Below are 72,089 nucleotides of genomic sequence, written 5' to 3' on the forward strand. Positions count from 1 at the left end.
AGGATATTAACACATCTGTCTACATGTTTGAACCTAAAAATTATCACCTAAAGAGTGCATAAACCTAAAAAATAAGTGAATCTAGAAAATAAGTGAATCTAGAAGATAAAAACATATATCCCCACATGTCAACCACACCATGTCTTTGCCCCAATCTCGGGCATCCAACTGTACCCCCAAAGGGAAACAAGAGGGGGGGGAAGGAAAGACAAAAAGGGGCTACATCATGTAGGGCATGACAAAACTGCAGAAGGATCCAATAGGAATCGTGTAATCACTCCATTGGAGTGATACACCACACGGACAGTACAATTAAAATAAAACAGTTAAAAACAAAAAATTTGCACATGGAGAACTGACAAAGAACAAATATTACCTATTGAAAAAATATCAATATAATCTAATCAAAAAAAGACAATTATTCTAGAAAAAGCAAATATGTTACAGCAGATTATCATGGACTCTCACCAAAGCATGGAATCACATGGGGATTCCTAAATAATCAAAAATAAAAAATAAAAATAAATGAAAAATAGATAAAAAAGGCCAAAAAAGTATAAAAATAAGTCAAAAATAGAATCTATAGAAAAAATCAAAAAAAATCAAAAAAATAATAATAATAATAAAAAATAAATCATAATAATGATGACCAAAAACTGAAAATATATGCATAGAATCAAAAAACAGGCCAAAATTTATAACAATGGATCAGAAATAGAATCCAAAACAATTAAAAATCAAAAAAATTGAAAAAATTTTGAAAAAAATCTGCTGATAATGGACTCATGGACTCTTATATACGTAACAGTGGGATATCATGGACTCTCTCAGAGGCATAGAATCTCTTATGGATTCCTAAGGAATCAAAAAGACCAAAAAAGTCAAAATCAAAGATCACAGAAAACATTGCCATCCAGTGTGGGTATTGAGTCCTCTAGGGTGTATAGTCCCCAATTCATAGATCCATCTTGATTCCTTGCGTAGTAGGAGATTACCCCTATTGCCCCCTCTCCTAGGGACTGGTACATGGTCAATGAGTCTAAATCTCAAGTCGTTGACTGAATGCCCCGCCTCCAAAAAGTGTCTCGCCACCGGTTGGTCCGCCTTTCCATTTCGTATTGCCAGTCTGATACTAGATCTATGATTGGCCATCCTGGTTTTGGCATCATCTGTCGTCTTACCAACATAAAACTTGCCACACGGGCAGTTTAATAAGTACACGACATATTTCGTGGTGCAAGTCAGGAAATATCTGATGTTATAGATTTTGTTACTTTCTGGATGGTGGAACTGGGAGCCGGTGAGCATCCCACTACAGGTCACGCAGCTGATGCATCGATAACAGCCCTTTTTCTTTGTTTTTAACCACGTTTGTGAACCACCATCTGGGTTGATGTCGGCCTTTACCAAGATATCTCTAAGGTTTTTGCCCCGTCTGAAACCTATTCTTGGTGGTTTCCAATCTTTGAATGGTAAGGTGTTGTCTGCTTCTATTAGTTTCCATTCTTCCTTGACCATTCTCGTTAGTGGTACTACTCCAGGGGAATATGTGGTCACAAAAGTCAATTGATTGGTGTTGTCAGATGATGTAATGACTGTTGTGTCTCCCGTGTTTAATGCTTGAGTTTTCATGTCTCTTAACTCATTTGCTTTGTATCCCCTCTGGATAAAACGTTTTGTCATCTCCTGTAGTTGTTGTTCACATGTTGTTTCATCCGTGTTGTTTCTAATTACACGTTGGTATTGAGCCTTGGGAATGTTACGGATGAGGCTAGGTTGATGGCAGCTTTTCGCATGTAATAATGAATTGCGGTCAGTTTATTTACGGAATAGCGTTATTCCCAGTCTGTCTTCTACTTTGAACACTCTCACGTCCAGGTAGTCCACACTGTTGTTGTTAACTGTGTGTGTAAATTTAATTGGACTTGCCAATGAATTAAGATGGTTAATCCATTCTAGTAGACTGTTCTCGCTCTCACTCCATATTAAGAACAGATCGTCGATGTAGCGACAATAGTGTCTGATGCGATTGTCATCATATACTTTCATCAGGATTGACTCATGTTGAGCCATGAACAAATTGGCAAAAGATGGGGCCACATTTGACCCCATTGCTGTCCCCGAAATTTGTTTGTAGAATGTAGTATCAAACAAAAAATAGTTCTCTGTTAAGCATAGAGTGAGCAGGCCAACAAGTACTTCTTCAGATGGACCAATATATACCGCTTTTCTTAAGGTCTGTATAACTGCCTTGGTGCCTTCATGGTGGGGAATTACAGTGTATAGGCTTGACACGTCTAAGGTGACCAATAAATCTTGATCAGTGATGTCCCTTAAATTAGTAATCTTCGTGATGAAATCCTGAGAGTCCCGTATATAGGATGGAGTTAATTTAACAAGAGGTTGTAAATAGAAATCCACAAACTGGGCTAAAGGCTGAAGTAAAGACCCTCTAGCCGAGACAATGGGTCTCCCCGGTGGTTGTTGTGCATTTTTATGAACCTTAGGTAAGGTGTATAATAGGGGAATAAGTGGATGTTCTCGACGTAAGAAGTTGTAGTCATCTTGTGTGATCAGACCCTTATTTTTATACTCAATCAAAGTTGTGTCAATTCTCCTCTTTAATCTTGAAGTGGGATCCCTATCCAAAGCTAGATAGGTATTTGTATCTCTCAACTGGCTGAGAATCTCGGATTTGTAGTATGACACGTCCATGATCACAATAGCCCCACCCTTATCTGCAGGGCGAATCACGATTGAAGAATCTTCACTTAAGGATTTAAGGGCCAATCTCTCGTCTTTTGTTAGATTGTCTCTTATTGACATGTCTGGTCTGTCTTTGATGTTATTAGAAAGAAAACCAGTGAAGGTGCTGATAGTAGGGTTATTTGAGGATGGATCAAAAGATTTAATATCCTTTAAATAAATTTTTGCAATTTTTTCAGTCCCCTTTTTTCCTAGACAGGGATTGTATAATCTTTAAGTGACAATAGTTCTCGTTAGGATTTGAGCAATAGACTCACTTTTTAGGCACTATGAGTTAATAAACACGCCCTAGTAGGGCTAGTCTTTTAGTGATTGGCTTGATTTGTTTCACTGATTTATGGATGGCAATATTTGAGAAAACATATTAAATATGCGGGACACTAAATAGGTGTTCTAGAGGTAAATCATAGCTATAAGTTTAGTTGTGTGCACCCGGGGGTGTGTTGCACTGGATGTGGCTGATCTTTGCTTTATGTGCATCTTGACAATTTGGACATTGCGATTGCGCTGTGTATGATGCTGTCGCCGGTACACAGAGGGATTGGAGCGGTGTGCTTGTGTTGGCTTATGCATTGGTGCATTTTGTGTTGTTGTGATTTTTGTTTCCATTCATTTTGGTTGCGATGTATCGGATGTCAGTGTATTTACGTTTGAGAAAGGCAAGCCTCTATGTATACGCCTATTTTCTATCGTGGCTCCTTGCTATTGGCTTACTGGTAGATGATGCATTAGACATTAGCATATCTACTACTGAGGCATACACGCTCCTTTACATACGCCCATTTTTACATGGCATCTTGCCATTGGACGATTTTATGTTTACATGCTTGTTAGTTTTTCACAAGGCGATCGGGCACAGAGTATCTAGAAAGATGCAGACAATAAGGAATTTAGCAGTAGATGCGCTATTGTGTGTGATGATGCGCATTTGATTTGAGGGTTAGAATTAGACCGAAGTCTGTGTGCCTAGTAATCAGGGGCTGATCTGTAACTTTAGTTGATGGCTATAGTCTTACAGCTGATTGCGTCCCTGGCAACAAGGGGCGGATCAGGAGCTAGAGGAATGACGAATTGGAATCTATTACAAGTTGAGTTTTTGTAATCCAATGTTTGATTGGATGTTTAATAATAGATGATTTTATGATCTTTTGCATTGATTTAGACGATTGATAATTACATATGATGTTTATTTTCACTAGAGGGCATGACTAATAGCATTGGGATCCAAAGGGAATGTGTTTTTAAAGTTTTTTTCCAATAACGTTATAACAGTCACATGCACAATTTGGATTATGTTTTTTCATTGGTCACTTAATGGGTGTGTGTAATTATTCAGCCTGATTGGCTGAACCTGAGGGGAGTGTATTTGGGAGCCTATTTAAGGCAGCTTTTGTTCAGTGTTTATTTGTCAGAGGAAGGGACTGTTGTTGTCCCGAAACGTCACAAACTACATTAAATTTCTGGTCACTTTTTGATGAAAATCCAGTGAGTGCTTCTTTTTTTGCTTTTCTATATATATATATATATATATGAGATATATAAACTACTGTGGTGGCCCCTGACTGCTAAATCATTCTGTTTGGGATTGCAGACAAAGATGAGGATGCTAACCAGTTGGAGCAGGTTAGGGCAGCATAGGGAGGCAATGTGCCTTCTCCTGCAGGGCCTTGCCCCTCACTGAAGCAGAGCAGCTGACTTTATGGTTAGACAAGGTTCTAATTGAGCCTGAATCTCTGTTCCCAGAGCTTATCCTCCCTCATAAACCTGCAGGAGAAATTAAACTTGCATAGTTCTGGTTCACTTTCGTGGTAATCTTAAATGTAAATTTTCACAATTTATGTATTGTGAACCCCCACTTGAATAACCCACTAGCCGCCACTGGCTGTAGTTAATAAACATATCTGGCAGTCAAGGGGTTTAAATTTAAAGTATACACCATAATGCAATGCTATCATTCTGAGTCTGGTTTAGTTATCAATTATTTTTTAAACATAAAATAACAACTTTACCACAAAAAAATTAATTGTAAGCTGTAAATATTTTTTTATATGATGTAGTGTGTGTCTATCTGTATCTATAAGTGTGTATGTGTGCGTATCTGCATGTATAAGTGTAAACTGTGTAGTGTGTGTCTATCTGTATCTATAAGTGTGTGTGTGTGTGTGTATCTGCATGTATAAGTATAAGTTGTGTAGTGTGTGTGTGTGTATCTGTATGTATAAGTGTATGTTGTGTAGTGTGTGTGTATCTGTATGTATAAGTGTAAGCTGTGTAGTGTGTGTATCTGTATGTATAAATGTATGTTGTGTAATGTGTGTGTATCTGTATGTATAAGTGTATGTGTGTATCTGCATGTGTAAGTGTATACTTTGTAGTGTGTGTGTATCTGTATGTGTAAGTGTATGCTATGTAGTGTGTGTGTATCTGCATGTATAAGTGTATGCTATGTAGTGTGTTACTGTGCATTTTTCCTAACTTTAAAGGCCAGAATATAGAATATTAATGGGGAATGCAGAGAGCAGCTTTAAAGAATCTATTATTAAATGTCCAATTAAGATAAAAATATTTAGCACTGTCTCTGCAAAGGGTAATTAAATACAGAGCTCACCTAGCTATACCAGTGGTTTGAGCTTGTGTTTGATTTGCTGCCTAAGAGTATTAAAAGATATTACTTTATTTAGAATTTTATTTATATTACTTTGGTCTTCTGATTATTTAAGCCCCGCCCCTGCTCCTGCCCACCACATTTCAAAATGTTGTCGCGGGGGGGGGGGGGTGTACCTCTTTTGAATTTTGAAATATTGGGAGGTATGCACAGTGTAATATGCCATGAGTTGTTCATTTGTGGTTAAATTTACCTAATTTTTAGACCTGCTTAGGACCAGGTGATTGTTATTATGTCTTGATACAAAAAACCATTAGAAGGTGTATTTTCTTTTTCACATGACTTTATATATGTATATACATACGCTAAGTGAGAAGCACAGTGTGTATTTTGCCTGTTGGACACAGAGGAGGACACTGTATGAGGAGCGTTAGTGTCATTACCCTGCTGGACTGTACTTGTTATCCCATTGGTGTACTTACGGCTTACAGTCTGCCGGAGTGAGTGGTTTGGGATGAAGCGCAGGGTTTAGTGATAATCAATCTGTCCCTTCAGTGTTTGGTCCAGTGAGTCATATCTCTAGGGGGACCGGAGCCCGCTTGAATATTAAAGGAATAATCTAGTCAAGATTAAACTTTCATGATTCAGATAGAGCAGGCAATTTTAAGCAACTTTATAATTTACTCCTATTATCAATTTCTCTTCATTCTCTTGGTATCTTTATTTGAAAAAGCAAAAATATAAGCTTAGGTGCCAGCCATCTTTGGTTCAGCACCCGGGTAGCGCTTTCTGATTGGTGGCTACATTTAGACACCACTCAGCAAGCGCTACCCAGGTGCCGAAGCAAAAATGGTCCGGCTCATAAGCTTACATTCTAATAAAGATACCAAGAGAACAAAGAAACATTTATACTAGGAGTAAATTAGAAAGTTGCTTAAAATTACATGTTCTTTCTGAATCATGAATGTTTAATTTTGCCTATACTATCCCTTTAACTGTTTTGCCACATAGGGAGCAAGGGTGAAAATCAGGAGTACCCAGCCAGTTTGGCTTTATATACGAAATTAGCAGCAATTGTCCAGACTCAAGGACTGTATACTTAAGGATCCATAATATTGGGACTACCTTACAGCTATATTTATAGCTTTCTTGCTGTGTGTATATACTAACGGGGATCCCTGTATATGTTATTGGGTAATGAATGAATCGCATATGCTTTATACCTTAGACCATTAATTGGATGGTTCTTTTTTAGTTAGTTATTATTTTTCTTTTTGCACATTGCACATATACCTTAAATAATTAATGATAATTATTTCTCATCAAGCATCCGTGTTTGTGCATTCTTGAGATACTGGTAGATCTTATTATTTTTTATTAAGGCTTAATATGGGGTTGATGGATAAGGTTTACTATATGTCTCTCTTTTTTATATACCTGTATATTATTCTCTAAACCTCCGTGCACCTTGGTACCCACATCAGCATTGGAGTACTGTGGGTCCTTGACAATAGCCACCATATCCATTACTAGCTGGTACAATTTTTGCAATATATATATATATTCAGAGAGGCTGGTGCACTCGCACAAACAGGTGTCCAGTTGCCAGGGTGCTGAATGCAGGTAGAGATAAAGGTAATAGAAGACAGCACTCGCTGGACTTAAGGATAAGCAGAAGCTTTTATTTACGTGCCGTTTCGGGGACAGCTCCCCTTCATCAGACCGATATATATATATATATATATATATATATATATATATATACAGGTAGCCCTCAGTTTACGCCGGGGTTAGGTTCCAGAAGGAATGGTTGTAAATCAAAACCGTTGTAAATTGAAACCCAGTTTATAATGTAAGTCAATGGGAAGTGAGGGAGTTAGGTTCCAGGCCCCTCTCAAAATTAGTAACACCTAATACATTATTTTTAAAGCTTTGAAATGAAGACTTTACATGCTAAACAGCATTATCAACAGTATCAAATAATCACACAACACAGAATATATAATTAAACTAAGTTAAATGAACAAAAACATTTGCTAAAACAGTATCTCTGATGAAGCGCATGTGAGCATGCGCGAAACGCTTCAGATCTAGCACCCCTTGCACACTGTGTTTGTGCTCCACACTTCTTGTTTGAATAAACCCACTTTGGCAAAGAGCTCTGAGGTTCCTCGTCTTTTTCTTGAATAAAACAGTATTATAACCTAATAAAATAATCACACAACACAGAAAATATAATCAAACTACGTTTAATGAACAAAAACGTTTTTTACTTGCATTTTTCTGCAAACAGTTCTCTGCATTGTTAGCATGTTAGATAATATTGGGTCTGCACCTATTCTATGCATTTCAATCTGCAGTGATCAATAGGCAGTTAGGCACCCTCACCTTAAGCAGCTGGACAGGAAGATAATAGGGAAGTGGCTGCTAGAGCTTGTTGCTCGATAGTTCTGGTCTGATCTGTGTACACAGATTAATTTAAGGCTGTTAAACTTGCTTAACTTTGCTGCAACACAAGAGGACAGCTCCACCTACTGGCTATTTTAATTAGTTCACTGCTTTACAATGCATTTCAATAGCAGTCACAAGACTGAAAAAAAAGGTTGTTATTTTTAAACTGCGCAAATTGAACTAGCGTAAACCGAGGGCCACCTGTATATATATATATATATATATATATATATATATATATATATATATACTTTACCACATAGAAAGACAGGATTGAACGATATTGTCAGTCAATCAAAGAGGGACACTGGCTGCACATAGTTTATCAGAGGTTTTATTACTATATGTCTCCAAACAAACAAATCAGAACGTCTACCCTCCACCCTTTTCCTTAACTGCAGTTATAAACCCAGTAAAATACACAGGCATTCGAACAGGCTTGGCCAACTCACAAGATCATTGTCATTCCCATGTCAGTCTCACGTACAACATATACAAAATATCAACTGTTGTAAATTGCTAATCACATAGAACTGAGAGACAATAATGCCAGTCCGTAAGTCTTATCACGGGGCCCCAAAGTTGCAGCTGTTACAATCGTTAAATAAATGTCCAATTCCCAGGCTCATAAGTGTAAAAACACGCACTGATTCTGAACTAAACCTTCAATGTGTTAATACGATGTTGCAGCTTAACTACAGAGTTCATAATTGTTTACTCCATAAAGTGATTTAGACCCGTGAGTGATTCAGACTCTGTCTCTTAAGAGAGAACGCACAATGTACCCTGGCAGGACAGACCAGGCTGTCAAACTGCAAGACTTATAAGCCCGAACAAAAAACAACTTCATTGGTACCTGCCTCACAATCGAATCAATGTGAGAGTCCTTTTTGCTGCAACTGGCTTCTTCACTTGCTTACCACCATGTACGCTTCAGCGTTCTCATTAACTCCGAGTGCCACAGGCTCTGTTCTCAGCTGATCACCTTCCGTGCATGCTCAGTCATGACGAGTTTCTACCCTCCCACATAGGGCTGAGTATCGGGGCTTCATCAGATGATCTGGGCTTCATCAGATGACACCGTTGGGTTAGCGCACATGAAAACTTAGTATTCTTAATGCGCGTTAATGAAATATTACATATAAAATATTCAAAAAATGTATATAAATCATTACAAATATAACTGTTAACACTCCACTCATAATCAAGCCCAAATACAGATATAAATACATTTTAAAATGTAATTTTAAACCTGCATGCTAGTAACATACATCAGATTTATCTGATCTAGTTTTACACAGTAGTTTTCCCAAAGCCATTGTTTTGTCCAGAGCAGCTAGAGACATTTGTCTTAATAATCTATGACAGTTGACATTTATATGCTATAATATCTTCTTTTGCAGCAGTGGAATTTGGTTGCTAACTCACTTTCCGATAAAATGACAAGCAGTAGATTATATTAGGCTGGCTTTATACAATGCAGTGTACATTGTATATTAATTTATTCTGCCCACATACACAATAAGATTATGGTGAGTAAGAAATGACAAGAGCCCGTAATCTAAAGGGCACAGCAGAATAGGAAAATAATTAGTTATACGTATGATTCACAAACGTATTCCAATTTATACAGGACTATGCAACAAAACTAAAACAAAAAAAAAATCACATTACTATGAAGAGCTGTAATTATATGCACAATATTAATGAGAGGCTGTCATTCATTTAGTAGAGTTTAGCAAGTTTATTCTTAAAGGGATAGTAAAGTCCAAATTAAACTTTCATGATTCAAATAGGGCATGCAATTTTAAACAACTTTCTAATTTACTTTTATTATCAAAATTGCTTTGTTCTCTTGACAATTTGACCATTTTTCACAGCTAAAGGGTGTTAGTTCATGTGTTTCATATAAATAACGTTGTGCTCATGCACGTGGAGTTATTTAAGATTCTGCGTTAATTGGCTAAAATGCAAGTCTGTCAAAAGATCTGAGAAAAGGAGGCAGTAAGCAGAAGCTTAGATACAAGGTAATTACAGAGGTAAAAAGTATATTTCTATAACAGTGTTGGTTTTGAAAAACTGGGGAATGGTAAATAAAGTGATTATCTATCTTTTTAAGCAAAACAATATTTGGTGTTTACCACCCCTTTAAAGGGACATTAAACCTTGTAATTACAATACATTTATGTTGTGTTACTAAAGAATAACTTATCAGCCAAATCTTAACTTTTTTGAAAGAAATTAACACCCTTTTTACTGCAATTATTTTTTAGTAGCTGAACTCCACCCACCATTTGCCTTATTTGGAGGAGCCAATATGGGCTTTAGTCTACAGACAACAAGGCTAAGCACTGTCATAAATTTAGTATAAAGCTAATTGTTTTGTAGTTGTTATCTGATAAAGCCATTTAGGGGCATATATGTAGCAGAGTTAGTCTAGAGATGCCAGAAGGGTGCATTTCAAGTTATGAAAACTAGAAAATGCTCAGTTTTTATAGATAAGGGGGGAAAGTAAACAATGAAAGTGGATTCCAAAGTTGTTTCACTATATATATATATCTATATATCTAAAAATTTGAGGCCAGGTTACAAGTGGAGCGCTAATTAACACTCTCGCTTGAGTGTTAATTGTGCTAGAAGTAAACATTTTGTGGTCGACAGGTTGCGCTTGTATTATGAGTTAAAAGTAAACTGTTTTCACTTGTGCGCTAACCAGACAAGCTCAAAAAACCGAAGTTAGAATATTGTGCGTTCACATATTCCCCCATAGTCAAAGGAGGGAAAAAAACTAACACCCCACTTTCCCGTAAACCCAATCGCATACTCCCATGTGCGCTTACCGACATGAAAACATGACTATTTCACATTACAATGTTCTGCACATAACAGAACATTTTCTATTTATTCATAAATAAATATTTAAAAATATATCTGATGGTATTTTGGTAAAATATATATATATATATATATATATATATATATATTATATATATATATATATATACAGTGAAACCTGCTTAAGACGGAATGGCATTGAACAAAAGGAAATTTTCCGTCTTGGACAGGTTTCTGCCTTATACAGTTAGTAACTGATGGAGCATCTTTTGACAAAACCCCAAATGGCAGAATAATGTTATTGAATTGATCATGAAGCCAGTCTGACCTGCACTGCTGCAAGGGAGCGTGGGACCGGATTCCTGACTAATCAGGAAGTCTTCCTGAGTGGCTGAGAAGCCGTTTCCATGTTCCCTCGCAGCACTGCAGGTCTCCCTCTGACCGTCAGTTACGGTATCGGAGCATTTGGGTGCAAATGCTCAGGATCAGCGCCATACCATACAGTACCAGTATCAGTGCATCCCTAATCAGAATCAATTTCTTCTTTTTCTTGCATGCAAGTAACAAAGACAGTACAGTTTTTCTGCTTAATCATTCCAGCAGTTTTTTATTTATTTTTTTATCTGGATTCACTTTTTTTTCTAACACAGAAAATGGGTGAGAAAACATAGATTGTATACAAACACAGTACAGTATTAAAAGATTATTTGTTGCATCAATTACTGTCCAGGAATACACAAACTGTAACTCTTCTATATACAGTATGCAGTGCAATGACATCTACAGGTGCAGTATCTATTGTGCACAATTCCCCCAAATACAGGTACAGTAATCACACCTTATGTAAATATTTTAAATAAAATAATGTACAGTAAAATACTGTAAAAAATAAAAATACAGGTACAGTACTGTACTCTACATGTCTACAGTGTACACCTGTACTGTACAGTACTTTACTACAGTACTTTTTCATTCTAACAGAAAATGGCTATGAAGACATCAACTGTATTCTATACAAATACAGTACTGAACATTATTAAAAGATTAATTGTTGCATCAACGTTGTTCACAATTACTGTAATACACAAACTTCAACTCTTCTAGGTAAAGTATATACAGTATTATGCACAATTCCCACTAATAATCACATCTTATGCAAACATTTTAAAGTACAGTACTGTATAGTGTGTGTTATGTTTCTTTAATCCTGTCCAGTGCTGTACTTTAAAATGTTTGTAGCTGCAGATGGAGTCAAAGTTTACATATATTACTTTTTAATCAAGTCCAATACTGTACTTTAAAATGTTTGTACTGTACTGTCGCTGCAGACGTTTTGCTTGAAGGTCCGGATACAGAATGATCTGGAACAGGCCAGGGTGCGCTAAGCCAGCAAAATACAGTAGTTAGTCATCAGAAATAACGATCATAAACAAAACATTAAACAGTACTGTAAAATAATGTACAGTACTGTGTTAAAAAAACAGTAACGTATACAGATAGTGTACTACAGTTACTGTCTATTGTATGTTTTTACTGTACATACTCTTATACAGTGCAGCATACAGATAGTGTACTACAGTTACTGTCTACTGTATGTTTTTACTGTACATACTCTTATACAGTGCAGCATACAGATAGTGTACTACAGTTACTGTCTACTGTATGTTTTTTTACTATACATACTCTTATACAGTGCAGCATACAGATAGTGTACTACAGTTACTGTCTACTGTATGTTTTTTTACTATACATACTCTTATACAGTGCAGCATACAGATAGTGTACTACAGTTACTGTTTACTGTATGATTTTACTGTACATACTCTTATACAGTATAATAACGATCATAAACAAAACATTGTAAAATAATGTACAGTACTGTGTTAAAAAAACAGTAACGTATACAGATAGTGTACTACAGTTACTGTCTATTGTATGTTTTTACTGTACATACTCTTATACAGTGCAGCATACAGATAGTGTACTACAGTTACTGTCTACTGTATGTTTTTACTGTACATACTCTTATACAGTGCAGCATACAGATAGTGTACTACAGTTACTGTCTACTGTATGTTTTTTTACTATACATACTCTTATACAGTGCAGCATACAGATAGTGTACTACAGTTACTGTTTACTGTATGATTTTACTGTACATACTCTTATACAGTGCAGTATACAGATAGTGTACTACAGTTACTGTCTACTGTATGTTTTACTGTACATACTCTTATACAGTGCAGTATACAGATAGTGTACTACAGTTACTGTCTACTGTATGTTTTTACTGTACATACTCTTATACAGTGCAGAATACAGATAGTGTACTACAGTTACTGTCTACTGTATGTTTTTACTGTACATACTCTTATACAGTGCAGCATACAGATAGTGTACTACAGTTACTGTCTACTGTATGTTTTTACTGTACATACTCTTATACAGTGCAGAATACAGATAGTGTACTACAGTTACTGTCTACTGTATGTTTTTACTGTACATACTCTTATACAGTGCAGGATACAGATAGTATACTACAGTTACTGTCTACTGTATGTTTTTACTGTACATACTCTTATACAGTGCAGCATACAGATAGTGTACTACAGTTACTGTCTACTGTATGTTTTTACTGTACATACTCTTATACAGTGCAGGATACAGATAGTGTACTACAGTTACTGTCTACTGTATGTTTTTACTGTACATACTCTTATACAGTGCAGGATACAGATAGTATACTACAATTACTGTACATACCTTTATTGGTTTACTTGTCCCCAAAGTCCCAATAATGTTGCTTGTTTTCTTGTGGCATTGGTTATCCTTTTTTCAATCAAATGTCTAGTGGATGTTATTGGTTCTAGAAGCTCTGGGCAGTTAATAATTAATGCAAACTCTTGCAACTGGTGAATTTTCTCTAGAGCATCTGTCTTGTTGTTGATCTAAAAGTTTCACAGCACTTGTAAATGTGCTTTCTGTTGCAAGTTTTTTGTCTATGTCAATGTAACAGTCTATTTCATTGTCAACAAGCATGAAATAATAAACAAATAATAAACAAATATCATTGTTTTCTTCTACAGTCATCTGTATTATTTCTGGCAGTTCTTCACTATTGTTCCTGTTGGAATTAGAGAAACCAGCTTTTACAAAGCACTTGCAAATGGTTAGTCCAGAAATAGCCTTGAATGCCATAGAAATCCAGTTGACAGCATCAAGGACTGTTATGGACTTGGCAAGCTGGTGTACATTCTGTGTGGTAGAAATGTTCGCAACCAAGGACAGTAGCAATCATTTTCTATAGTGCTTCTTCATGGTGTAGATAACACCCTGGTCCATTGGCTGTGTTACGCTTGTAGTGTTTGTTGTGAACCAGGCTAATTTTACATTGCTAAGTTTCAGATGCGGATGGCAGGTAGCGTTATCCAAAAACAGGATGACTTTATGACCTTCGCTCATCATTTTTCTGTCAAAAATCCTAAGCCATTCAGACATTATTTCTGATGTCATCCAGGCTTTTTTATTTGCACGCCAAATAATGGGCAGCTGTGTAGTGTCTAAGTTCTTGAAGCAACGTGACAAGAGGCTTCTCCAATCTCCCGTCCATGTTACCATAAAGGAACACTGTCAATCTTTCCTTGGATAATTTTCCTACTGTGCACTTTTCGTGTTTAACAGCCAGAGTTTTTGAAGGTAACAACCTAAAGAATAGACCAGTTTCATCGCCATTGTAGATATCTTTTGTAGCGTATGGTTCCTTTAAGCATTTTGAGCTTTTCTTGACATTGGACAACAGTTGCTTTATCTACATCCTTTGCTTCTCCCCATATTTTATTCTATACAATACAATGCCTCATTTTAAAACTTTCCAACCAGCCATTAGATGCCTTAAAATCTGTTTTGCCTAATTATTTGGCTAGTTCGAGGGCTTGTGTTTGCAGTATAGGACCAGAAATTGGTACATTTTTAGAGCGTGTGGCTACAAAACATTCCCAAAGGAGCTTGTTTAGCATTCATTTCCAGTTGCCTTCACTTACCTCTTCACTTCGCCATTGCCCGCTAACAATTCTTCCATGATTTTCTCTTTATTTTTGATAGCTTCATAAGTTTTGCCGCACTTAAATTTCTCAACGCATTGTTTTACAGACAACTTATCTTTTGTGTAGGCCTCAATCACTTTAACTTTCTGGGAGCCATTCTGTGTCCCATACCTCTTCTGTTTCAGCGTCCATTCCAACATCCCTTCTGCTTCAGCGTCCTTCCAACACCCCTTCTGCTTCAGTGTCCTTCCCACACCACTTTCTTTTCAGCGTCCGTTCCCACACCCCTTCTGTTTCTGCGTCCTTCTCACACCACTTCAGTTTCAGCATCTGTTCCGTCGTTTCAGCGTTCCCATCTCACTTCCATTTCAGTGTTGCCACACCCCTTCCGCATTACATTTCCAGCTTTTACAGGTAACTGAACATAATATATATGCAATTAACACTGTGACCGTGTTCCATTCATGCGTTGGACAGGTTCCGGCTTATCCAGGTAGTTAAACAATGTAAGTATACCACTAAGCGCCTGGACTGTGGAATATTTCTGACATGGACAGGTTTCCGTGTTATACAGAGTCCGTCTTGGACAGTTTTCACTATATGTATATATATATATATATATATATATATATACTGTATACATGATCATATATAGGTATAGGTATAGATATATACATATATATATATATATATATATATATATATATATATATATATATATATAGGAATATCTATTTAGAAATACATAGAATGTATTCTGCTATATGCAGAACATTGGAATGTAAAATATTTACAATAAATACACAATATACCACTTTACTAAAAATGAATATTGCATAAATATGCTTTTACATGTTTTCATCTACTTAACTGCAAATGGCTCCAATGCATTTATATACAACCCCAACTTCAGAAAAAGTTGGGACAGTGTGGAAAATGCAAAAAAAAAAAGTCATTTGAAAATTCAATTCACCCTGTACCATATTGAAAACATATTATTAACACATTATTTGATGTTTTACTTTGTTAATTGAATGTATTTTTGTAAATATACACTCATTCATTTCAAATCTGAAGACTGCAACACACTCCAAAAAAGTTGGGACAGGAGCAATTTAGGATCAATAGCGTTAGGATTAATAGCGTTAGGATTAATAGCTTTAGGATTAATAGCATTAGGATTAATAGCGTTGTGACCAGTTGAAATAAGGTGATGTGAAACAGGCGAGGTAGGCCTAGTTCTTTAAGAGCATTGTGTTACAGAGAGTGGTGCTCAGACTAAAATAATGTATAACAATGTAAAATTATGTAAACTAAAAAAACTTATAATAGAGACAGGATAGGAAGGAATTATGTAAATTTGGTATGGTCTGTAACATAAATCATATATATTGTACTCTTCTCTCTATGTTTCTGTTTTTCTATTTTTCTTTTTCTTGTGATTTATGTTTGTGAATGTATGTAAATCTTAGTATATATGATAATAAGATTTTTATATAGTCATATGAAGGAATCTTTTGCCATTAATTCAATGAATAAAAGGAAGATATGGTAGCTCAAAATTTCCTCAGGTGACCCGGAGTAAGTGCTGTGAGATCAGTTATCCTTCAGCTATAGGAAATACAACAATGGTTCATAGACGGTAAAACAGGCAAGCGGTCAGGGCAAGCAGCAATGTTTCATATTCAGGACTTCAGACTAGGACATCTATGGTTCATATACAGGACACTAGGATAGCTCACTAATAACTAAGCACTGGGCTTACTGAACAGCAGTGCTTTATAGGATTGCTAAATGAGTGACAGCTGGTAAAGGAGGTATGGTGTTAGCTATAAATCTCTCACACCTCCTGTGCAATACTGTTTGTATATTTGAATTTTGCACCAATACTGCCTTTCTGCCACTAGGGGGAGATATAGTGTAATTTCTGCAGGAGTCTAGCTACACATTACTGCTGCTGAATTCAGTGGGGAAGAGGAATAATGCCGGACTAACATGCAGAAAGAGGGCTGGCTGAGTCTGGGCATTAATAGAGGGCAAGCAGGAGCACTATCCACAACATTAGCACAGGTAAGTACATTACACCTATAGTGTTTATCTGAGAATGTTTATATTGTTTTCAAACCTTTATTTATATTTATAGGTGGCACAGGATATGGGTTCAAAGCTTGGTTGCTCACTGCCATCACACATAATCCTGGCCCAGTGGAGCTTAAAAGGATACTAAACCCAAATGTATTTATTTCTTTCATGATTTAGATAGAGAATGCAATGTTTGGCAACTTTCTTATTTACTCCTATTATTAATTTGTCTTCGTTCTCTTGCTATATTTATTTTTTAAAAAGCAGAATGTAAAGCTTAGGAGCCGTCCCATTTTTGGTTCAGCACCTGGGTTACACTTGCTTATTGGTGGCTAAATGTAGCCACCAATAAGCAAGCACTATCCAGGGTGCTGAACCTAAAATGGGCCGGCTCCTAAACTTGACATTACTGCTTTTTAAATAAAGATAACAAGAGAATGAAGAAAATTTGATAATAGGAGTAAATTAGAAAGTTGCTTAAAATTGCATGCTCTATCTGTATCATGAAAGAAAAAATTTGGGTTAAGTGTCCCTTTAAGTATAACATAGTTCATAGAAGGGAAATAGTCATCACTAAGAGGACATGCAGTGGACTCAAACTTTTTTTTGGATTACCAGTCCAAGTCAATAATGTTTTTTTAGAACAGGTTTTTCAATTTCATGGAAAGGTCTTATAATCTTAAGTGAAAAATTCATATCAATCATTGGTTCGTTTCTATCAACAAAATTATAATTTGTTTACTATTCTCTCTTTTCTTCCTCAATTAATTATTGATGTTGTAATATCTGATTAAGCATTTTAGAGGAAATATTTTACACTTCTCATTACAGGTGTTGAGGATAAGCATTTTTAAATGACAAACATGTTATATTGCCGTATTTTAGTATTAAATAGATGCTGGCATTACAGAACTGGACTGTAAAACTCTTTCTCCTAAAAACATAATTATGATGATTTTAGATTGTCAGCCAAAGGAAAATTACAGAAGGTGAAGGAACACTGAACCTATTTTTTTTTTTTTTCTTTCGTGCTTCGGATAGAGCATGCAATTTTAAGCAAATTTCTAATGTACTCCTGTTATCAATTTTTCTTCGTTCTCTTGGTATCTTTATTTGAAAAAGCAGAGATGTAAGCTTACGAGCTGGCCCATCTTTAGTTCAGCACCTAGGTACAACTTGCTGATTGGTGGCTAAATGTACCCACCAATCGGCAAGGGGTATCCAGGATGCTTAACAAAAAATGGGCCGACTCGTAAGCTTAAATTCCTGCTTTTTCAAAGAAAGATACTTAGAGAACGAAGAAAAATTGATAATAGGAGTAAATTAGAAAGTTGCTTAAAATTGCATGCTCTAAAAAGTTGCTTAAAATTGCATGCTCTAGAGATCCTGTTCCGGAGGAGGAGCTCAGGTGTGTGGTCAGGTGAGACACCTGCTCAGCATTACCTCCACTGCAAGCTGTTGGCGAACTCTTCACGCCTAAACCCTCAGACCCTGGGTGGCCTGCTCAGCAAATCTATCGCTGCTGGATCTGATACAGTTTTTAAAGTCAAATATAGGCACAGTATCAATGAGTAAAGATAGGATAGAGGAGGCAATGTATATAGCCTCGGTGCTGCCCCTTTAAATTAATATCAAAAAATAGGAAAAGGAAATGGGAGAGTATAGAAGGGATATTAAGCACTCTTACACCTATCGCTTGTAATAAGATGTAAAATTACAGCATGAAATATCTGCTAGCGAATAATAAATGTATATACTGGTATTAAAACCTATAATCTTTATTAAGGAATCAGATCCTATTTTTTGGGATCTGATACAGTGCCATAATACCGCATAAAACTGTATGCTGCTATAACTATAGGATCTGCCTTCTGCCCTAGTTGTGCAACTCCTACTATCATAAGGGGAAAAAGATGCCCCACTACCTGTGACAAACCCTTCCTTGCATTTGAATTGGAGCGGAGGATGGACTCTGATCAAATCTAGGAGATCTCTGGTCTGGAGCCTCAGTTGAGGCTAACCCTGGTTTGCCTGCTGAGCACGGTGAGACGACCTGCCTGTTCCACATCGGCACTGACAAACCGAACTTATCAACTGCTTGGTCTCACCTGCAAGCCCCGCTGTGCCGACCAAGAGCCGAGGTCATTGGACGAGTTTGCCTGCAGCTGAGCTACCTCGACTTTTGCCATTGTCTGCAGTGAAGAGGCCGGACTCGCAGCTACTCCCGGTCCATTGTCCCCTCCCACCGGTGCTGCATGAGGGACATGGACCGCTGTTTGTTCCTGGCTTATCTTCTTGGGTTCCGGGCTGCCTTCCTTGCTGCCCGTCACTCCCAGTGCTGATCGGTCTGGGTGCTGTTTGTCGTCCTCGATGGCTGTGGTCGGGCGCACTCCCCTCCCACCGGTGCTGCACAAGGGGGGCTGTGCTGAAGACGAGACCCTTAGTTTCCCTGGAGGTGTCTGGACTGGAACAGCGGGTAACGTTACAGTAGCTTGCTACTGAAAATCAGAGTCTGTGCCCCCCTCCTCCCCTCCCTCTTGATACATTCATAATTATACAAGTTAGGGGGAAGGAGTCGCCCCAGGGAGATGAGAGGGGGAAGGTAAAGGGGCCAAATGGACATTCTGCACCCGATCCCGCCTAGGCAAGGATAAGGTTTAAACTTAAAGACATTATTCTACCTGGCACTTACCCATGATATTGAACCTGTTCTACAGTTTTTTGTTCTTTTGAACTTGATCTAACCTACCTAAAATTGTCTAATATAATTTTCCTTAGCAAACAAGGCTGATGACTTTCATAATATGGTTATGTATATACTAATGTAGCCCAGGCAAACCATGCTGGGATATATGTCTAATCAGGCTTATCAACTAACCCTAGGGAGGTGGTTTATTTAGCTTTTCCCTCTATCGATATTTATACCTTGAACCCTGGTCTAGAATCTCATCCCCTCCCTAACGTCTGTTAAATTACAGTGTTCATCTTCTAAGCTCACATGTAGAAGCAAGGAATCTTGAACTAATTTAAATTAACTGTTAAACGTGACAACTATGCATGAGTTGGTATTTTATATCTTAACCCTAGGAGGGAGAGGAGAACAGAGAGGGTAAGGGAGAAAGAGAAGGGAAAGAGTAGAAAAGGAAGGGAGATATTCAAGAGAAAGAAAGGAAGGGAAAAGAAAAGGGGTTGGGAAATATAGTAGTGAACTGTTAAGAAGAGAAGAGGGAAAATTCCTTTTTTTTTTCCCCTTCATTTGCTGTTAAACAAGAGGTTTTTATACCAGCTTTCACTTATTAACAGAAATGTTGCAATTACTATGCAGTAGAGAATTGGTTTAGATGTTGCTATTCGGATTGAGTTTTTTTGTGTCAAGGGGTACTTGTTAAACTAAATTGTTTGTTTCTCCTGCCTATGCATAGAGGCAGATAACCTGACATTTATGAGGTTTAATTGTTAAAATAACAGCTGATAAGAACTGATAACTGTATATTGTTTAGACTAGAATTTTCAGTACTAATTGTGCAATTCTTGCCCCCTGTCCCTCTCCTCCTCTTTGTCTCTTCCTTTTTGCTCTCTTTCTGAATCTAATACTATTAACTGATTGCCCATATTGAGATTAGAGCATATACTGCTCTTTATCCCCTAGCCCGTCCTTAGGAGTGAGGGGAGGGAGGGGAGGAGGGGGAGAGAGAGAGGGGAAAAAGGGGAGGGGAAAAAAAAGGGAAAATTTTACAAGATTACTTGAGTATTAATAGCCTACACCTTCTGCTGGAACCTATCACTTGCCTAAATTAGAGTATTTGCACTCTCTGGCTCTTTGTGCCCTATTACACAAGTTTTTCACCTCCTCCACACCGCCACATCCTCACTTTTAGCCAATTAATAATCCATCACATCATAATTCATATTCACATATCTCCCTCTCCCTCCCCCCCCCTTTTTTTTGTTTTTGCACTTAGCATTTATCACTACATTAGTTGCACCTCTTCACTGGAAACATTTTATTAAACGTCTCCCTTCTCACTATTATAACTAACCACGCGGCATATGGATGAATTTCTCTCTAAGTCCTCTAAGACACCTTCTCCAAATATGGCAGTTAGGCATAGGGACAGGAAACTCAAGAGTACACAGGATCTCATTACCGAGACCCAAATAACCCCTACTAATACCTCAATAATACCAGAAATTATCAATATGTAGACCTTAGTAACCAGCATTTCAGACGCACTTGCACCTAAATTCAAGGCACTTAAATCAGAAATCAAGCAAGATATCACCTCCCTAACTCAAGAGGTTAGACAGTTTTCTAATAGATTGCAGGAAGTAGAGCAGAGGGTCTCTGACTTGGAAGACTTAGCAATGTCACATAGTGCCAAACTTGAGACCTCAACTAAAAACTTGCAAAAAATAATTGACAGGCTGGAAGATCTGGAAAACCGTTCCAGACGAAACAATATAAGAATAATAGGCCTCCCAGAGGACAAACAATTTGAAAATCTTAGTCTCTTCATCTCAGACACACTCACTAAAGCTCTAAAGATTTCACCTACATATCACATCGCAAGGCTACTTAACTATAAAGACAAGAATATATTACTGCAACATTTCCGTAAAAATCATCCAATCCTATTAGAGGACAACAGGATCTTGATTTTTCAAGATTTCTCGGCTGATACAGCCTCTAAAAGAAGAGAGCTGGCTCCGATTTGCTCTAAGTTTATTCAACACGGGTACAGAGCTGCCCTAATCTATCCCTCTAAACTTAGAGTGGTAGTAAAGGAGACAACACATATATTTGAGGAAGGGCAAACGGCGGAAATTTTTTTTAAGACACTAGATATATAGATAGATGATTTAATCATTTTATTTAACATTCAGAAGATAGACCCTATAGCGAAGGTAGCCATGGGACTGGGGATTAGGGTTTTCCCCTTCTCTTTTTTTTTTCTCTCTTCCTCTCTCTCTGCCTGTTCTTTTCTCCCTTGCCCTCTTTCCTTCTCTCCCTGCCTCCTATAAATAAATGGCGCAAAAATTGGATAAACTCAAATTAGTATCCTGGAAAGTAGGGGGAATTTCATCTCCCATTAAATGGAAGGCAATCCTAACACACCTACAGAAAGCTCATGTTGACATTGGGTTCATACAGGAAACCCACTTAAACCTAGAGGAATCATTAAAACTGAAGACATCATGGGTAAGGGAAGTTTTTGCAGCTCCAAGCTCTGGAAAAAAACAGGGGGTGGCTATACTTATAGGGAAAAGGGCCCAAGTGGAGATTTTGCACTCTGAGACCGACTCTGGGGGGAGATTTGTCCTGGTAAAAATGAAAGCAGATCAAGTGATGTATACACTCTGCAATGTATATGGCCCGAATGCAACTGACCCTGAGTTCTGGGATCTGATACAGGCCAAACTCCTAGTAATTAGTGAAGGCTACCTAATCTTAGGAGGAGACTTTAATATGGCCCCACAATGTCCTATAGACAGACTTAGAAGAAATACCAAGCTCTTTAAACAGAAAAAAGATAGTCTTGATTTTAAAATGTTCAATAAAATTAAGCAGAACCTTGCAATACGCGACATTTGGAGAACTCAGACTCCTGATACTCAGGATTTCACCTGTCTCTCCAAAGCTCATAAAACACTTTCTAGGATTGACTTATTTTTGACCAACGAACGTTTAGGTACTACAAAGGTAAAAGCAGGGATAATGCCGATATTCTTATCCGACCACGGGCCTATTTTCCTTGAGCTTTATCTTGTTCAACCAAAACCTAAGTCATTACGATTATTCTTTCCTTATCACCTTGTTGCTGACTTAAAATTCAAAGAATGGCTCAGGAATAAATTCAAGGAATACGTTCATTTTAACAGCGACTATATAGGGCGCCCGGATATCTTCTGGGAAACTGCCAAAGCAGTTCTCAGGGGTGAAATTACTGCACACATTGCTATACAAAATAAGAGAAGGAAGGCAAGAGAGAAGGAAGTATGTAATTCACTGATCAACTCTTATAACCTTTTTTTACTTGAAAGAACCCCTTTAAATTGGGCAAGATATGTTCGTGCTAAAACTGCAAGAGATACTTTTTTTTTAACTCAAGAAGCTCATAAAGAGCTTAGATTGCAAGCAAAGATGTATAGATTTTGTAACAAATCAGGTAAAATGCTAGCCAAACTGATTAAAAATGAGAATAAAAAACCTATTATAGACAAAATCCAGCATAATGGGAAACAGCTATTAAAGTCCGAAGAAATTTCGGATTTATTCTTACAATACTTCCAGGAACTGTACACAAGTAAAGGGTATGACACAGAAAAAGCTACTGAATTCTGGAACAAAATTACACACCCAATAGCAACATCCAAAGCAATTGATAGTCTCAACTCTCCCATCACAAGGGAAGAAATAGAAAAAATGATCACTAAACTTTCCCTTAATAAAGCTGCTGGTCCGGATGGCTTACCCAACGAGTTTTACAAAATCTTATCAACAGAGATAGTCCCTTACCTGGGCAATCTGTATAATGATATTTTTATTAACGATAAACAGGTCTCGCCCTCCTTCTCTTCCTCATTTACTACCTTGATCTTAAAAGAGGGGAAAGATCCCACCTGCAAAGAGTCTTATAGACCAATTGCCCTATTAAACTTGGATTACAAAATCATGTCCTCAATCTTAGCAAGCAGGCTTCAGACTATCCTAGCAAAAATAATCCACCCGGACCAAGCTGGCTTCCTTAATAATTGTAACTCTACAGCAAAAATTAGGGAATTACTTGTCACAATGGAATTTATCCAGAAATTGCCTATGGGAGTGGCGGGGGGAGAGGATCTCCCGGATCTGGCCATCTTGTCAATCGACGCAGAAAAGGCATTTGACTCAGTAACTCATAAACATATAACAACTTCCCTAATAAAATTTGGGATTAAGGGTAATCTCCCCAAATTTGTAGAGAACGTATATAATCAATCTTATACAAGCCTGATAACAAATAACGATGTCTCTCCCTCAATCGCACTAAACAGGGGCACACACCAGGGCTGTCCTCTCTCCCCGCTTCTCTTTGACGTAGCTATAGAACCTTTGGCAATTATGATAAGAAAATTTCTGGATGGCATAAAAATCCGAAAACATTAAATAAAAATCGGATTGTATGCAGATGACCTACTTGTCTACCTGTCTAATACTGATCTAAATATACCAAAACTCTTACGAATTACCGACCACTTTGGCAAAGTAAATGCATCAAAATCCGAGTTGCTTTGGCTTAGGAAAAGCACTAGGCATAATTCAAATTTCCCTTTCAGAGTGGTAACAGAATCTTTTAAATATTTAGGGATTCATATCCCAATTGACTTGGGAGACTTGTATAAAGTAAATATAACCCCAATGCTCGCTTACATAAAAGAAAGACTCAAAACCTGGCATAATTTACCATTGTCAATCTCTGGTCGGTCAGCACTATTTAAGATTGTCCTCCTCCCAAAGCTGCTCTACGTCCTTCAGAATGTCCCAGTAATCTTACTAGAAAAAGATGTTCGATCAATGAATTCCTCAATTAGACAATTCATCTGGCAGGGGAAAAGATCTAAGACATCCTTCTTTAAATTGGCTGTGCCAAGAGAGCTGGGAGGCTTAGCATTACCAAACTTGAGATCTTACAACTTATGTTTCCTAGCCCGCATAGTAGCTGACTGGATCTTTTCCAAGAATTATGTTTTAAATAATGAACTTGAATTAAGTATATGTGAACCGTTCTTACCAACAGCTTTGACTCACTCCGAGCCAAAAGACCTGCCAACAGGCATTAAAGAACTTAAAAACATAATGAACCCTGTTAAAGCATGGTGGAAACTAATTAAATCTCTCTCAATAAACAGTACAGCTTCAAAATATCTCCCTTTGATAGGAAATCCCAATTTTTAAGCAGGCTTAGACTCGTTGGTCTTCAACAGGTGGCACAATAATGGCTTAGATAGGGCTATATACTTAATTGATCAAGATAGAAAGTGTGTTAAGTCCTTTGAGGAGCTGAAGAACGAATTCAATCTGTCTAATAAAGATTTATTTGCTTATCTGCAGATAAGGCATTATGTCCTTGAACTTACCAAAAAGGCTGGCTGGTGCTGGACTCTTGGTAAACTGGAAAGCTGGTTAACAATAACCAAGAATGGCTCCATGTCCATTGTCCCTTGCTATTATATTCTGGGCATTAACAAAGGCACTCCTAACATGGGGAGGTTGGCTTCGGCTTGGAATGCCCTAATTCCACATAATAATATTGAGCTGAGAACTCTTCAATTATTCGTGAGCAAAGTAGCAAGGACTACCCTCTCTATTACTTGGCGTGATGCACATTTAAAACTTTTGCATAGAGCATACTTCACCCCGGAAAGAGGTCTCAGAGTTCGAAATCAGGAATTTAACAAATGCCCTAAATGTTCCTACCCTGCTGCAGATCTGATTCATATGTTTTGGCAATGTCCTAGGATAAGAAATGTATGGAATAAGATAGAATTCTGGCTTAAGAACAAACTAAAAATTTAATCACTAGCTCTCTCATTGTATCAAATTACACTATGTTTAAAATCTGAGGATGGACATCAGCCCAATGAAAAATTAGTAAACTTGTCCATCTTAGCCACCAGATACCTGATCTGCAAGAAATGGAAATTGAGATTGTTACCAACTATCTTGGAAATTAGGAATCATTTAAAGAAACAATGTGTATCGGAACAAAGAAATACAAACATAGATAATGATTATCTGATTTTCCCATTTAAGAACTCAGAGATAGTACTGCTTGGTATCTGGTAGACGAGGTGGGAGGCAGAGAGTTCTGGAACATTCCCCTTCCTTTTTTCCTCCCCTTTTTCTCCCCTCCCCCTCCTTGAGGATTTTGTCTTTTTTCTCTTTTTTTTTTTTGTGTTTTTTTCTCTCTCTCTCTCTCTCTCTCTCTCTCTCTCTCTCTCTCTCTTCTTTCCTGTTTTATTATAAAATATAAAATTCCAATAAGGAGTAGTAAACAAAATGGTAAATATACGTGCTTCAGATCAACTAAACGTGCATATGACCTGTTTATATATCCTATGTATATCTGCTATTCTTTTTTTTTATGTAATATGTACATTACTAAAAATATATTTTTTTCTTTTTTCTATGGATTCTGTACACATTGTTGGCTATAAATAAACAATTTAAAAAAAAATTGCATGGTCTATCTGAATTAAGAAAGAAAAAATCACTTGGTTTCTCTTTGAAATGTTAAAAAAATGTGTGTGTGTTTCGTTTAGCCCATGTATCAGTCACTTTCTAAATTGTGTAATCTGAGTCAGTCTGAAGTCTGTCTTTTCACTGCAGGTTTATCATATGCTAAATCATTTGGAAGTAATGCAGCATAACTAAAGACATGACAAGAAAATATCAGATGAACATCTCTATATAAAAAAGAAGATATTTTTCTTTAAACTACTTCAGCTCACCAGGTAAAGTGCTCTGTGATCCAAAGCTACTCATTTTAATGTGATCTGCATGGCACAAAACAAACAAAAAAAAACAGCCAATCAGCTTCATCAGTGCTGAGTTCAAACTGTGCTTTTACTGTGATCTCATGGGATTTCAATAAAATCTTCTGAGATTTCTAAGTAAACTCCTTAATCTGAGGAGGGAAATAAAGTCATTGTACATATCAGATGCATTATCCGTTACAACTGAAAAAAAAACAATTTGGGCCAGATTACAACTGGAGCAGTCTTTAACGCTCCCACGCTAACTGTGCTAGAAGTAAGCTTTTTGCATACTACCGATGCACGCAAAAAGCCAAAGTTAGAATATAGCATCCGCATTAATTTGTTCCCAAGTAGAAAACAATGGAGCAAAAAAAATCTTTATTTGTAAAATCAGGAATGTAAGCTTACGAGCTGGCTCATATTTGGTTCAGCTCCATGGGTAGCGCTTGCTGATTGGTGGCTGCATTTAGCCTACAATCAGTAAGCGCTACCCAGGTGCTGAACCAAAGATGGGCCGGCTTGTAATCTTATATTCCTGCTTTTTCAAATAAAGATACAAAGAGAATGAAGAAAAATCGATAATAGGATTGTAAATTCGAAAATTAAAATTGCATGCTCTATCCGAATAAGGGAAGAAAAAATTGGGTTCAGAATACCTTTAATAAATATATTTATAAGATATATATATATATATATTCTGACTGCACATCTAGCATTGTTATAGCTTCCACCCTAGCTGATTGGGGTAATCTATATCGATTCCTTTTTTGTTGTATGGTTTTGATAATTGTTTGACAATTTTGGTGATACATTTTTGGTTATAATCTTTGGTTATATATGTTTATGAGTAGCACTTATTTTTAGTCATTATGTGATAAGATCATTGATATAAGTTTATGGTGTTAGCCTATTTTTTACTTCTTGTGACTGGTTTTGAAGTAGTAACAAGAGAATAATGTATATGGCACATGTTCAATTAGTCTTTGCCCCAATTCGACATTACCATTGAGATAACTGTATTGTGTTAATTGTTGGTGCTGATGTGAACATTTGCACTATGTACACTTTACGTTGATATTATTGGAACTTCCTTTTTATTGGCTTCCATGGAGCCCTATTTGAGTAAATATTGTGTTTAACAGTTTGAATTTCTCCATGTTCGCTGAATTTAGCTTGTTTATGTGATCAGGAGTTCATTTTGATACACTTTGATTGGGCTTTATTTAGTTTGTAAAGTGGCCGTATGTTTCTAAAAGAAAGAATATAGATTCTTGTTATAGTTTCTGTTTGAGTTGCATCGGTGAGTGACATGTTTAATCTGACAGCATTTGCGGATTGGACTTTTTTTGACAGGGTGCTAAACGCCTCCAGAAGTTGATACGGCATGATTGGCTACTAGGCTTTTATGTTATGTTTTTGCTGGATTGGGAATTTCCCAGATGGGCGGGATGTATCTGTGGATGATCGACTTGTTGGTGATGTCGGTATATACGCCCTTATGGGCGGAAGTGTACTTGATTGGTTACCGGATTCCTATGTTGTATTTTTTTCTGAAGATAGACCAATTATTCCACACATAGGTGTGACATAATTTTCAGCTAACAGGGATTTGTCATGAATGGCTTAGGCGGTCACACCCTCTCTGGGCGGATATAATGTTATTGGCTTCCTGGCCTTTAATGTGTTGTTTACATTTTTTGGGGCTTGTGAGTAATATCGCAATTATAGTTTAGCACACTCTTTTAAATTCAGATCTTGTGATAGATCTTGATTGACCTGCTCAGATGTGGGATGGAATGGACAAGTCATGTTAGGCATGTCAGGGACTTATTCGCATTTATATTTTGTTGCTAAGTTCATCAGCACTATCACATATAGAACAGTTTGCACACGCTTTTTACTTTTGCACACAATGAAACGTGATTGGTTTTACTACAGAGGGAGGGTTTTGTCTACCCTATTTAAGTTTTGTATTCACAAACTTTTTGCTTGTCTGAAGAAGGGATAGGTGTTATCCCGAAACGTCACTAAAGAAATAAAAGTCCAGTCCAGTGAGTGCTTACTACAAACTTTTATATTTGACCTTACAGCACCCTGGCAGTTGATGTATACCGGTGAGAGTGCAAAAACTTTACTACTCCATATCTGCTTTTTCTTGTTGATTGCACCCACACATCAGACAACTTGTTGACATTACCTACCCTGCTTACATACGGATAAGATAATTAATCCTGTATACGATGGAGTCTCAGGATTCAACACCCACTACCCTAGAGAGACATCATGAGGGGGTGCTTGAAGATAAATCAGAGGATATTTTTACGTTTACGGAGGAAGACGCTGACATTAGATTCAGGTCTATTGAAGAACAACAAGTTGAGAAAATGGCTCAATCTATCTATAATAACCTCATTAAATAAAAAAACAAAGAGAGGTGGATTCCCAGGGGCTTTAGAATCAGAAATGTACCAACTATTGGGCGATCCAATTCAGAAATCTGCTTAAACTGGTGTAAAATCCTTAATAAATGCTCACTCGATCTAATGCTGCTTGTAATTAGAGAGGTTGACCGGCTCCTAAACTAAATTAAAATTGAGATACATAAATATGAAGAGGATCAACTCAGCACTTTGAGGAGTGAGACATCTGTGGACTGGATTGAGAAATTATCCACATAGATTAAAACATACAAACAAGGGGGCGGAGCCAGCAGCCGAAGCTACAAGACGTGCCATGCTTGAGCTCCTGATGTTTGCTCTCAAAATACTCATATTTATGGCAAGTTGAGATCTTGTATTCCCCACTATTCGACCTCTAACATGTAGTGGCATCAGAGGACATAGGATTTGGGGCTTTGGGAGACAAATAGTAGACAATGCAACTAATACAAAGACTTTTCTGCTTGCTGGGATCGTGATATGGGGTGAACCGCCATCTTGAAAATGACTAAACACCGTTTCTTTATTTAAAATAACATCTCCTACTGTCTTAGCGCTTTATAACCTACACTATGGAAAAGCAAATAATAGCTGCACTTCATAACTTAGGGCTGTTGTTGGACAGACACCGACAAGACATTACTGGTGAACTGAGAGCCACCATGACTCCACAACAGCTTGAGCTGTCGCAGCTGAGAATCGAGGAGGTTGCAGGTGTTTATGATTCAAATACACCGATAGGGAATCTGACTACGCATCGGGAGGCAGAGAGAGGCTACCCGGGGACCCAGTCCTGAGATGACAGACCGGACACCCCTCTGTGAACGACACAGCCCTCTGCAGCCTCCAGATGCATACACGGATCCTGAGCAGCGTGGCGCAACGCAGCTGAGGACTGCTCTGAGACAAGTGAAAGGAAGGAGACGGCTCTGTAACCTGAGTGTTGCATCTCACGCTCCTACTCCCAACATGGAGTTTGACCCGTCAAGAAGTTCAGACCCGGAGGCTTTGCAGAGCGAGTCACTGGATGCCGAAGCCCACTTGAAGCTGCCTTCTAAGCGTCTCTCTCAGCTTGGATTCACCCAGAGTCACGCTGATTCCATTAGAGGAGAATGTTTAGATACCAGATCTGGAATTTGGTAAGCACCTCTTTTTTATTTGGAAAGCACCGGGCGGATCAAGAGAACTGATTGCACCGTCAAATGACTACCCCTTTATGGGAAATAAGATTAAAACGTGCCAACTATAACCCTCAGATTCCTTGATCGTGCCCATACTGGCTGCAGGCTACTCCTGTAAGGTGCACGCTGACTCCAACTTATGGCCAAAGTTATACCCGGGACTGCTGTAGATGTGAACTTGAACTGCTGGAAATGTTAAGTAGTAGTATTCTGCAGAATACACCGCTTATTGTCCTGCAACGATGAGTACCCAGGTTGTTTGTTTTTTAGGCACCCTCATGTTATTTTGAACGAAGGGACATGTCACAGTGCAAGAGAGACTTCAGCTTCCAATATCATGAAGTCCCAAATTCTCTACATGTACCGTTATGTGTTTACTGTTACGTTTTCCTCCCACAGGTCTCTTATTATATTTTTAGTCTGCTGTTTATTAATCTACTTATGTTTAAGACTTTACATTTAGGCTTTATTAGCTTCACGATACACCTTATATTCTCATATCTATCTGCTGGAAACGCAGAAACGCAATGCTGCTTATGCAATCTCACACTGGATTTCTGGTCTTGTGACACACTCCCATGTCTCCCATTCTCTTTAATAGGTTAACTTCCTGAACATTTTGTACTTTTTTAAAGAATTACTATTGTATATTATGATATAAGTAGCTCCCATCAAATTGATTATTTAGGCTCTGCTTCATTTAGATATGCTTATTTAGCCTCTCACTATAGGGAATATCTTTACATGATTATATTAACGGAATCCTCCCTAGGTATACACCGTATAAATACTGATAGTTACTAGCTGTTCACTGGCTTTGTGTGACATGGGTTAAGGGAGAGACGCAGCATTTTGTAGTAGTACCTTCTTTAAGTAATCCCCCTATAGACTACACATGCAGGCATAAATGCAGACATGACATTCACATATCTTTTCCAAATCACAAGGGTTGAGGATAACTATTAGATTAGATACGGGAAAATATATATACACTAGCCAACAACGTAGATTAGATGCTAATTTTAAGTAAATATTACTTGTCATTCTACTATGTCTAAATATGTTTTAATCTTATCTCTGAGACATGCTATCAGAACTCACTGTATGCAGAGGAGAGATGTAGGTTAGCTTCGCCTTCACGGAGGACATTACGCTATGGGGTACCTAGTTTCATACCCACAGAATCTGTGTATTGATTTACCATAGACACTCTGCAATTATGCTCCTTTAATACAGGGATTATCTCAACACTTACTATATACATATACATTAGGAGTTATTGGTATCTCTCTCCCTTGTAGAACCTTATAGCTGGCCGAAACCCCTCTAGACTGCAAACAGCTAACCCAATGTACCTTATCAGCTAACCATACAGCATGTTTAGAGTAGCAAACTGCTAGTTTCATAGCCGAGACTGGGATCAATTTGATATAGAGCATTTACACTGAACTGAACTGTACCTGTGGTATTCCCAGAATAAGGTTGGGGGTGCGCGGACAGCTGTTGGTAGTTCCTTCCTACCTATCTGTTGCATAGTCATTGCTGATATGCTGGTTATACGACCCATCCTCTCTGATCTTAAGCATTAAGCCAGAGTTTGAACATATAGGTAATACTTGTTACTCAATATTAATTGCTTTGGTCATAGGTATGTATATCTATATATGTATATGTATATGCTATTATTATTGGGGACTGTAGGATTGTCTCAACTAGTTCTTTCATAGTTTTGTCCACATTAGTAGCATCTATCACTTGTTTATGTTAAGCCTCTCTCCTCCCTTTCCCGCCGGTACTTACTGCCTGCGGGTCATATCCCTATTCCTTTTTCCAGCCTCGTCTATAGATGACACTCCCCCAGGAGAGGGGCCCACACAGAGATTCCCTATTCCCTGAACATTCTAATGCCCCCCTTACCACATAATACTACAGAGTGACTGGTGGAGCCCATTATGTCCCATAATTAAGTTTTAGATCTCTCATGGTTACATATTCTACACACTTGCTTCTACTTTTTAGTTATAGGAGCATAACACCACATTTAGATAACCACTCTACCCTGACAAAGTCATGCCCATCCCTATTAGCTATGTAAATAGGCCCCTCCTTCGAGGCTCACCCTTATAGCCATCTAATGAGTCCTTCCGTGCCTACTCTCCTGTCTTATATGGCTCCGCTTCCCCCCCACTCCCCTCCCCACTCCACTTTGAGCGGCTTTTGCCCGCTGCGTTCCCTTATCCCACTCCCCGCTAATTTGGTCCATATGTGGCCAAACACGAGCTAATCCACATTGATCCTACTTTTCTTTAAAAGCTCTTTATGATAATGTGGAGAATATATACTATTTTCCCCTTCCCTCTAACCCCATAAAATTAACCTCCCCTTGCTTCCATATTTCTTCCATAAATATTTTATGATGTATTTATCCATCGCAAGGAGGGGTCACTTCTAGTTTACATATCACATAAAATACAAAAATGGAAGTCTTCATCCTGATAGTCCAAACTTTTTACTAATGCCTTTAATAAATGGGATTTATATGACCCTTCTATTTAGAACTATAGCCTAGTAAACCTCCTTACTCTCCCATAACGTTAGCCAACTATAGCTTCTCCATTCTTTTATTATTCATCATAGAGTACTACTCTTTAGACTTATGTATGCATACTATGTTGGCATAACCTGTGCTGTTTACCTGGCAAGATCATGGTATTATTACTGTACTTTCCCTTCTGTTATTACTATTGGACGTGTCATTATTGTTATATTTGTTTGTGACTTCAATAAAAAATATTTAAAAAAAAACAAAAAAAAACATACAAACAAGAACTCATTGCTTTTAAAAATTGGAAATTACATACTGTGACACAGGATTACACCCATAAAAGGGTATATAGATGGCTTCACAGAGTCCAGTTTTCGACGCATCACTACCAGATCTAGAGGTAGTAGAGATAACACACATTGGAGAAACACACCTAATCAGTTTTCAACTCTTCCTCCTATGGCCCCCCATACAGCTGCTTATTCTTTTTTAGAGGGAGGCTGAGACCGCACACGAGGCGGGGGGCATACCCCACCAAAACCAAAGACAACGGAGGTAGACAACATTGCTTTCAATATTAGCTCTAGAACACTTACAACAGCTGAATTGGATCTATTAAACAAAGGTCTCTCTTTTGTACCATCTATATTGACATCAGACGCTTTGATAGAAATATGCGTCTTAATAAATGTTTTCATAATGAACATGAGGATGTTTCCCCTTTTAAATCTAAAGGGACCTTTGATCCTAATTCCACTAATCCCTCTATATCTACTCTGACGAGAATGCTCACGCAGCAAGTGTGTGATATTAAACCTAAATTTTGGAATGATAATCTCTCCAAACAGGAAAGACAAGCACTGACGACACTTACCAATGATGAATCCATTATTATTAGACCTGCGGACAAAGGGGGAGCCATTGTTGTGATGGATGTGGGCCAAAATAGAGAAGAAATTCTCCAACAACTATCCGATGACAAGACCTACTTGAAACTCAGAGGAGATCCTACCTTGATGTTTAAGTGAGAAATTGATACTAGCCTGAAAGATTGGAAGGATATGGGATTGTTAACCATTCAAGATTACGAGTTTCTAAGCAAGGACTATCCGATTATCCCCATCCTATATACCTTACCGAAAATTCATAAGAGTCTAAGTGCACCACCAGGAAGACCGATAGTATCAGCCAGAGGGTCTCTATTACAATCATTAGCACAATTTGTTGATCTCTCTTTACAGCCTTGGGTTAAAAAAATGAACTCGTTTATCCAAGATTCAACACATTTCATCCACAAAATGACACGTCTTGCTGATATCCAGGAATCAGATCTTCTGGTTACTCTTGACATATCAAGTCTATACACCATTATCCCCATGAAGCAGGCATTGATGCTGTAGTAAATTGCCTAAGAAAAGTACCATATGTAGGTCCTATGGAAGAAATCTTGATTGAATTATTGACGTTCTGTCTGAAGAAAAATTTCTTTAGGTTTGAGAATACCTATTACCTGCAAATCTCTGGCACAGTGATGGGGTCCAATGTAAGAAATGTACTGACTATTTGGATGTCAGGATCTATAAGAATCAGAACAGGTTGGGCACAACCTTGTTCAAAAAAAGTACAGGTAGAAACTCGATTACACGCAAAAAGTTGTCATCAACCCACTTTAATACAAAACATACCCAAAGCCCAATACCAGCAGGTAATTAGAAATAACACTGACATATGTAATCAGAATATTCAGCTTGGGGAGATGACACAAAGGTTTGTACAATGTGGTTACAAGAAGAAGAGCCTGATGGAGAATCAAACCAAGGCTTTATCTGCATCTGATCCCGACAAGAGTGTCCACACGAATCAACAGAGACATCTCACATTTGTTACCACATACTCACCTGATAAATGCTGCATAATTAAAACACTACGGGATGAATGGAATTTGATACAAAGTGATGATACCTTACCATTACCAGTGTCCTATAAAAGAGGTAAAAATCTGAGAGATTTTCGTGGTCAAAACTGACATTATACCTGCTAAAGACTCATAGACATGGCTAAGAAAGAAAAAGGTCTGTTTTAAAAGCCCCAGTTGCTTCACTTGCAACAGCATGTTGACAGGAGCAATTTTCCAACATCCCTATTGCACAAAAAAATACAAGATCAAGTCCTATGTGACTTGCACCACACCATTCATTGTTTATCTTTTGAGCTGTCCTTGTGGAATGTTTTACGTGGGGAAAACCACAGATGACGCAAGAACATGTATGGCGAACCATCACTCTTCTATTCGAGCAGCTATATCTACAAAAAAAGCTGTTCAACCAGTTGCTCGTCATTTTCTGGAAATAGAGTTAATGACCTCAGATTCATACTTATTCATCATTATCGATCACATCCCACAGCCCCGGCGAGGTGGGGAAGATCCTCCTTCAAAAAGAAACCCATTGGATATTTGATTTAGGAACTCTGATGCCTAGGGGGCTCAATACCCATTCAGGATGGCAATGCTTCTTGTGACAATCTGAGTAGATCTTACGTTCATATTTTTGTCCTATTAGACCTGATGACTTTATTTTTATTTCTCTATATATTATTAAAAAAAATATTTATTTTTTGTATTTTTGGTATTTTTGTATTTTTTTATTTTTTAACAGTTAAGATGTGCTTTTGGACAATCAAAAGCAGATATGAGAGCTCATGATGTCATTCCATTTATGCTCTGTAGTTGTTTGTTCATCATATATTTTTTTCATTATATATTGTTTTTCTTTTTTTCTTTTTTTCAGTTAGTCTTTCCTCCTCAATATGGAGACAGAATTTTTATAATCCTTATTGATTTTGGTCAATTTATATATACCATATAGACGAACTTTGTTAAAATGTTGATTATATATCCTTTTATATATATATATATATATATATATATATATATATATATATATATATATATATATATATATATATATATATATATATATATTTCAAAGACTCTCATGAACGAAAGACGTTTGAGATGAAAATGATCACACATTTCAATACCAAAAATGAAGGACTTAATGTAGACTCTGGCTTTCTCACGCACTACCATAACTTTCTATAATCTCTCATTTTATTTTCCTATATTGGTTTCTTTTTCCTTTTGTTTTTCCTCTCATCTGGCCTATTTACTCTCCTCTGTTTATTTACTCTTTCTGGCTATTCTCAGCTATTTTCTCCTTCAGACACATTCTCTGCTTTTATGACCCCCCTCTCACCCCCCTCCCTCCCTTCCATTTGTTGTATGTGATGTGTCTCTATATCAGAATGATCAGTATTGCTTTAGACCTGAGGAAGAGAGGAAAACTCTCGAAAGCTTGTCTTTTAAATATTATGTTAGTCCAATAAAAAAAGGTATCACTGCATACTGCTATACTTTGTTTTTTGAGCATCTATCTACTGGACTAACACGGCTACTCCAATGTATCCAATATATATACAGGGAGTGCAGAATTATTAGGCAAATTAGTATTTCGACCACATCATCCTCTTTATGCATGTTGTCTTACTCCAAGCTGTATAGGCTCGAAAGCCTACTACCAATTAAGCATATTAGGTGATGTGCATCTCTGTAATGAGAAGGGGTGTGGTCTAATGACATCAACACCCTTTATCAGGTGTGCATAATTATTAGGCAACTTCCTTTCCTTTGGCAAAATGGGTCAAAAGAAGGACTTGACAGGCTCAGAAAAGTCAAAAATAGTGAGATATCTTGCAGAGGGATGAAGCACTCTTAAAATTGCAAAGCTTCTGAAGCGTGATCATTGAACAATCAAGCGTTTCATTCAAAATAGTCAACAGGGTCGCAAAAAGCGTGTGGAAAAACCAAGGCGCAAAATAACTGCCCATGAACTGAGAAAAGTCAAGCGTGCAGCTGCCAAGATGCCACTTGCCACCAGTTTGGCCATATTTCAGAGCTGCAACATCACTGGAGTGCCCAAAAGCACAAGGTGTGCAATACTCAGAGACATGGCCAAGATAAGAAAGGCTGAAAGACGACCACCACTGAACAAGACACACAAGCTGAAACGTCAAGACTGGGCCAAGAAATATCTCAAGACTGATTTTTCTAAGGTTTTATGGACTGATGAAATGAGAGTGAGTCTTGATGGGCCAGATGGATTGGCTGGATTGGTAAAGGGCAGAGAGCTCCAGTCCGACTCAGACGCCAGCAAGGTGGAGGTGGAGTACTGGTTTGGGCTGGTATCATCAAAGATGAGCTTGTGGGGCCTTTTCGGATTGAGGATGGAGTCAAGCTCAACTCCCAGTCCTACTGCCAGTTTCTGGAAGACACCTTCTTCAAGCAGTGGTACAGGAAGAAGTCTGCATCCTTCAAGAAAAACATGATTTTCATGCAGGACAATGCTCCATCACACGCGTCCAAGTACTCCACAGCGTGGCTGGCAAGAAAGGGTATAAAAGAAGAAAATCTAATGACATGGCCTCCTTGTTCACCTGATCTGAACCCCATTGAGAACCTGTGGTCCATCATCAAATGTGAGATTTACAAGGAGGGAAAACAGTACACCTCTCTGAACAGTGTCTGGGAGGCTGTGGTTGCTGCTGCACGCAATGTTGATGGTGAACAGATCAAAACACTGACAGAATCCATGGATGGCAGGCTTTTGAGTGTCCTTGCAAAGAAAGGTGGCTATATTGGTCACTGATTTGTTTTTGTTTTGTTTTTGAATGTCAGAAACATATATTTGTGAATGTTGAGATGTTATATTGGTTTCACTGGTAAAAATAAATAATTGAAATGGGTATATATTTGTTTTTTGCTAAGTTGCCTAATAATTATGCACAGTAATAGTCACCTGCACACACAGATATCCCCCTAAAATAGCTAAAACTAAAAACAAACTAAAAACTACTTCCAAAAATATTCAGCTTTGATATTAATTAGTTTTTTGGGTTCATTGAGAACATGGTTGTTGTTCAATAATAAAATTAATCCTCAAAAATACAACTTGCCTAATAATTCTGCACTCCCTGTATATATATGTGTGTGTGTGTGTGTATATATATATATATATATATATATATATATATATATATATATATATATATATATATATATATATATTTATATATATATATATGTTTTTATCTTATTTCACATGTTCTAATCACATATTACAATTGGTTTCTTCCTGCATGCCTACAGATTTCCCATTAGCCCCACTATTCTGACTGCACATCTGGCATTGTTATAGCTTCTGCCCTAGCTGATTGGGGTAGTCTATATCGATTCCTTTTTTGTTGTATGGCTTTGATAATTGTTTGACAATTTTCTGGATAATTTTGGTGATACATTTTTGGTTATAATCTTTGGTTATATATGTTTTTGAGTAGCACTTATTTTTAGTCTATATATTATTTTAAAAAAAATTATTTTTTGTATTTTTGGTATTTTTGTATTTTTTATTTTTTGACAGTTAAGATGTGCTTTTTGGACAATCAAAAGCAGATATGAGAGCTCATGATGTCATTCCATTTATGCTCTGTAGTTGTTTGTTCATCATATATTTTTTACATTATATATTGTTTTTCTTTTTTTCTTTTTTCAGTTAGTCTTTCCTCCTCAATATGGTGACAGAATTTTTATAATCCTTATTGATTTTGGTCAATTTATATATACCATATAGACGAACTTTGTTAAAATGTTGATTATATATCCTTATATATATATATATATATATATATATATATATATATATATATATATATATATGTATATATATATATATATATATATGTATATATGTATGTATATATATATATATATATGTATATGTATGTATATATATATATGTATATATATATATGTATGTATGCGTGTATATATATATATATATATATATATATATGGACAAAGTGGGGGGTATACTGTAGGGGGTATACTGTAGGGGGTAAGTCCCTACAAAACCTAGTTAGCGCAGGAAGTGGCTTAAGTTGCAGGGTAGGTAGGGGATTCAGTAGTGGCAGCCGTTAATCTCAAATAAAGGGGGGATGTCCTGGGATATCCCTCCAGTGGCAAAAATGTGGAGTGAGGGGTTTAGAGAAAAGCGCCTCTATAGGAATCTATTCCCACATTCCCTATATAGGTTAGTATACAAACAAAGCTGTTTAGTGTAGAAAATGTACAAGATTGGAATATGTACTGTATAGAATTCCAACTAATACAATATTATATTATGGTAATCACTAATTGTAGTTGGTACACTCAATTGTGTGTGTTTACATATTTTCCATATATGTATTGCCAAAGATAATAATAATGATGGAAACAAAAATAGATATAGACAAAAAATGAAAATAGAAATAAAAAATAAAAGATAATAAAAATAACAATAACAAGGTAGTCCAGCCACAGATTAAATGTGGAAGAGTAAATGTTGCAAATGCAATAAAGCTTAACACACTCTATCCAGTAGGTATTGCACTTACTAGAACAAACCTCAATCGTATGAGGTAAGTTGCCGCCTCTTGTAAGTGAGAAACTTCAGGATTCCAGTAGTGTGGGTAGATATTTGGCCGTCTGTGTCTTGCCTTCTCCTCTCAGAGTATGGATTATGTATGCTGTGTCTTTGCCTTCTCCTCTCAGAGTATGGTTTCTGTATTCTGTGGAAGAAGCATATTAAGAGGCTTTGAAACGCGTAAGGGAATTTCACTACAAGACTTTGTTTGTTTGTTTGTTTGTTTGTTTGGGAGTCAATTCTGACTTCATTAGTTTACCATCTTGACTTTGCATAAATCATTGCTTTTACTACGCTGTATTACCTGAGTCTATAAAAAACGGACACCACTGGATCTGTGGTTTTTTAAGACATTTCTGTAAGACATTTTCTGTGAAATTGAAAGGAAAAACAATTGCACACCAGATCCTTTAAGTGGAGCAACACAGGTTAATACTGAGTGTCTTTTACATACCTCATATGTTTGAGGATTGAACATGTGAGTGGCCACTTGTCTTTTTATATTACTTTTTATTTAAATAAAACGATTTTACGCTATGTATTTCTCTTCTGCCTTTATTTCTATATAAACACTGCGGGGAACTTCGAGAAATTCCATCACCAGTATACAGAACCCATACTCTGAGAGGAGAAGGCAAAGACACAAAATACAGAACCCATACTCTGAGAGGAGAAGGCAAAGACACAGAATACAGAAACCATACTCTGAGAGGAGAAGGCAAAGACAGAGCATACAGAATCCATACTCTGAGAGGAGAAGGCAAGACACAGACGGCCAAATATCTACCCACACTACTGGAATCCTGAAGTTTCTCACTTACAAGAGGCGGCAACTTACCTCATACGATTGAGGTTTGTTCTAGTAAGTGCAATACCTACTGGATAGAGTGTGTTAAGCTTTATTGCATTTGCAACATTTACTCTTCCACATTTAATCTGTGGCTGGACTACCTTGTTATTGTTATTTTTATTATCTTTTATTTTTTATTTCTATTTTCATTTTTTGTCTATATCTATTTTTGTTTCCATCATTATTATTATCTTTGGCAATACATATATGGAACATATGTAAACACACACAATTGAGTGTACCAACTACAATTAATGATTACCATAATATAATATTGTATTATTAGTTGGAATTCTATACAGTACATATTCCAATCTTGTACATTTTCTACACTAAACAGCTTTGTTTGTATACTAACCTATATAGGGAATGTGGGAATAGATTCCTATAGAGGCGCTTTTCTCTAAACCCCTCACTCCACATATATATATATATATATATATATATATATATGTTTTTATCTTATTTCACATGTTCTAATCACATATTACAATTGGTTTCTTCCTGCATGCCTACAGATTTCCCATTAGCCCCACTATTCTGACTGCACATCTGGCATTGTTATAGCTTCTGCCCTAGCTGATTGGGGTAGTCTATATCGATTCCTTTTTTGTTGTATGGCTTTGATAATTGTTTGACAATTTTCTGGATAATTTTGGTGATACATTTTTGGTTATAATCTTTGGTTATATATGTTTTTGAGTAGCACTTATTTTTAGTCATTATGTGATAATACCATTGAGATAAGTTTATGGTGTTAGCGTTTTTTTTACTTTTTGTGACTGGTTTTGAAGTAGTAACATGAGAATACTGTATATGGCACATGTTCACTTAGTCTTGCCCCAATTCAACATTAACATTGAGATAACATAAAGCATAAAGGGGTATATAGATGGCTTCTGACACCTGAAGAAAGGAGGTCCTACAGACCTAGAATGGATCGAAAATACACCACCAAATCCCTTACTACAGTGGACACCAGTTATGGTGATAGTTCTGATCAAGATACACAGATTCCTTCAATAGAGACAGAGTCCAGTTTTCAAGGCATCACTACCAGATCTAGAGGTAGTAGAGATAACACACATTGGAGAAACACACCTAATCAGCTTTCAACTCTTCCTCCTATGGCCCCCCATACAGCTGCTTATTCTTTTTTAGAGGGAGGCCGAGACCGCACACAAGGCAGGGGGCATACCCCACCGAAACCAAAGACAACGGAGGTAGACAACATTGTTTTCAATATTAGCTCTAGAACACTTACAACAGCTGAATTGGATCTATTAAACAAAGGTCTCTCTTTTGTACCATCTATATTGACATCAGACGCTTTGATAGAAATATGCGTCTTAATAAATGTTTTCATAATGAACATGAGGATGTGTCCCCTTTTAAATCTAAAGGGACCTTTGATCCTAATTCCACTAATCCCTCTATATCTACTCTGACGAGAATGCTCACGCAGCAAGTGTGTGATATTAAACCTAAATTTTGGAATGATAATCTCTCCAAACAGGAAAGACAAGCACTGACAACACTTACCAATGATGAATCCATTATTATTAGACCTGCAGACAAAGGGGGAGCCATTGTTGTGATGGATGTGGGCCAATATAGAGAAGAAATTCTCCAACTATCCGATGACAAGACCTACTTGAAACTCAGAGGAGATCCTACCTTGATGTTTAAGTGAGAAATTGATACTAGCCTGAAAGATTGGAAGGATATGGGATTGTTAACCATTCAAGATTACGAGTTTCTAAGCAAGGACTATCCGATTATCCCCATCCTATATACCTTACCGAAAATTCATAAGAGTCTAAGTGCACCACCAGGAAGACCGATAGTATCAGCCAGAGGGTCTCTATTACAATCATTAGCACAATTTGTGGATTTCTTTTTACAGCCTTGGGTTAAAAAAATGAACTAGTTTATCCAAGATTCAACACATTTCATCCACAAACTTACACGTCTTGCTGATATCCGGGAATCAGATCTTCTGGTTACTCTCGACGTATCAAGTCTATACACCATTATCCCCATGAAGCAGGCACTGATGCTGTAGTAAATTGCCTAATGTAGGTCCTATGGAAGAAATCTTGATTGAATTATTGACGTTCTGTCTGAAGAAAAATTTCTTTAGGTTTGAGAATACCTATTACCTGCAAATCTCTGGCACAGTGATGGGGTCCAATGTGTATTGTGTTAATTGTTGCACTATGTACACTTTACGTTTATATTATTGGAACTTCCTTTTTATTGGCTTCCATGGAGCCCTATTTGAGTAAATATTGTGTTTAACAGTTTGAATTTCTCCATGTTCGCTGAACTTAGCTTGTTTATGTGATCAGGAGTTCATTTTTATACACTTTGATTGTGCTTTATTTAGTTTGTAAAGTGGCCGTATGGTTCTAAAAGAAAGGATGTAGATTCTTGTTATAGTTTCTGTTTGAGTTGGATCGGTGAGTGACATGTTTAATCTGACAGTGTTTACGGATTGGCCTTTTTTTGACAGGGTGCTACACGCCCCCAAAAGTTGATACGGCATGATTGGCTACTAGACTTTTATGCTATGTTTTCGCTTGATTGGGAATTCCCCAGATGGTCAGGATGTATCTGTGAATGATCGACTTGTTGGTGATGTCGGTATAAACGCCCTTATGGGCGGAAGTCTACTTGATTGGTTACCGGACTCCTACGTTGTATTTTTTCTGAAGATAGACCAATTATTCCACACATAGGTGTGACGTAATTTTCAGCTAACAGGGATTTGTCATGAATGGCTCTCTGGGCGAATATAATGTTATTGGCTGCCTGGACTTTAATATGTTGTTTACATTTTTGGGGGCTTGTGAGTAATATCACGATCATAGTTTAGCACACTCTTTTAAATTCAGATCTTGTTATGGATCTTGATTGGTCAGATGTGGAATGGAATGGCCAAGTCATGTTAGGCATGTCAGTGACTTATTCACATTTATATTTTGTCGCTAAGTTCATCAGCACTGTCACATATAGAACAGTTTGCACACGCTTTTTACTTTTGCACACAATGAAATGTGAGGGAGGGTTCTGTCTACCCTTTTTTGTATTCACACACTTTTTGTATTCACACACTTTTTGCTTGTCTGAAGAAGGGATAGGTGTTATCCTGAAACGTCACTAAAGAAATAAAGAAAGTTTATTTTTCATGTTGACTGCAGTCCAGTGAGTGCTTACTACAAACATTTATATTTGACCTTACAGCACCCTGGCAGTTGTTGTATACCGATGAGAGTGCAAAAACTTTACTTCTCTCTCTCTCTCTCTCTCTCTCTATATATATATATATATATATATATATATATATATATATATATATATATATATATATATATATATATACTGTATATATATATATATATATATATATATATATATATATATACAAGATTTTGGGATTCAAGCACTCACTGTTAATGGTATGCGCCTGGGTGCACTCTATGGTAAATAGGTAGAAACTTCTCAAAAGGAAGATGCACTCACAGGTCTTAATATGTAAAAAAGTACTTTTACTAATTCATAGGTTCAGTCAACGTTTCGGTACTCGCAGGGACCTTTGTCAAGAGTGTTTTTTGTTTTCAAAGTATCAGGCGGTCAGCGCTGACCGCCTGATACTTTGAAAACAAAAAACAGTCTTGACAAAGGTCCCTGCGAGGACCGAAACGTTGACTGAACCTATGAATTAGTAAAAGTACTTTTTTACATATTAAGACCTGTGAGTGCCTCTTCCTTTTGAGAAGTTTATATATATATATATATATATATATATACAGTATATATATATATAAACATTTCAACTATATATATATATATGCTATGATTGCTTATAATTATATTCAAATCCCTGTGGCTCACTTAAAGGGACAGTCTACTCCAGAATTTGTATTGTTTAAAAAGATAGATAATCCCTTTATTACCCATTCCCCAGTTTTGCACAGCCAACACAGTTATATTAATATATACATTTTACCTCTGTGATTACCTTGTATCTAAGCCTCTGCAGACAGCCTCTTTTCAGTTCTTTTCTTTTTTAGCCAATCAGTGCTGACTTATAATTAACTCCACAGAAGTAAGTACAACGTTATGTATATGGCACACATGAACTAGCGCTGTCTAGCTTTGAAAAACTGTCAAAATGCACTGAGATAAGAGTGTCACATAACACATCAAAATACATTACAAAAAGCTGTGTTAGTCATCTCTAAGATTTATACAAAGCTCATAATGCACCACAATAGTCCTTACTACTGATTCATAATTATTGATCTGGGATTTCTCATTTGAACCTGCTCTAGAAAAGCTTAACTCTGCTCCTGTACATTTAGTGTGTCTGAAGATCAGACTCCCCATTCAGCAGTCTTTATTGATACCTTTACTTACTTCACTGCTAAGATGCGGCTTTTAGGCTCCTACAGTCTGTAGTCCTTTTGTGTGTCACATTCCTACATCATATCAGAAAACCCAGAATAGAAATGTGTTATCTATCTATCTATCTATTTATCTGTCTGTCTGTCTGTATCTATGTATCTATCTATGTATCTATCTATCTATCTATCTATCTATCTATCTATCTATATGTCTGTCTATCTATCTATCTATCTATCTATCTGTCTGTCTGTATCTATGTATCTACCTATTTATTTATTTATCTATCTGTCTATCTATCATCTATTTGTCTGTCTATACATCTATCTATCTATCTATCTATCTATCTATCTATCATGTATCTATGTATCTATGTATGTATCTATCTATCTTTCTATCTATCTATCTATCTATCTATCCATACATACAAGCAGAGATGTCATGTATTATAGCATGCATTTTTTTATTAAAATAACTGTTTAATGTAATTTACTCTTAGGTATAAATTGGTATTGATATCTGTCTTGGTTTTGCAACTGGCAATATGTTGTAGATATGTTTTATTTATGTTTTTACATATACATATGTAGATATATACACATAAATGATGATGCCGTATTCAGTGTAATGTTTTATTTGGCACAAATCTATCTTCATCAAAAAGGACAATTGCTATTGTTGGCATGAGCTACTCAATCTTCTGGTCTGAGCCTACCCAAGATAACCAGGATTACTACAGAGACCATCCTGGAGTCATTTGATGATCATCAAACTACTTTAGAAGTCATTTGCACAACATCAGACATCATCAGGCTTGTAAAGTCATCAGCTAAGGTAAAACATTGAGGATGATGACATCAGAATGATTAGCAGATAACCTTACTGATTACTTCACAAGCATAAACAGCCAGTGAATGACTCTAGAGTCATCTCATTTAAATATTTCGGCCTGTGGGCATAATTCAGGATGGCTTGATGACTAGTCTGGAGTCATCGGTTACTTTGGAATGACTCCAGGAAGATCATCCTAGGGTATGCATATCCTTGGACCATGTGTGCTATTGGTCAATCTGTGAGTGATGAGTATTTATCAAGTGTCTTTGACTTGGTGAGTATATTTTCTGCTTGATAACTTATGGTTGGGGGGAAATGTGATTGCCTATAAGCTAATGTTGACGATGCTTCCTGTGAGTGAATTTTTTTATATCCACTAGGATCCTATACAATCTTTTTTCCAATATGGAAATGGTGTTATTGTCTGCATTTTGATCGCTCTGAGCCATAAAAGAGTGAAAAAACATGATTGGAATTAACTCCAAAGTTCCTATATTTTAGTTTTGACAGTCTTAAACTTCTTATTAAAGGGACACTCAGGTTAAATTAAATTTTCATGATTCGGATATAGCATGTAATTTTAAACAACTTTCCAATTTAATTCCATTAAAAAAAATGTGCGCAGTCTTTTATATTTACAATTTTTGAGTCACCAGATCCTACTGAGCATGTGCAAGAAGTCACAGACTATACGTATATGCATTTGTGATTGGCTGATTGCTATCACATGGTACAAGGGGAGTGGAAATATACTTAACTTTGAAATTTGTTATAAAAAAATCTACTACTCATTTGAAGTTCAGACTAAGTGCTATTGCATTGTCTTGTTATCTTGCATTTGTTGATTATGCAAATCTAATGTGTTGACTGGCCCTTTAAAGTCTATGTTGAATATCAATAGTCATGTCCTGCCATTTTAGTTTTTAATGTTTACTTCATACATCAATAATTCATATCTCACCTCAGCTTAATAAATGGACATGTTACCAGAAAATAAACTGATTGATGAATTGGGAAAACTGTATGCCCTCTGATTGGCTGTTTTTATTTATGAAATGGGATTTCCCTGTGTCCATTGGCAACGTTGCATTTGTGAAAATTCTGAGCCATTTTAGCACAGGTATCTTCATTTTCAAATAATCTTTAACATATGATATATCCTATTCAAGCCTGCCAAAATAAGTCCCAAGATGCATAAGGTGACAGGAGTACATTTTGTCACCCTCTTTACACAATGATCACAAATATTTATTTCAAACACCTCGTAATCTATTTTTTCTTAAAGAGGAGCTTCAAATGTTTCTTTTATAATATTGCCTACCTTTAGAAACATTGAAAATATGCATTTGGCTCAGAGTTCCTGTGTCTTTCATATGGAGCATACGAAGCTTGCTAAATTGCATTTTTTTCATGCTATTATTGACTGAAGAGGCAACCTAGATAGTGAAAAATGAAGGTGACATCAGCAAGCCAAAACAAGCAGTAGATAAATAAGGATTAAGCGTTACAAACTGACAGCATAGTAGTCAGGATGAGAGTAAAAGATGATAAAAGGAAAGGTTGGTTTGCCTATATTGTAACTTTAAAAGGACAGGCCGGGTCACAGTGATAAGCAGAGTATGTTAAAGCACTCATTAGGAATGATTAATGAAAAACCAAGAAACCTGAAAATGGTGTAAAAGGTACACTCTGTCTCTTAGCTTCACAATAAAGCTTGCAGACCGCAAGAAATGTATAAAGATCAGAAACTACACAATGTACTGTACAAGTCAAACATAGATCATTTTATTCCAAAATAGATTTAATCATAAATTATTTTATTATGACTTATTGCTGCAAAGAGTAGCAACCTTATTTTGAAATATAGACAACATAATGGTATATTTATATCTTAGAAATATCATAATTAAAGCAACAATCTACTAAGGCTAGCAGCTGATAAGTGTTTGTTGCATTCAAAGCTGCTGCAAAAACACTATTTCAAGTGGGCTGAGTTCTATCTCTCTTTTTGACCCCCACTAGGATGTTGTCTTATTTTGCTGTTTTTTGTTATCTTAGCTTTTCTACAGCCGATACTGCAGTATTGGAATTTCCAGTATAGGGGGTGGGTGTAACCAGACAAAAGTAGATATATGAAATCACAAAATAAAGGTAAAGGAGTGTGCAAACAATTAGAAAATATATTAAATACCTCTTGCTTTTATGTAAAAAATTGTGCTTTTCCCACACTCCCTAGAGAGGACAGAAAACATATTTTGTAACCTGAAAATGCTGCAAATCAAATAGCAGGTTGTGGCAATTTGCAGCATTTTGGAAACCTAGGTTACAGAATTTATTTTTAAGCCACTTTAAGCAGCGTTGGCCAAAGCAATTTTTACATTAATGCAAGAGGTGCGTAATGTCACTTTAATACACACAACAGGTAAAATGTCTTAGGAACATATTAAGGGCCAGATTACAAATGGCGTGCAAACACCACCAGAAGTAAAGTTTTAAAGCGCACAGGTTAGCCCACGTATAACAAGTTGAAAGTAAAAAGTTTGCGCTCAAGCGAAAGCCGATGCGCCCTAACTTCAGGACTTCGGATATTGCGACCTTGCTAACATCTTCTCCCCATAGGCTTCAATGGAGCACACTACCAGACACCGTATTAGACCAACTACGCTAACCAGTAGGAAGCTATGAATATTTTACATTACAATGTTCTTTACCTAGAAGAATATGTTTTATTTTTAAATAGATATTTCTATACATATATATCTGATATATTTTTGGTAAAATTAATATCTATATATAGGTGTGTTCACATTATAGTATATGAGTTCTTCTAAATGTTAATTATAAGAGTTCAATAATACCCGTTGACCGGTATAAACATATATATATATATATATATATATATATATATATATATATATATATATATACAGTGGCGTCACTAGGGGGTGAGGGGGGGGGGGCCGCACCTGGGTGACACCCTCCAGGGGGTGACACCAAAAAAAAAATTTTTAATTTTTTTATTGAAATTCAAAGAAATACAATGTTGAGAAGCAAAGATTATTTTATTAGAGGCTGGTATTTGTGAACATTAGTGGGACTGGGGAAGTTGTAGGCACACAATTTTTTTGCCCCTTGAGCCAGTGCTGCAATTTCAACAAATAGTTTTCCCGGCTGCTTTTGCTTGTACTTTGCTCCTCCCCTGCCCAATTTCACTATGAATGTTGTCGGTGTGCCGTGGGGCTTGCAAAGTTGCGCTGCTAGAGTAAACCTGCCTGCCTATCTGCTCACTGCTCAGTGACATGCGGCCCAGGGCTGTGCACTGACAGACTTGGAACAAAGTCAGAGAGCAGAATTTTCATAGTTTGCGCGCCTAAACCTTTTCTTCAGTGATTTATTTTAGAGTACTCTGTTTATCTTTCATTTGATGTTCTGCTGAGCCAGGGAGCAGCTCTAGGCATGAGCTTCATAATTAATGCAGTGCAGTTTACATATATTGTATGTGTGTGTCTGAGTTTTTGTGTGTGTGTTTTTGTGTGTGTGTCTGAGAGTGTTTCCGAGTGTTTGTGTGTGCATCTGAGTATGTTTTTAAGTGTGTCTGAGTGTTTGTATGTGTGTTTGCCTGTGTTTTTGTGTGTGTCTGCTTTCTGGGGGGGGTGACACCATGACTTACCGCACCGGGTGACACCAACCCTAGTGACGCCACTGTTCTTCCCTAATGGCTGTTAATGTCCTCCTTAGAGTCCTCACCCCCACACTCTCATACCGCTCAGCTTCTCGCATGGAGTTACTCCTCCTCTGTACATCCGTTAACGTCAGGGCCACCTTAAGCCTGTGAAAAGTCCTGGGTGTGCTGATAGGAATAGAGTCCTTGTACTCCACAATAACAAATGAAAAATAAACAGATCCTGATGCACGTCCAGGAGTGGAATAGGTAAAAATAGTAATCCAACAGGGAAAAAGTTTAAAAATAGGAAAAAAACTTTATTACAATAAGTAGGAATCATACAGACTCCATATAAAACATAGAGTAAGTAAAATACATCTGACCGGTTTCGGCTCAAGTGGCCTTAGTCATAGACATAATGAGTGTTAGCATGTGTGAACAATTTAAACACTTTAACCCCTCCCCTTAGGGGGGAGCTATATAGTTTAAACATAACTTAACTCTATACGTATATATGATGTGGCTACTAGGAGGTTTGTAGCACCTCATTGCTAGAAGAGAAGAAAACAGACTAAATGATGCTCTGTATAGCATAAATACACAAATGATAATCATCTCTCACTAGCAGAATTATATGCAATAAAGAGAATATAGATAAACACTTATTACCATAAGTATATGAAACTAGTGTATCTAGAGATGATAAAAAGGAAACGATTCTATTATTGAAAGGCGCTGGCATAAGTGAATACATGGCACCCTGGTCCATTTATATTGCGAGAGTCCTAAGGGAAACATATATATATATATATATATAAACTATTAAGGAAGTTTATTAGAATTAGGAGTATAGTATATTGATCCATAACCTTAATAATAAGATGACCCATCGCTATTAAATATGATGTAATATGGAGATTTCATAGATAACACTGATACCTATTGCTTTAGATGTGAATACATTATTTAACAGGGGACATATATATATGATAAACTCCAGCAGCTACAGAGTGTAGAGGGGCTAAGTATTTTAGACCATAAAAGATACTTATAAATATAGGAAAGCCCTCCCACTCGGTTAAATCCAATATAGCATATTAATATTGTCCCACATGGACACCCCAGGATTTAAATTAAGGAAAGGATATATATAAAGCCTACTTAGTGAAGACAAACAGAGGCCAACAAAACTAATAAATCCTAGGGATGGGGGTGTATACATATGGGAAATATAGAAATATGTATAAAGATTAGAGGTACCCAGAGGTAATCAACAATATTTGCCTACTCTTCTTTGCAGAACTGCTCCAGTTCCGTTACATTTGATGGTGACTGTTTGTGGACTGTGGTCTTCAAGTCATGCCACAGATATTCAATGGGGTTTAAGTCTGGGCTCTGGCTAGGCCATGCAAGCACATTCACCTTTTTCTCCTTCAACCACTGTGTGGTCATTTTTTCTGTGTGCTTTGTAGAAATGTGCAACGCTAAAAAAAATTGTTTTGTTTCGTTTTCATTAGTTAAAAAAATAATTTTGTTTCAGCAAATTAGTTTTAAAAAAAAATTTGTTTCGGCAAATTAGTTATGTTAAGTTAAATCGTTTTTTTCGGATATGTTTGTTTTTTCTGATCCATTCTTTATTCATATGCATCATTCTATTCTGAAGTTTACAATAGAATAATGCATATGAATAAAGAATGGATCCGAAAAAATGAAAGGATCCGAAAAAAACGATTTAACTTAACATAACTAATATCCCGACGATTGCTGAAACAAAACTATTTAAAACCGCTGCCGCCACCCACATCACCGACACTAAGTAAACCTATTAACCCCTAAACTGCCGTTCCCCGACATTGCCGACACTAACTAAACCTATTAACCCCTAAACCGCCGTTCCCCAACATCGCAGACACTAACTAAACCTATTAACCCCTAAACCGCAGTTCCCCGACATCGCTGACACTAACTAAACTTATTAACCCCTAAAGCGCAGTTCCCTGACATCGCCGACACTAACTAAAACACTAAATAAACCTATTAACCCCTAAACCGCCGTTCCTAAACAACTTTAAGATAATTAAAAAATACCTAAATTAAAGTTTCAATTATTAACTATCTACCTATTTAAAAATAAATACAAACTTACCTGTGAAATAAAAATAAAACCTAAGCTAGCTACAATATAGAAACATAGAAACATAGAATTTGACGGTAAATAAGAACCAAAAAGGCCCATCAAGTCTACCCATATTACATGTTACTTTTTCCTTAGGATAGCCTTATTCATGTCCCAGGCATTTTTAAATTCCTTTACAGTCTTTGTGTTTACCACCTCAAATGGAAGTTCATTCCATGAATCCACCACCCTTTCTGTAAAAAAATGCTTCCTTAAATTTCTCCTGAATCTGCTACCCTCTAACTTTAGATTGTGACCCCTTGTTTTGGCATTTATTTTTTTGTGAAAAATGCTTTCAGCCTCTATTTTATTAAGTCCCTTCATATATTTGAAGGTTTCTATCATGTCACCTCTTTCCATTCTATCCTCTAAACTATACATATTTAGATCATAGAGTCTTTCTTTGTACGTTTTATATTTTAGACCATGTACCATTTTAGTAGCCCTCCTTTGGACAGCTTTATAATATATAACAATATATACAATATAAAATATGTATATACAATATACAATATATACAATATACAATATAACTATTTACTAACTACCTAGTTAAAATAAATACAAACTTACCTGTGAAATAAAAATAAAACCTAAGCTTACACTAATAAAACCTTACTTATATTACTAAAAATAAAAAACCTAAGATTACTAAAAAATAAAAAACCTAAGATTACTAAAAAATGAAAACTACAATTACAAAAAATAATAAACACTAAAATTACAAAAAATAAATAAAACTGCCATTACAAAAATAACAAACTAAATTATCCAAAAAAATAAAATTATTCCTGTTCTAATACCTCATTTAAAAAAAACAGCCCAAAGTAAAAAATTGCTAATCTATAATAAACTACCAAGGGCCCTTAAAAGGGCCTTTTGTAGGGCATTGCCCTAAAGTTAACAGCTCTTTTGCAAAAAAACTAAAAACAAACACCCCCTAACATTACAACCCCCATCCCCCAAACCCACAAAATAAAAATAAACCTAATCTGCTTTGTAACCATTAACAGTTTTCAGATTATTGTATTGTGTCTTTTTGCAATTTTTGTTGTGTGAAACTGAAATAAAAAAGAATATATAAAAAAATAAAAATAAATAAACCAATCTACCCATTGCCCGAAAAGGGCATTTGTATAGGCATTGCCCTTAAAAGGGCATTCAGCTCTTTTTCAGCACATTAAAAATAAAAAATGCCTAATCTAAAAAAAGCACTGCAAAAATAAAAAAAATCCCAAAAATGAATCAGCCAATAGGAATAAGAACTTCTTAAATCCTATTGGCTGTTTAAGCAGCTCTTATTTTGGAGTGTTTTTTTGGGGGGGTATTAGAATAGGAATATTTTTTATTATTTTTGATCATTTTTGTTTGTTATTTTTTGTAATGGTAGTTTTTTTATTTTTGTAATTTTAGTGTTTTTTATTTTTTGTAATTGTAGTTTTAATTTTTAGTAATTTTAGGGTTTTTTATTTTTAGTAATGTTAGGATTTTTATTTTTAGTAATGTTAGGTTTTATTAGTTTAAGCTTAGGTTTTATTTTTATTTCACAGGTAAGTTTGTATTTATTTTTAAATAGGTAGTTAGTTAATAATTGTAACTTTAATTTAGTTCTTTTTTAATTATGTTAAAGTTAGGGGTTGTTAGGGTTTAGGGGTTAATATAGTTTAATTTAGGTTGTTGCGATGTTGGGGGGGTGGCGGATTAGGGGTTAATAGGTTTAGTTAGTGTTGGCAATGTGGGGGCAGCGGTTTAGGGGTTAATAGATTTAGTTAGTGTTGGCGATGTTTGGGAACGGTGGTTTAGGGGTTAATAGATTTATTTTGTGTTTCAGTTAGTGTCGGCAATGTCGGGGAACTGGGGTTTAGGGGTTAATAGGTTTAGTTAGTGTTGGCGATGTTTGGGAATGCGAGTTTAGAGGTTAATAGGTTTAGTTAGTGTCGGCGATGTCGGGGAACTGCGGTTTAGGGGTTAATATGTTTAGTTAGTGTCGGCGATGTCGGGAAACTGTGGTTTAGGGGTTAATAGGTTTAGTTAGTGTCGGTGATGTCAGGGAACGACGGTTTAGGGGTTAATAGCTTTATTTAGGGATTTAGTTTGTGTCAGCGATGTCAGGAAATGGCAGTTTAGGGGTTAATAGCTTTATTTAGTGATTTAGTTAGTGTCTGCGATGTTGGGGAACTGTGGTTTTAAACTTTAGATTAGAACAATGAAAAATTCTGAATATGAATAAAGAATGGATCCGAAAATTCAGAAACTGATTTATTGATTTTTGGAATTTTTCAGGATATTAGTTATGGTGCCGATCCGGAAATTTGGATGCATTAGAATCTCCAAATCGCCCAAAATTCATCCGAAAACAAAATTCAGCTGAAACGAATTGCACATGTCTAGTGCTTTAGGTCATTGTCATGTTGTAAGGTAAACCTTCTTCCCTTTGACAACTTTCTAGCAGAGGGCAGCAGATTTTCCTCAAGAATTTGACGGTATTTTGCCCCATCCATTATTCCTTCTATCCTGACAAGTGCTCCAGTGCCTGCTGCAGAGAAACACCCCCATAACAGGATATTACCACCTCCATGCTTTACTGTAGGTATGGTGTTATTTGCATGGTGAGCTCTATTGGATTTCCTCCGGACATATCATTTGGTGTTGAGGCCAAATAATTCAATTTTAGTCTCATCTGACAATAAAACCTTTTTCCATGTGGCCTCAGAATCTCCTAGGTGTGTTATGGCAAAGCAACCCTCCCATACAAGCCACATTTGTGGAGAATATGTGATATTGTTGTCACATGCACACAATGACCACTCTTTGTCATAAATTCCTGCAACTGCTTCAGAGTTTGTAGTCTCTCTGACCAGTTTCCCCCTGGCTCTTTCATCCAGTTTGGAGTGACGTCTTGATCCAGAGAGGGTCTGTGTTGTACCTTACACAATACCTTACAATTCTTAATAATAGACTTCACTGTGCTTCTAGGCATTGATAAAGCATTTGATATGTTCTTGTATCCATATTCTGACTTGTGCCTGTCCACAACTTTATCCCGGAGATCTTTTGACAGTGCCTTGCCACCCATAGTTGATTGCTTGCTTCAGTTGCACTACCAAGAACTGAGATGCTTTAGGAAAGCTGAGCTAATCAATATGCCCACATCTGATCACAGTTGAAGGTCAAATGGCTTTGTGTGTGCCGTTGAGAAGGTGATTAGCTACACCTGATTGAGTTTACAAGTAATTTTAGGAGGGGGTGATCCTTCTTCCAACTCAGTGATTCTGTTTTTGAATTGTCTTTATTTTTGTTTGGCATGTTGGTGTTATATCTTTCACTTGGATGTTATAAGTTGCACTGAGTAATTACAACTGGATAAACAAAAACTGTTTGTCTTTGTTTCAGGCTGCAAAGCAACAAAATGTGATTATCTTCAAGCGGGTGATTCTTTTCAGGACCCCCTGTATGTATAAAAAAATGTGTAAATATAAAAATAGTGTTCACATTTTGTTAACTCCTTAACGACCAAAAACGTATGGGGTACGTCCTGCAAAAAAATGCAGTTAACGACCAAGGACGTACCCCATACGCCGTTGGTCTTTGAAAGCGGTGGAAGCGATCCTGATCGCTTCCAGCTGCTTTCATGTTATTGCAGTGATGCCTCGACATTGAGGCATCTTGCAATAACACTTTTTAGCAGTCCGATGCAGAGAGAGCCACTCTATGGCCCTCCCTGCATTGGCCATCGATGAACGTGATCGTTGGTGGGAGCTGATGCAGGGAGGCGGGTGGGCGGCCATCGATGAAGGAGAAGGGTGGGATCACATGATGGTGCGCGCACGGGTGCACGTGTGTGCACAGGAAGGCGGGTGGGAACCCTAGATTATGTAACAAGTGTAAGGTGGGACTCCGTGGGAGAGAGGACTGGGGAGGGTGGAAATTTAAAATTAAGTGATCTGGGAGAGGGTGGGGGTTGGATGTTGAGGGGGGCAGCTACACTACAGAAAATATACAGTATTTTTAAATAAAAAAACATATTTTATTTCAAACTGGGTACTGGGTACTACAAGCTACCTAATTAACCCCTTCACTGCTAGACATAATACACGTGTGATGTGCAGCAGCATTTTGCAGCCTTCTAATTATCAAAAAGCAACGCCAAAGCTATATATGGGGTCTAGTTATCAAGCCGTCAACCTCAAATATGCTGGAATTCCGCAGCGTATTTGTGGCGAGGCTAATTCGCCTTAGTTATCAAAGGCTAGAGACCGGCAAAAGTAGAATTTTGTGACGTAAGCTTCGATCCGCCGGACTCAGTCCGACACAGATCGATTCTTACGTCACTACAGATGTTCCGCACACAAGTGCGGCACAATCTGACTACTTTTGCTAGTTATCAAAAAACTAGCAGGTATGCTCGGCACTTTTCCGGCCCAGCGTACCTGGTTTTCAAACCGCCACCATGGAGGCGGCGGATCCCATAAGAATCAATGGGAGTCTGACCATAGCGAAAGTTCAAGTTCGCTGCTGCCAAACATCCCATTGATTCCTATGGGAGCTGTCTACACCTAACACCCTAACATGTACCCCGAGTCTAAACACCACTAATCTGTCCCCCCTACACCGCCGCAACTAAATAAAGTTATTACCCCCTAAAACCGCCGCTCCCGGAGCCCACCGCAAGCTACTCTATACATATTAACCCCTAAACCGCCGCTCCCTGACCCCGCCACAACTATAATAAATGTATTAACCCCTAAACAGCCGCTCCCGGAGCCCACCGCCACCTACATTATACCTAGTAACCCCTATCCTGCCCCCCCTATACCGCCGCCCTCTATAATAAAGTTATGGAAGACTTCTTCAGCGCCGACTGGAGGATCACTTCATCGGATGGAAGATTTCTTCAGCGCCCCTTGGAGGATAACTTCTGCCACTCCGGATCTCCTCTTCGGTTCCATCGCTGCTCGGCTGAGTTAAGACGACTCAAGGTAGGATGATCTTCAGGGGATTAGTGTTAGGTTATTTTAAGGGGGGGTTTGGGTTAGATTAGGAGTATGGTGGGTGGTGGGTTTTAATGTTGGGGGGGTTGTATTTTTCTTTTACAGGCAAAAGAGCTGAATTCTTTGGGGCATGCCCCACAAAAGGCCCTTTTAAGGGCTGGTAAGGTAAAAGAGCTTTGAACTTTTTTAATTTAGAATAGGGTAGGGCATTTTTTTATTTTGGGGGGGTTTGTTATTTTATTAGGGGGCGTAGATTAGGTGTAATTAGCTTAAAATTGTTGTAATATTTTTTAAATGTTTGTAACCTATTTTTTTTATTTTTTGTAACTTAGCTTTTTTATTTTTTATACTTTAGTTAGTTTATGTAATTGTATTTAATTGTAGTTATTTGTAGTTAATTTATTTAATTTATTTAATGATAGTGTAGTGTTAGGTTTAATTGTAACTTAGGTTAGGATTTATTTTACAGGTAATTTTGTATTTCTTTTAGCTAGGTAGTTATTAAATAGTTAATAACTATTTAATAACTATTCTAACTAGCTAAAATAAATACAAAGTTACCTGTAAAATAAATATAATTCCTAAAATAGCTACAATGTAATTATTAATTACATTGTAGCTATCTTAGGGTTTATTTTACAGGTAAGTATTTAGTTTTAAATAGGAATAATTTATTAAAGTATAGTGTAGTGTTAGGTGTAATTGTAACTTAGGTTAGTTTTTAATTTACAGGTTAATTTTTCTTTATTTTAGCTAGGTAACTATTTAATAGTTAATAACTATTTAATAGCTATTGTACCTAGTTAAAATAAATTGAAAGATGCCTGTAAAATAAAAATAAATCCTAAGATAGCTACAATATAATTATTATTTATATTGTAGCTATATTAGGGTTTATTTTAAAGGTAAGTATTTAGTTTTAAATAGGATTAATTTAGTTCATAATAGAAATATTATTTAGATTTATTTAATTAATATTTAAGTTAAGGGGTGTTAGGGTTAGTGTTAGACTTAGGTTTAGGGGTTAATAATTTTATTACAGTGGCGGCAGTGTAGTGGGGGGCAGGATAAGGGGTTAATAAATTTAATATAGGTTGCGGCGGGGTCAGGGAGCGGCGGTTTAGGGGTTAAACTATTTATTTAGTTGTGGCGAGGTGCAGAATCAGCAGGATAGGGGTTAATAACTTTATTATAGAGGGCGACGGTATAGGGGGGCAGGATAGGGGTTACTAGGTATAATGTAGGTGGCAGCGGTGTCCGGGAGCGGCGGTTTAGGGGTTAATACATTTATAAGAGTTGCGGCGGGGTCTAGGAGTGGCGGTTTAGGGGTTAGTAACTTTATTTAGTTGCGGGAGGCTCCGGGGGCGCCGGTATAGGGGGTAGAACAGTGTAGTTAGTGTGAGTGCTTAGTGACAGGCTAGCAAGAAAGCTGTAAAAAAGCCGAAGAGCAGCGAGATCGGATGAGTGATAACTCTCACAGTCCGCTGCTCATCGCCCCGTACTTGGTGCGCGGCTTTTTGACAGCTTTTTTATAACTTAGGCGAATTTTTGCAGGTCCGCGGTGGCGATGGTAGGCGAGCTTAGGCGGGCGTATTGGGCCGGCAAAGGCAGGAAAAGCAGACACGTTGATAACTACCCCCCATTGTCTGCTAATTCTGAACAAAGGGGATCCCAGAGAAGCTTTTACAACCATTTGTGCCATAATTGCACAAGCTGTTTGTAAATAATTTCAGTGAGAAACCTAAAATTGTGAAAAATTAAAAAAAAAAAATATTTGATCGCTTTTGCCGGTGAAATGGTAGCATGAAATATACCTAAATGGGCCTAGGTCAATACTTTAGGTTGTCTACTACACTACACTGAAGCTAAAATTAACCCTACAAGCTCCGTACATGCTCCCTAATTAACCCCTTCACTGCTGGGCATAATACACGTGTGGTGCGCAGTGGCATTTAGCGGCCTTCTAATTACCAAAAAGCAACGCCAAAGCCATATAAGTCTGCCTATTTCTGACAAAGGGGATCCCAGAGAAGCATTTACAACCATTTTGTGTCATATTGCACAAGCTGTTTGTAAATAATTTCAGTTAGAAACCTAAAGTATGTGAAAAAATTTGTGAAAAAGTGAATTTTTTTTTTTTATTTGATCGCATTTGGCGGTGAAATGGTGGCATTAAATATACCAATATATGTCTATTAAATATACCAAAATGGGCCTAGATCAATATTTTGGATTGTCTTCTAAAAAAATGTATATATTTGTCAAGGGATATTCAGGGATTCCAGACAAATTTCACTGTTCCAATGTAACTATCGCATTTCTAAACGCATAACAAAATTTAGAAACTATTTAGCATGGTGTTTTTTGGTGGTTGTACATGTGTAACAGATTTTGGGGGTCAAAGTTAGAAAAAGTGTGTTTTTTTTTTCAATTTTGTACTCATATTTTATATTTTTTTATAATAATTTATAAGATATGATGAAAATAATGGTATCTTTAGAAATTCCATTTAATGGCGAGAAAACGGTATATAATATGTGTGGGTACAGTAAATGAGTAAGAGGAAAAGTACAGCTAAACACAAACAAAGCAAAAATGTAAAAATAGCCTTGGTCACAAACGGTCAGAAAATGAAAATTGTGCTGTGATCCTTAGGGGTTAGTGAAAGTAAATTGGAAAGTTGTTTAAAATTGCTGTTACAGAAGCATTAGTTATTTTGTTGTGAAGAGCTTATTTCCCAGCAGCAATGCCTGAACCAGCAAGCCAGCGCCTAAGAAGGGCTCCAAGAAAACCGTAACAAGTATCATTTCATAAAGAGTTAACTCTTTTTTTTCAGCTTTTAGAAACTATTGTCTAATCACCTCTGGAGCCAGACTGCTAATTGATAAGATGAACTTGTAAACTTGTTATCTTAAGTACTGTAATCCTATTGTGGCCTGTCAAAGGACAGTGCTCTCTATCTAAATGTGTGATGGGGGATTTTGTGCTTCCCCCCCTCTCCCCCTGGGAGTGCCCTGTGTGCATGTAACCTTAATAAAAAGCAGGCTGGGCATCCCAGTCCTGAGTTCTTGTTTGACCCTCAATCGCAGCGTTGACTCGTTTTTGTGGGCAGAAGGGTATCCTAGCTGTACTGCAGCTAAGGGAGATTATTCTATATTTGCGAGACTCATATAGAATACTATGGAAAGCAGCTTCTCCCCTCTTTAGCAATAGGGATCCAGGCTACTAAGCGGTCCATCTCTCAGCGAGACTAAGGGTAACCGTAACATTTGGCGGCAGCGGCGGGATTTTCCTGGATTTCCTAGGAGAGGTACAGAACGGATGGAGAGCGCTTACGAAAAATTGAAGCGTACAACCCTAAAAGATTTACTTGAAAGCAGAGGGGGGTACGCCAGCAACCGGCCGAGGAGAGAGCTGATCGCAGAATTGACCGAACTGGATCAGAGCTTCACAATGGCGGAAACACCGACCACGATTAGTGACGAAAAAACCAGGATTGTTCGGGAAAGGCTCTCATTATACGGGCCGAACCCCTCCATGGAATTGGTACAGCAGTTGATGGCGGAGGCGGACGAGGATATACGAGAGACTCGAGCCCACGAACTCAACCTAGCGAACGCACACCGCAATGCTGAAGCCCCGCAGGTAATCATCCCTGTCGAAAATGCTGGGAGGCCCAAGATACCCTATGCGGCATTTCGACCCTTCCTAGAGAGCGAGACAGGGATTGATGAATATTTGGCGGACTTCGAAAGGCAATGTGCCCTGCACCAGATTCCCAACAGAGAGTGGCCCACGATATTGTCTGGGAAACTATCCGGGCGAGCCCTGGAAGCCTTTCGTACTCTGGGTGCTGAGGAAGTGACACAGTATGAGCTAGTTAAGGAGACACTGTTGCGACGGTACGCTGTAACTCCGGACACGTATCGCCGACAGTTTCGGGGCACGGAAAAGAAGCCTAACGATACCCATATGGAATGGGCGCACCGAATGCGGAGAGCGGCAAATCACTGGCTGAGCGGAAGTAAAGCGGTGACTGGGGAGGAAATTTTACAATTGTTTCTCTTAGAACATTTTTATAATGGCATGGAACAGCAAGGGAAGGAATGGCTGCGAGACAGGCGGCCTTCTACCTTAGAAGAAGCAGCCAAATTGGCCGATGAACATTATGACTCCCGTCTTCACGAACCCATGAACTACCGAGCTCCAGCACGGGTCGAACCCAGAGAGGTTTACCGTGCACCCCCTCGTGCTGAATTCCGAGCCCCGGTGCCCACAGGGCCCGTCCGACACTCAGGACCACCCAATAACAGCTCTGAGCGTCCCAGACCGACTTGCCACCGATGCAAGCAACCAGGGCATTTCATGGCTAGCTGCCCCCTTAATACGCACCAGACACCCAGGAATTACAATTACCCCTCTGGGTCCTATCGTCCGGCCCGGGCCCTCTGTGTTAACCAAGAGGCCCCTATGGAGGGATATGTGGGGCCGCTTCACGAGGCAGACCCTGTATATGCTGCCTCAGATAACCGCCAGCACCATCGGCAGAGGGTATGGCTCGAGGGGCGATCTACCGAGGGATTGCGAGACACAGGGGCTACTATCACGCTGGTACAGAGTCATTTGGTGCCAGAGCACAAGCGATCCGGACAGACTGTGGCCGTTAGAGTGGCGGGGGGGGGATGTGTACAAAATTCCAACAGCTAAAGTGCATCTTGATTGGGGGAGCGGGAAAGGGGGCTGTGAACGTGGGCCTAATGGATAATTTACCTGCCGAAGTACTACTGGGCAACGATTTGGGCCCCATGACTTCTGCCTATGCTCCAGTATGCAACAACGAGGCGGACCCAGTGACTACACGGGCCCAGCCCGGACGGAGCGAGAGCTCTCACCAGTGCGGGAGACACAGGTAAGACCTACCCCGACCTTGCCTGACAGGTTAGGCCCCATACCCTGGGACACCCCAGATGCTTTCGAGGCAGAGTCTAAGACTGACCCGACCTTACAAAAGTACCGGGAACGAGCAGAGACCGGAGGGGGCGGGGCAGATAACGAAACATTCTTATGGGAAAAAGGGAAACTATACCGCTGGACAGAGAAAAGGGGACAGCGTAGGCGACAGCTGGTAGTGCCCCACAAATACCGTCAAGAAATCCTCAAAATAGGCCACGACATCCCCTTAGCAGGCCACCTAGCCGTTACCCGTACCCTACACCGCATTACTCACACGTTCTTTTGGCCAGGGGTGCACGCTGACGTTAGAACTTACTGTAACACCTGCGATGTGTGTCAACGAGTAGGAAGGCGAGGCGATCACCCTAAAGCCCAGCTAGTAAATATGCCCATTGTAGAGGAACCCTTCAGCCGGGTTGCTATTGACCTAGTGGGACCACTGGCTACCCCTAGTCCCTCCGGTAAGCGATACATTCTTACCGTAGTGGACTACGCTACCAGGTACCCAGAGGCTGTCGCCCTATCCAACATACAAGCGGATACGGTAGCGAATGCACTAGTACAGGTGTTCTCCCGGGTAGGATTTCCAAAAGAAATCCTATCCGACCGAGGCACCCAATTTACGGCTGAATTGACCCAACAACTCTGGCAGGTTTGCAAAATTAAGTCCCTCCTGAGCTCCCCATACCACCCCCAGACGAACGGGCTGTGTGAGAGGTTCAATGGGACCCTCAAGCAAATGCTCAAGACGTTCACTCAGGAATACCGAGACTGGGAACGCTTCCTGCCGCACCTCCTATTTGCTTATCGGGAGGTGCCCCAGGAAACGACAGGGTTCTCTCCCTTCGAGTTGCTCTACGGAAGAAAGGTACGGGGACCCCTAAACCTGATCCGGGAGCACTGGGAGGGAGAGATGGAGGCTGACGGTGTCCCAATTGTGCCATACGTGCTGGAACTCAGGGACCGAATGGAGCAATTAGCCAAATCCGTGCGGGCTAATCTCCAGTTGGCCCAGAGAAGACAGAAAGTATGGTACGATCGGGGGGCCCGAAAGAGAATCTTCACCATAGGACAAAAGGTGTTAGTTCTTAAGCCGGTGAAGACAGACAAATTGCAGGCGTCCTGGCAGGGTCCCTACCAGATCGTAGAGAAAAGGGGAGACACCACTTATGTGATAGCTAGCTGCCACGACAACAATCTTAGAAAGACATTCCATGTAAACATGCTCAAGGAATATTTTGAGCGACCAGAGAACGTGACGGCCGTATGTTGTTCCCCTCAGGAAGACCCCGACAGTTTACCCATTCCAGACCTATTAGAAAAGAGCCTCCCCACAGGTATAGTGGCGCAGGTTCAGATAGGGGACCGACTTAGCCCCACTGAAAGGGAGCAGCTCAACCAACTCCTCCAGTCCAAACACCTCACCTTCTCCCCGAAGCCAGGGTACACTACTTTAACCACCCACCAGGTAGATACTCCGGGACAAGCTCCCTTGCGCCAGGCTCCGTACCGAATCCCCGAAGCAGTTAGGACAGGAATGAAGAAGGAGATCGATGAGATGCTCCAGCTCAGGGTAATTGAGCCCTCCGATAGTCCCTGGGCCTCCCCAGTTGTCTTGGTGCCCAAGAAAGATGGGACCACCCGGTTCTGCGTAGACTATCGGAGGCTCAATGAAAAGACCGTGACGGACGCTTACCCTATGCCCAGGGTAGACGAGCTACTCGATCGTATAGCCAGGGGAAATTACCTGACCACTATTGACCTCTGCAAAGGTTACTGGCAGATTCCCCTGGCCCCGGAGGCTATCCCCAAGTCGGCATTCGTCACTCCATTCGGCTTATATCAGTTTAGGGTAATGCCGTTTGGGATGAAGAATGCCCCAGCTACATTCCAGCGCTTGGTGGATAGGCTCCTGGATGGCTTCCAGAGTTTTGCTTGCGCCTACCTGGACGACATAGCGATCCACAGTGAGTCCTGGGAGGACCACTTAGCTCATGTGGGAATGGTTCTGGATCAGATCCGGGCTGCTGGCCTGACTCTGAAGCCAGAAAAATGCCACTTTGGGATGGCCGAGGTACAGTACCTGGGTCACCGGGTGGGGTGTGGAAAGCAGCGACCAGAGCCGGCCAAAATAGAAGCTGTCGCCAATTGGCCCACCCCCATCACTAAGACTCAGGTCCTAGCCTTCCTGGGCACGGCAGGGTACTATAGACGGTTTGTACCAGACTACAGCAAACTTGCCAAACCCCTGACTGACTTGACCAAAAAGAACTTACCTCGACAGGTCCTGTGGTCTCCCCACTGTGAAACGGCTTTCCAGGCTCTCAAAAATGCTCTAATTAACGCTCCTGTCTTGGCGGCCCCAGCCCTTAACAAACGTTTTATCGTCCATACAGATGCTTCCATGTTCGGGCTGGGAGCCGTCCTCAGCCAAGTAGGCGAAGATGGAGGGGAGCATCCAGTTGCCTACATCAGCCGGAAGCTCCTGCCCCGCGAAGTCAGCTATGCAGCGGTCGAAAAGGAGTGTTTGGCTTTGGTGTGGGCATTAAAGAAATTGACTCCCTATTTATATGGTCAGGAGTTCACTCTGGTCACCGACCATAACCGTTGGTGTGGCTGAACCGGGTCTCTGGAGATAACGGCAGGCTATTACGTTGGAGCTTATCGTTGCACACCCTTCAATTTCACCATTACTTACAGACCTGGGAAACAGAATGGCAACGCCGATGGGTTGTCCAGACAAACCGACCTCAGCCCCGCATAACCAGTGGTCTGGACAGCCTTAGTCTGCCCCGAAAAGGGGTCAGACCGTGTCTGCCAGAGTGTTCCACAGAAAGGGAGCACTGTTACAGAAGCATTAGTTATTTTGTTGTGAAGAGCTTATTTCCCAGCAGCAATGCCTGAACCAGCAAGCCAGCGCCTAAGAAGGGCTCCAAGAAAACCGTAACAAGTATCATTTCATAAAGAGTTAACTCTTTTTTTTCAGCTTTTAGAAACTATTGTCTAATCACCTCTGGAGCCAGACTGCTAATTGATAAGATGAACTTGTAAACTTGTTATCTTAAGTACTGTAATCCTATTGTGGCCTGTCAAAGGACAGTGCTCTCTATCTAAATGTGTGATGGGGGATTTTGTGCTTCCCCCCCTCTCCCCCTGGGAGTGCCCTGTGTGCATGTAACCTTAATAAAAGCAGGCTGGGCATCCCAGTCCTGAGTTCTTGTTTGACCCTCAATCGCAGCGTTGACTCGTTTTTGTGGGCAGAAGGGTATCCTAGCTGTACTGCAGCTAAGGGAGATTATTCTATATTTGCGAGACTCATATAGAATACTATGGAAAGCAGCTTCTCCCCTCTTTAGCAATAGGGATCCAGGCTACTAAGCGGTCCATCTCTCAGCGAGACTAAGGGTAACCGTAACAATTGCATGCTCTATGTGAACCATGATAGTTTAATTTTGACTTAAGTGTCCCTTTTAACCACGTTCAGTTAGTAAAGCTCTGTATCTTCACACTGGGTGCCGCCATCTTGGAGCTTTTATTTGTCATGTAACTTTTAAACAGTGTAGCAAGTCTGCTCTCTATTACATGAGCTAAACTGAAGTGCAAGGTACAGTTGTCAAAAAGCCAAATTATGAAAGTGCACTGATCCTATCACATGATGCAATAATACGCGAGCTACAAGATGGCGGCGCCCAGTGTAAAATGCAGAGCTTTAGCGGTTGTATTCTGTAATTAATTAAAATAAGTAAATGGCTTTAAAGAGAGCTGCAGGTAGAGGAGGATTTACAATAGTTGGTGAGTAGTAACCGTGCTACTGTAGTTGTAATAATAATCAATTAATAGAATCCAGCGCAAAGTCCGTATGGAGACCCACACTGAGCAAACTACCAAAGCTCACAACAAGGTAAAGTACAAAACACAGAGTGGTCTCCAATCATGCAAAACGGCTTTATTCAGATTTCCAGGATAGGATCATAAAAACACAACGTTTCAGGGATAATACCCCTTAATCATGTGATACATGTGACATCAGTTCTCATTAAAAGTCACTTATGTGTTAGCACTAGATAACCAAAGTTCACCTCATCAGATGCCAAAGTTAAATGGAGTAGATAAATGTGTCAAACTGTTGTTGTTCAGTGATGAAATTTCAGAACAGCATAGCATCTGCTGACTCACCCGGCTTCTTGTCGGTACCATGTCTGCTTCAAAGTGATGCAGTATTTGGGAGCGGCCCGTCCACGGGGGTACCCTCGATCAAAGGAGTGTCTCTCCACTGGTGAAGTATCCTTCTCTTCACAAGACTTACTCCCTGTGCTGTATTATCTCTCCCCTCCTAGGCCCGCTCCTCACTGCACCGCCCGCACTCGGCGTCTGACGTCACCTGCTAGCTCCCGACAGCTGGCCGATCCTTTCTCTGGATACTCCCACTTACGCTAGTGGGTGTTGTGGTGAATGCGTGCACTAGGTTCCGTGGTGCCTAGGAATCTTCCGTGCTTGCTCGGTTTCAGAGTCAACTGGATAAGTAGTAAAAAGCAGCACCGGAGACTTTGTATGCACTTAAAAACTTCACTTTATTACGGCAAATGGATCCTTTTACAAAGCGGTTGATGTGTGACAAACTGTGCCAAAAGAGTTGCACCCCATGAACCGTTGCTTACGCGTTTCAGCCCTTGTGGCCGGGTGAGTCAGCAGATGCTATGCTGTTCTGAAATTTCATCACTGAACAACAACAGTTTGACACATTTATCTACTCCATTTAACTTTGGCATCTGATGAGGTGGACTTTGGTTATCTAGTGCTAACACATAAGTGACTTTTATATTTATATTTCGCAGTTGGTTTCCTGCTGATAGTGTTGAGCACATTTACACAAGTCCCTAGCAACCACTAGGTTCATAAGGTTTATATAGCACACTTGGCAAGTATGGACAGCATTGAAAGTGACAACACTAGCCCATATGAAAAGTTTTATTCTTTGCAGACTGCTGCTGAACGTACACAATTAACAAGGGACATTGACAATGTTTTTTCCTCGGAATATTCCACCTTCACTCTGAGCAAACTGTTTGAATTAATGGAATCCCTTCTGGACAAAGAGATCAGATTAAAATGGACATATGGACTTTACAGAAGTATATTACAATGGCATGATCCCTAGGGTCTAAGGGTTAATAAATTCCCAACCTTTTCTAGTAGAGGACGAGGATTTTGTTGAGTGTGGAATGGAGTATTATCAGACTGTTCCTTAAAACTTATGGGCATGCTAATAGAATATAAAACCAAAATGCTAGCCTCTGTTTCCAAAGATATTGATGTATTACAAATAGAACTTGAATGTAAGATGTAAGGATATTTCCTTTGCTAAAGTTTGGATTCTATACTTAAGGTTTCTTTAGCTGAGTCCAAAAAACTAATATGGAGATTAAACATGACAAATATATGACGGATTATCTGATTACGAGAGCAATAAAATTTACATCTGGGAATAGGAAGTTGAGAACTAATTATAGGTAGGGAAAATGATCAACAGACGTTTTCCAAAAGGGAAAAAATCAGTAAAAAAAAGGTAACAAAAAATAAATCAAAGAAGAGTTACATTTAATGAAACGCGAGGCAGATCATCAGGGACTGCTCTACCTCAGGGGAAGATGAGTTAGATGTAGATAGAGGGACTCTAGCCCAACCATTAGGCAACATAATAGAAGATCAGACCAGACCAGAGACAGCGAATAGCAAGATAATCAGAGGTAGCTACAGGTTTTTCCCAGGGTCCCAAGGCGCACCAGAAGCGGGGGGGGAAGAGGTACAAGAGGAAGGGGTATTCTGAAATCAGAAACCCCACGACCCCCGAGAAGGGGGCAGATCGGGGCACGAAATATGTTTAAATGCCCGTAATCAATCTGTCGACGTATACTCTAATCGATTTGGAAGTAAAAGTTTTAATTATGTTTGACTTTGTACCAGCTGACAATTTTAATTGTTCCAAACCATAGTAGACGTCAACAGATTGATTAGGAACCTAACATTAAGAAAACACTTTGCCAAGAATACTGAGGAGGTGACCCTTTTTTACACAAGGGAATAAAACATGGCCATCTCTGATACAAACCCCCCAGCTGACCTTTGAAGAGGTTTGTGATTTGGAATCGTTAGAGAGAATGGACAATGAAAATGAGTACTCAATTGATACATCAACTATACAATCAGGTCCCTCTCTCTCAGGGAATTCCAAATTCTACCCCATTCAAAGTAGAGGAGACGGTGTAGAACAGTTCCAACAAAGGGTTGAGAGTGATTTATACGAGATTGGCTTATGTTATGGATAAAACATCACATCAAAACCTTAGCAAATCAGAATCTTTAGCCCTTAGGGGACTTAAGAAAACCACAACATTGTCATAAGAGCATCAGACAAGGGAGGGGTCTGTGGTTGTCATGGATCGAGATTTCTTCTTAGGAGAAGCAATAAGACAACTATCAGACCAACACCAGTACAACAGCCATCTCACAAGGGATCCTACTGACAAAATCAAGTATGAACTTTCTCAGCTGATTGATGATGGCAAGGAAGCAGGGATTTTAGATGCAAAGACCCTGTAGCTTTCTTTTTGTAGCATCTCCTGTGATGCCTTAATTCAACTTTCTTCCGAAAGTGCACAAATCCCTGTCCAATGTGAAGGGACGTCCAATTATCAGTGGCATAGGCTCATTTTGGAGCCCTTGTCACAGTGGTTGGACCGCGATCCTACAGCCCATGGTACAGAGCCTGCAGAGCTACCATTAGGGATACCAAACAACTCTTAATAGAAATGGAAAATCTAGACTGGCAGGGAAGGATATAAATGGGTTGACAATTGATGTCACCTCGCTTTATTCTAGTATACCTCATGCCAGAGGCCTAGAAGCGATTTCCTTTTTCTTAAAAAGACTTACGAATTATACCCCCTTGTTCTGTCAGTATATCCTCAGAGTCACTGAATTTCTACTAACGCACAATTTCTTCGCTTTTGAAGGGGTGCATTACCTCCAGAGATGTGGGACAGCTATGGGGGCGAAGTTTGCGCCCTCATACGCCAACCTGTTTATGGGTTGGTTTGAGCTGTCCCACATCTATGGATGTGATGGCCCTTGGAAAGCGAAGATCAAATACTACAGAAGATTCATAGACGATCTTCTGATTATTTGGCGAGGAGAAGAATCTGAGGCTCAGAACTTTGTTAATTACTTGAATAAGAATACGGCAGGAATAAAGTTTACTTTTGAATTTGGACATACCAAAATTAATTTTTTGGATGTAACGCTAACAGGAGAACAAGACAAAGTTTCTATACAGGTGTATAGGAAACCCATTTCCAGAAATACTCTGTTACATGCAAAGAGCAGTCACCCAAAGAGAGTATTTTATTCAATGATGAAGGGACAATTTGTAAGGCTAAAAAGAAATAGCTCCACACAAGAGGAATATGAAAGACAGGCTCAGGACTTAAAAACTAGACTAGTTGACAGGGGCTACAATAAGAAAGAAATAGCAAGAATAAGTAACCAAGTTAAATCAAGTGATAGAAAGACTTTTCTGGTACACAATGAAAGAAAATAAAAAAATGAAAGCCTTTGAGAGTGTCACCTTTGTCACGCGCTATAGTTCTCAGTATCAAGATATTTGCAACATCATACGCAAACACTTTCACATGTTGAAAGCGGATGGAGAACTAATGAATATAGTCACAAAAGGGTGTAGATACGCCTTCAAGAAAGGTCTCTCAATAGGTAATATGGTAGCCCCAACACAACTTCCTTCAATCCAGATTTCCAGCTCCTCTTGGTTAAAACACAATGGGGTTTTTAAACGCAGCTATTCATCTTGCATAGCCTGCAGTCACCTACAAACTAACAATGAGGGCTTTTCAAGTATAATAACTGGAGAAAAATTTAATCACTATTCATGTCTCAACTGTAGAAGCAGATACATAGTATACCTATTGACATGTAATCTATGCAGGGTCCAATATACAGGTCTCACTACCAGAGAGGCACGTGAGAGGATAAGGGAGCACATCACAAACATTAAAGCAGGAAAAATTACTACGCCCCTAGTTCAACATTTTAAGACCCACCATAACAAAAACCCAGCCTCATTAGAATGGACTATAATAGAGCAGGTGAGGAATAAAAAGAGAGGAGGGGACAGAGAAAGCCTCTTGGCCAAAAGGGAAGTTTTCTGGATCCACCATCTAAAAACCAGAACTCCCACAGGGCTAAATTCAGAATATGACATCATCAATTATTGGGAATAATATGTAAGCGAAAGAATGATTATATTACAATCATCCATGTATATATTTTTTCTTTCCTTTCTCTTTATCTTCAGATATTAGTATCAACTAGAATCAATCAAAGCATAACAACTAAGGAGAGGTTAACCGTTATTAAGACAGTGTATTTAAATATCCAATCATAATACGTAGGTAAATAACCCTTTAATAGGTGGCATATAGTCTGTTGATAGAAAGGTAGTTGTACAAGTTATGGAATGAATATGTGTATTGTAAAGAGCTTATCGTAAGTGGGCCCCCTAACTTTTTCGATAAAAGAGAGTTATTACTATGCGAGAACAAGACTAAGATTATTACATTAAAGTCTTGTATCCACAATTGTAATTTGATTTCTATACATTATCTCTTATTTCAGCAAAAGAGTGCCTTTTAGAACGATAAGAAAAGCTGCAGCGGATCTACAAGGGTTAATAAATTATAATAGTCATTGCATGTTGATTCCTATGTACAATAATCTATCAGAATTGCCAGAATTAATTTTATTGTTAGCTTATTTCAAGTGTGGTCATTGTTTAAACAAATATTACAGTAAGCAAATGCACTGAATTTAAACAGTCAATGTGGCTAAGATGTATATGTTTACTTTGTAGCCATTCATAGGGTTGCACCACAGGTTTGTTTTTATCCAATCACGTATAAGCACAGGTGTATAAGTAGGTACAGGTGATTGTGAACCACAGCTACGATTACGGCCACAAGGGCTGAAACGCGTAAGCAACGGTTCATGGGGTGCAACTCTTTTGGCACAGTTTGTCACACATCAACCGCTTTGTAAAAGGATCCATTTGCCTTAATAAAGTGAAGTTTTTAAGTGCATACAAAGTCTCCGGTGCTGCTTTTTACTACTTATCCAATCAGTTCTCATTACTTATATAGGTGTACACCTGAGATTAACCCTTTACAAAACATAATTTATCCTTCCTATTAACAATTATGCCACCTAGAGGATGAAAACCGAATACAATCGAGAAAACACAGCTATGAAACAGTCAGGATCACAATCTTTGTATAATTGTTACAATGTTTGAAAAACAATTTTATTAATCAGACACAAAAATGCAAAAATGTCACACTCAGCAAAAAACATGTAAAGACATGATCAATAACCACCAGATATAAATATTTAAAAATGGGATAATTAGAAAAATGCAACCAAAAATACATTCAATAGAAAGCAGACCAATTAATCTCCCTATTCATGCCCGTGGGTTCCAGAGTATCTAATTGAAAAAGCAAATAAGTTTTGTGCTGTTTAAGCAGCAGATCCATTTTCCCTCCTCTCCTGGGAGTTTTAATTTGTTCAATGATCAGATAATACCTTACATCTAATATTGCTTTTGTGTTCTGTGATCCGATCTCGGATCCATCTAGTGGACTCCCCACATAGACACGCCCACAAGGACACTTAATCATGTACACAACAAAGCAAGTATTACATGTAAAGTGATCTTTATAAAAAATATTTATGGCCTGTATGTGGATGCAGGAAATAAGGACTCTTATAATAGGGCTGCAATTTATGCAACCCAAACAAGGGGAACAACCTGTCAGCATAGACTAGGTATACAATATCATTTATTATTATATCAGCAGTAATCTCCAGTAAAATGTTGAAGAACTTATCTTAGCAGTTGCCAACCAATAAAATGTATATACGTAACAATTAAAATTTAATATTTATTCCTAAATTCTTGATTAAATTTACATACACATTGAATTATATTTATGTAGAAACTAGATTATGAATCAATTGTGCCGACATTCATGGGCTGTGATTGGATAACAGCATACACACCCCCTAGGCTGTAGCAACGTCATTCCCCTACTCACTATGAATCAATTATACACGCTATTTCCGTTACAATATTCTATACCACAAATTATATACAGTATATCTCTAAAATTAACCTTACTCACAATGAATTGCATTAAAAATATCCCAAATGGGGCGGAGTCTGGCCACGCTGGGAGATGGCCGCTTTCTGAATAGGCTCCTAGTACCCATGTTAGCAAAATAACTAAAACCTGGCTTAATCCCTTTCCCCTCGACCCAAATCATAAGGAGCATGTGAGCTAAACAACTGGGGAACCTTCCGGTCAGCGAAAATATACAAACTACCCGGCATTTCACATTGAAATCCTCACGCAGCACCGGACTGCCATGCAGCCTAGCAGAGATCTTTAACATCCAGACCGGAGAAAGAGTTGGCGCAACAACGAGCATCCTGCCCCTCTATAAACGGGGACTAATTCAGACACGGAGAGGTAAATACCAATACCGGAGAAGATAAAAAACTTACCGTAGCTGGCTCTCTAATACTGGAGATGACACACGCTCCCATAACACACTAATAGAAAGGAAACCTCCATTTTCCTAACAGTTCAGGCGGGGAACAAGCACAGACTCAAGGGACTGCCTTTGCTGGGAATAAGTGTAAAAAGTAAGTAGGCAACACCCGGATCCACACATAGTTGGTTATAAAAAGATTTAAAACGCCTACACAGCTTGCAATTATATCGGCAGCTTTTAAGCAGCGCTCCCCACTTATAAATATTATAACCAGCATCCAACATTGGTGTTAAAAATCAGCCAGCAGCCTTCTAGCAATAAACACTGTTCCTTCTCCAGGTATTAAAACAGTGGGAGAAAAAGTTTGTACCATATTAAGACATTCGCAATACCCACTGATATAAGATTCATCACTGTTTACAGAGTACTTTAACTTTCAGTGGAGAAGAACTAATACAGGTATTGAGAGCATATTATAAGGATACTGTGCAGCTCAAACTATCTACAACAGACAGATATTCTCTACCTCCTCTATTCTAGTTCCCAATGTAATGCCTTGTAAAAAGCAGAATAAAGCTGGGAAACCCATTGCTTCTAACCCCCTCAGT

The sequence above is a fragment of the Bombina bombina genome, chromosome 4 (genome assembly GCF_027579735.1).
Source record: "Bombina bombina isolate aBomBom1 chromosome 4, aBomBom1.pri, whole genome shotgun sequence".
Classification (NCBI taxonomy): domain Eukaryota; kingdom Metazoa; phylum Chordata; class Amphibia; order Anura; family Bombinatoridae; genus Bombina; species Bombina bombina.